The following is a 72,089-nucleotide window of genomic DNA, read 5'->3' as shown; positions in this document are numbered from 1 at the left end:
AAGGTCTGCTAACCCCGGGGGTGGGTGGGTGGGTGGGTGTAGGGGTGGGCGGGGTGGTGGTTGTGTAGCGAACGAAAGGGGGGGGAGCACAGGATTGGAAGCAGGGCGGCATTGTTTGAACATCGTGTGGTTGTCTTGTTCTTGTTAACATGTGGCTGTTTTTGTCGTGGTGATACCCCCCCGATCCCCACACCCCAACTCATACAGGTCATGTTACAGGAGATCCAACGGACTAGTAGAAGAATTGTTGGGAATCGGAAATATTGTTTGTGTTGGCTGGTATGGGAATGAACGGGATGCATGGGCAAGCAAGGGTTAAACCGACTACCAATGGGTGAACGGACGATCCGCCAATGGGTGGAGGTCTTATGGAAGAGTCTTGTGTCCTCATTGGCCGTCCTTCCACTACTTTAATTATATCCCTATGGATATAATTAAGTGAATATCGTGAACTTTAACATCCTTTAGATTTTACTTTCAGAATCCAGTCCTCACTCACTAATGTTTGATATAAAGCTGGTAGAGGTAACAATTTAATGATGGTCGACCATACAACACGTGTTAAATGCAACTAATCAGCTTATGTTAGGCTGCGTTCAGACTGGTCGCCTATGTCTGATTTTTAGCACATCCAGATTGATATCGTTTGTAGTCTGAACAGTCCCGTAATGCATGAAATCCGATTTTTTGCGGGACGAATTGAAACTACATTCGGGAAGTAGTTTCACATTGGATTTGTTCGGACGCGTCTCGGTGTGAACAGCTCCAAACACAACGATCTGATTTGACTGTCCATTGACATTGACTAAGCGCGATACGGAGGGTGGACGACGCCTCCGCCCCAACTTCATTGCTACGGCAACCTGTCTGATTGGCCAATAATGCGCCCAGTCTGAACAGCATTTGGACACTTGCTAAAAATAGTGTGGACAGTCAGCCCTAAAAATCAGATACGGAAGGAAATCTGTTTGGTATCCTAGTTTGAACGCAGTCTAAGAGACATAGGCTACGCTTTTGGCTAACTGGCTAGTGCAGCGATGATCCGTAAAAGATTAACTTGAGTCAGCTGGTAATTTTTAGGATCAGTCTTCCTGCTCCAACTTTGGCATTTCCTTCATTTATGTTCCTGAGGTGTTTTATTCAATGCCTTTACGGTTTGGCGCTGTCCATCAAAGTTCAAGACCTTGCCTGCCGTCCCCCTTCATCCCCTCCTGCGCTTCTGCCCTTCACCCCTGCGGCGTATTTTTCTCTAAAATAGGAATTGGGTTTCATTTTTGAGTCAAGGACAGCAGAGAAAACTGTTGACAGCAGTGTTTGAAGTTAATGAGAAAGCTGAGCCCCTCTCCAGCTCCCGAAAGGCGATGAGAGTGCAAGATGGGCAAGAAGGATGATGGTGATGGGACTGACCCTCTGATCAGGTGAGCATGAGGGGGGCCTGAGGACAGAATCCCTTCTCTGCTGCCCAGGCTGAAATTTTGTGCTTGAGAAGTGTTTAACTTTCTCAAATCCCAATTGCACTCAGTGGGGAGCATCATCTTTCCCTTTGCCCTCGGGTTTAGAGACTGCCCTTACCTCTGGGCCCGAGGAGTGGGGTCGGTATTTGGAGGCTAGGGGGAGGATCGATGGGATGGGAGCTCGCCGTTTGAAAGAGTTTCAGAGGTGATGTTAAGCCAGGGGAGAGAGAATGGGTGAGATAGCAAGAGCTCCAGAAACCTGAGTAGGAATTATCTGCGACACCTGGGCTCTCAAGCCCCAACCTTTAAGACACGATTTAGGGGCGCCTCTATTTGTGGGATAGTCTCGGTGGAATCAGCACATCGACTCCATTACGTTCCGTTAGCGGTAGAATTGTTTGCTATTTGTTTAGCGCTGCTTTTGTGGTTAAATCCTCCTCCATACATCGCTTCAGCCAAGCAAATTCAATTTTATTTTGTACCTTTAGTTTCACTCGCTTGACAAGCAGATGTGAGAAAATCTCCTTTTAGTCATTCAGTCCGTTCCTGTATTTTTCTGCACCAGTGAATTGATACAAAAATGTTATTTTTTTTCCGAGCGATAATCTATCTTTCCCAAAAATCTCCCTTTGCTGCCAGGATGTTGTCCGTAACTGACATGTGTAACCTTTATCTCTGTAGACGACCACATCCTCTTCCTCAAACAGAGGGGAGACAACAAACTCCTGTTTTTGCTTTATTTCAAACATGGGGCGACTTCGGACGAGCCGTAAACCGTTAGTTCAAAAAGACGGCGATGGGGTGCCTTAATGATGATGTCATGGCTCGTCGTTTAATACCAGTGCTGATAATGAAAAACCAGTGACATCACTCATCAGTTTTCTGTGCAGATGGAATTATTTGCTCAGGAAATCAGGGGACTGTAACGTCCTAGCTAACGTATTACTTCTTGATTTCGTTGAGCGATCCCAACAAAGACGATGTAAATGTCATTGGTTTAAAAAGCCCCGTAGTGACAACTTATCTTTCATCGTACCTACATTAATTAAACTCGGCTTTACCCCAGAATTTGACAGTCATTTCCCGGCTGATTGTGTATGCGTGAGCGCTCCAGACTCGCCTGCCGTCTGGCGATAGGCCGACGCTGTACTTTCATGAAAATAGCTGTAAGTCATTGGAGTCTTGGAGATTTTACAGATCGTCTGTGCGATCGGACGATGCATCCAGATGAAGGGAGGAATACAGAAAAAGTTTGGCCAGCCCTGATAATTTCCATTATTTCCATTTATTAATAATTGGGTGTTTGGATCAGCAACTTCTTTTTGAAATATCAAAGAACTGATTGATATTTCAGTAGTGAGACTGGATTTATTGGACTGTGTAAGACTTTGGGCAATGTTTATTGGAGCCTTGTTTTGCGGAAATAAAACAGCCTCTAAACTCTTCCAGTAGCTTCTAATGAGGGTCTGGATTGTGGTTGAAGGTATTTTTGATCGTTCTTTACTTCAGCTGGTTTGATGGTCTCTAGCATGGACAGAACCACATGTTTCAGTAATATTCAGGTGTGAGGACTGGATGGCCGTTGGTTTCTCTTCAAGTAATTTCAACTTTGTGACTGATTGGTGAACATTGTTCTGCGGATTCTGACTGAAATCCATGAGGTCCTCAACATGAACTGGATTCCCAGTAGCTGCTATGGACACACAGCCCCACTGCATGATGTGAACACCACCAGATGTTGGGTTTTTTTGCTGGTCTTTGGTCGTCTTTGACCGTTCAATCCTTCATCTTTGCCCCTCTGATATTTTGCTTTGCCTCCCACTTCTGGCCTTAACCAGACTTGAGTTTGTGTTCTTCTAGTTCCTCACTAAGTTCCTCACAGTAGAACCTGACAGCTGGAATCTGAGCTTTTTCTATCTTTCCCCCTAAACCCTGAACAATCTTTTCTTTTCAGGTCATTTGAGAGTTGTTTTGAGGCTCCTCTTTCACTCTCTTCACATGAGAGTCAAAGAGGAGCAACATCCCATCAGCCACCTTAAATACCTCTGGTCCTGATTGGACGCTCCTATCTGCCAGGTTCCAGCTCGATGAGCTCAACAAGCCAAAGTTGTGTCCAATTAACCACAGCTAAGAACTGACAGGTATCCAAATCAACAAAATGACAAATCTTTACATTTAAAACATTCAGTTGTGTTTTTATGCATTTGGCACATTTTCTGTTAATCCAATAAACCCAGTTTCAATTCTGAAATACTACTGTGTCCATCAGTTTTTTGATAGATCAAAAATAAGTCTATCCGTACACCATATGATTAAAAAATGGAAATAATTTAAATTATCAGAGGTTCTCAGATGTTTTCATACCAGTGAGACCTGTGGATCCAATGAATAAGGAAGGAATTGCTGAATAACAACAAGAAGAGTGAATGTAATCTATTTATTAGTGATATTAGTTTAAAAATTGATCTATAGTCTGGATTTCTTCTTCAGGAAGGTAATATGACAAACGATTGAGTTGAGATAAATTGTTGAGGAATCGGGATAGAAATATTTTGGCATTTGACAATAAAAAAACGTAAAGGACATTGATGAAAAAGAAGTAAAACCTTCAGCGCGTCCTGGTCAGCTCTCCATCCCATGTACTTGTTGAATAAAACATCTGTCTCATGCACAAGGTAATGGCAATGAAAAGGCTCGTGTTTGCAGAGATGAATCCCCCCCCCCCCACTCGTCCGCCGCCCCCACCTCCTCCAGCGGACCCCAGAGAGCTCAGCCTTGATGCATTTTACTCCAGCCCCAAAAAACTGCGTCGACAAGTTATCTGTGACCTGTGGTGAGAGCGGGAACGGCGGCGGTGAAAATCAATCTTCGCCTGTCCTCTCGCCTTGAATACCAGCAGAGCAAACAAACAGGCCTAAACAATACGATATATACCACATATCAATTACACTAAATGCCTCAGTATCTATACTTCACTGTCCCAGGCACACACCGGTTACAAGACACACACTCTGCTGTAAGACGATAATGGTGCTGCATTGTTCCTCGCCATCTGGAGCGCTGATAAGGCCCGCCTGCACGCCGTTGATAATGAGAACAGGCAGAGGAAAAGTGAGTGTTAAACATTTCCTTGGCCCATGAAAAGGGTTCCATTAAGTCCACTGACCCCAATTGAATATTAATGAGCTAATTAACGGATTTATTGTTATGTGCAATTTCTGGAGGGGCATTTTTTTTTCAAGTGCTATTATTTTTTCTAATTATTTTCCGCACTTTTTTTTTTTTTTTATATAATTGAATCTTAGTGGCTGCCAGCAAGCTGTTTGTGGCTTGGCAACCAGGAAAAAGCAGCTGGCGTCTATTTTTCCTTCTATTAGCTGAGAGTAACTACAAGCGATGAAAAATCTTTTTCCACACCAAGGTTTTTTCTTCCTCCACCGGCGTGTTACTCCTTATCTGTTGTTATAAATATACATACCAAGTGATGTTCAGGTGTTAGATTACAAAAGTTCAATTGCTCGGTTTACTGCAGGCAGCTTTGCATGAAGGACTTGACAAAGGTTTAAATAGCCGGTGACAGCTGGGCCTGATAGATAGCATAATCAGCTGATGAAGAGGGGGCGCTGGGGCAGTCCTCATTGGACAGCTGGAGAGCACCGCCAGGTGCCGACAGGACGGAGACGGTAACCTTGGGAAAAAAAATGATGATTGAAAATTTAAAAGATTGGTAAGATATAGAAAACTGCTCCAGGAATTGATAGGGCTGTTTTTATTTTTTCCTGTAAATATGAAGACCTGAAAAGGATAAAATACTGGACGAAACATGAGGTAAGCAGGTGTTTTCATTTATTCGTTCATCTTCATTAACCGCTTCTTTCGCTGTCGCGGGTCGTGGGGTTGTGGAGCCTATCCCAGCAAATTTGGATCATGAGGCTGGGTACACTCTGGAAGCAACGCCACACACACACATTCACAGCTATGGGCCATTTCAGACTGGCCAATTATTCTGAAGCACAAGTGTTTGGCAGGTGTTTTTTAAAATATAATTTGGAATACACTACGCATTCACGCATCAATGCTCACGACTTCACCTCATCACGGATTTTTGGTAGGCAGTCATGTGACACCGTACTTGCGTTCTATTGGCTGACCGCATCTGGACGTGCGCTACGTTCCATGAGTCTCTGACTTCCGTGAGACACAACAGAGCTTTAAACAGTCTATCAGAGTGTTTTACAGGTAATACTGATAGAGGGTGGCTTAATATCAGTATGGGGAGGGTTCAGAAACCTTTAAATTACCGTAGATCATAAAATAAATAGCTCATCGCTATATCGCAGACATTCGTTTTACGAGTGTGTTCCTGGAACGCATTAACCGTGAATAACGAGGGATTCCGGTAATCTTTAAAATGTCTTATTTTCTAACATTTTCAAACTGACAGAAGCCCTGACTTAACTTCACCAGGTCCACACCAGTTAATTTGAAAATAATCTAAAATGAAATAATCCCTCATCCTGAGGACAAACGGCCCAGCGGGAGCTCCTCCATCCTTCTCCATGTTGGTTTTGACCCTCATCAGGTCGAGCTTTTGGTCGCGACTGTCTGGTTAACCTTGGAATCTGTTTCCTCTTTGCATTCCACGTTTGCGCTGAGGGTTACAGTCAATTGGGATGAGAAAGTCTTCTAACCGATGCTATCCTGAAGCTCAAGACAGAAACTCCGTCTGACAGGCGTGAATAAGGAGTGGCGGGGGCCGTCCTGATAACCTTTTTGGTGACGCAAACGTAATTATTATTACATTCTGCTGTCTGTATGTTTGTCTAATTCTGTTTATGGCTGAAATTCAATTGGGCCTTAACAAAACCATCCATTTCTTTTCGGTTACTCCACCAATAGAACTCAGAGTAATGAACTCATTTTGCTGTTGTATGGAAATTTTGTCTCATTACAATAATTTTGCCTGATCCGCCCGGCGTCTGATATTAAGAGTAAGGCCCTGCAGTCACATCCTGGGTTATTATGCTATACATCACAAAGTACATTAGGCTCATAAAGCCTGTCAACAATAATGCTGGAAAGTTTGTGCCCGTGGACCAGAGGGTTAATTTATTTCCCCCACAGACCGACCAGACGATTCCTAGCTATATCGCTGCAACAGAAAACTAATTTTCTGCTAGTCGGGGATTCACAATACCTAGATTTACTAGACACAGGTATGTTTCACATCAAACCAGCTCTTTATTCCTGCACAGGATTTACATTTGATGTATTTTCTCGGCCGAAATCTACGATTAAATTGAAATTAGGTGAACTTTTATGACAGGATCCAGCCCCTCTGGAGCTGCAACTGGAGCGTACAGCGAGTTAGAGAAATTAAATCAAATCCAGACGCAGTAATGTTTGGTCTTTACAAGGCTAACCCCCCACCCCACCACCACCCCCTACTGAAACCGACTCTGTGCCATATTGTTGATTGAGTTAGCTTTTCTTAAATCTTTTCCAACACCAAACCTCATGCATGTTTTGGAACACTTCAAACACATTTAAGATTTAATATTTCAAACAAACCACATTGTTGAGACTCATTGTGCGGCCGCAGCTTTCCAATCATACATTATCATTTACTGCACGATTCCAGTGGTGAAAGGGATTGCTTGGACATGTGTGTGGAATATGCATTCCCTTTTTGGCTATAAGTGACATCCTCGGAGCCACGATGGAAAATCAGTGGTTCTTATAAAGAACCAAAGATCAAACAGCAGCTTATGGTAATTGTTCTGCAAACCGCACGTCAAAGTGAAAGCGTGGCACTGAAACACCCATCTCTGCACGCCACGCCACGCCACGCCACGCCAAGGCATCAAACGGCTTTCTAAAATGGCGCGATGCCTCTGGTAGAGGGTTATCTCTCCTAACAATCAATTACAATACATTTCCCCCCCTGTCAGGGCACTAATAGCTCCTGTCTGTGCACGTCTGGTAAATATACACTGTTTTCCTTTTAAATGTCTTATAATATGCATGTGGAACACAGAAACACACTATGATAGAGGGGCTGAGCATCAAAGCTGGAGAAGCAATTCGACCGAGTTTCTCCGTCAGAGAAATGAAAATGGAGTCGTTTGTGGCTTTCTTCCCATTAGCCAGATTGAATTACTGTGTTTTATGTTTAAGGGCCATCTGTTCTGGTTATATTTCTGAATCTGTCATGTTGTGTGTGTTTGTCTGTGTGGAGAACGCTTGTGGGAATACTTTCTCACTGAAAATAAAATGATGTGTAAAGACTGTTATGACATCTGTGACTTTGGAGATGCTGCTGCGGTTCTTTTTGCGCGGGTCCACGTTGCACCGCCTGATTGGTTGCGTTGGGAATAAATGAGTGTGTTGTCCACACATGATGCTTGTGGAGGAAGTGTCACCCTTCATATTCAACGCCAAGGTGGGGGATTGGGATTCTGACGGTCATCCACCATCCTCGTCAGGTCTTTGTCGTCATGGACGCCGCGTCCAGAGGACCGATAACTACAACCAGCTGTCCAGTGGACGGTGATATCTCCCAGTTATGGAGAATGTTTTGTGTCTGGATTGTATATTTTTATCTAAAGTTGGTTGACAGCCCTCGTTGATGACCTATTACTGCAGCCATCGTGACATCAAACTGGATTTTTACACGTTTTGGTCATCTTTAGTTAGTAGACAATTTAATCACCACGAAGTCTATTTTAGAACCCGATAATTCTAGGTTGGATTATGTCAGGTCACCTGAGCCAGAGCCATCACTCAGACTTAAATGTTGTGTTTACTACTGGTGTTATTATAGGTATCATTATAGCTATCATCAATTCTGCATACGGTCAGGTCAGATAGCTACTAAAGTCAGGTTCTGCTCTGAGGTTTCAGGCTGTTATAGGCAGTTTATCTTCACCACAGATCTATTGATCCTAAGCCTCCAAAATCCATTCTGTCATGTAAGTCTATAAATAAGATATTCTTGTTTTTTAGTACAATCATTAACTATCGACTGTCTGCCCTACAACTGATAGAAACAGTTTTTATCCCACCTGTCCATCGGTTTTAACCAATAGTGGCTTGTATTTTACCAACAGTGTGTTTTGCTCCTAAACCAAATGAAATGAGCTAGATTTGGTATTTTTCCCCATCAAACATCCAAACCCAGAACTAATTCACTCCGTGTGACCAAACCAGACTGTCAGGTTTGTTCATCTTTGCAAAAATAAACGGTTGTTGGTGAGAAACGAGGATTTCTGTCAGAAATTATGGATCAATTCTTTCAGAAATGACTACAGATGTAGTTTTCAGCATTGCTGTCATTATCAAAGGTATGATCATCATAAAAACAGCTTTTGTTTCATGCAGGGAAGGTGTATCTGTTAGCGGTACGGCTGACATAATCCTGCTTAAAATAGCTTTAAGATTCCAGATACATCCTCTAATTCAGTAATGTTTTAATTTCTCACACCCAGAGAGGGATTTAAATTTAATTATTGCTCACAGGCATTCATTTCTTTTTTGTCATTCTCTCCTGTATCAAACCTGAACTGCTGACGCCGTCCCGTGTCTGAATGTCAGGGATCCACTGCGCCGTGGCAAAGATGGAGGCGCCACGCTTTTCCGGTGACAACTATTTCCCTTCTAGCAAAGAAGAGAGTGCAGATCGAGCTTCTGGAGGCCTCATGCTGTCACCAAGTCCCACCATTGAATTGAATGGTCCACAGATTACTCAATTATTTCTATATAGCAGCCTTCCATGGCAGACTAAAGGCCCATTACTGGAGGGACTGGGACCATAGGAACTTATTACACGTGTGACCTTTTAAAGCCTTTCACCGTGATGGATCTCAGGTGAGAATTTACTGGAATCAATTTTTATCTGAAATCCTGATGCTTGCTCACCGGCCCCACCCTGGCGCCAAACGTTCACTTCACGAAAAAACAAAGACATAACGCAGGACGGCGTCTTTAAAGCTCGCCAAACGCCTTCCAGTCGTCTTCCTCCCAAATTAAAGTGGCTTTGAAATGGAGGGCTGGAGGAAGAACCCGGTATTATTGTGCTTAATCAAGGTAGAAATAAAAGACGGAGCCATATCCCTGAAGGTTCACTTCAAAAGGTGCATCCCACTTTGTGCTATTTAATCAGTTAAAACACAGATGGCAGGCTGCTGCAATTAATTAATCATATATGAGGCGTCGTGTGTCTGCGAGCAGAAAGTGTGTCAGCGCTGTACAAATGTGTTTTGTATCTGACTCTAGCTGCATGCTGCTAAACGTAAAAACAGCTAGTTGTAATGTTCGGGACATACAGTAGGCTAATGCTAAAAGCGTCTATTGTCTGATGTACAGTATATGCACTAATATGCATGCGTGTGATTGACAAACAAAAAAAACTAGAGTGTGCGTTCTTAATTTCCCTTCAGGGATTATAACAGTGTATAAAATTAAATACATTAAAAATCAAAGTATATAAACATAGTATAAATGTTGAGAAATAATGGACCAATCAGAGCATTGTGGGTTGACTAGCATAGCCACAAAGTCTGTTTGTGTAAGACTTTAGCTGCTAGTTGATACAGCAACTTTAAATATATAGCTTTGCCAATGTTAGAATTGATTAGCTTCAGTGCTACTGATTGGTTAAGCTAAAACCAAACCAAACCGTACCCCCGCAAACATGAACACAACGTTACCCCAGCTGACTCGAGTCAAACCCTCCCTTCACTCGATTGGCTGAAACGGTCGACGCTAATCTGACAGCAGGTTTGTGAATCCTGCAAACAGCACAAGTGCTGTTCACTTATCTCTATTCCACTTTTCATTCATGGAGCTGATTGATGGGGTCGTTCAGAACTCGTACCGGTTTGTCAGCTCCATACTTATTCCCTTCAACAAGAGATAAAGTTTGAAACGGAGGCTGATTTCTGTCATTTTGTGTCTCCTGTTTTCTAATTCTACTTAAACTGAGATGGAAATCAGGAACAAGAGTAGAGTCCATAAGTGGAACAAATGTAATCAGGATAAATATAGAAAATAAACAAGGTTTTTGCTCACCTTGATTTTGTTTGTGTTCTATTTATTAGTGCTATCATTCATATGGAATATTCATGACGTAAATGAATTCTTGTTAATAATGACAAAATTTTTAAAATGCTAACAGTTAATTTAATTTCCTATACATTTTGTACTTCCTGTATTAATTTAGTGCAGGACCTTTTACTCGCTGTGAGCGTTTCAGAGATTACTTCATGAAGGTCAGGATGTTGAATATTTACTGCTGGTCAACTTTTACCACCACCCCCCCCCCCAAAAAAAAACAGACCTGCAAATTCTGCCCAGTAAAACCCCTGAAGGTGCTCCACATTAAACATGGGTTCGTGTCCGACGCACCTCAGCGGACACGGGACACCTGAAGGGCCGCGCTGAGACGCCGCTAACGTTAGCTCAGCTCGTTCCTCCCATCAATTAAGATCCAGATGTCCAGTTATTTAAAGCTTCATTCGGACGCGTTAAACTTAATGTGAGTTAAGAAAACAAGATCTAAAACCTGACAGTGACGCGACTCAAAGCGTTCGATCGGAGTCAACTTTAAATGCTTTAATTTGGGGGCCAGCTGGCCGACAGCTGGCGCCGGAGGAAACCTCTGGAACAACACGGCGATTGTGAGAACGATGTGTGAGCTCGTGCAAAAAACAATTACGAACAAGATTAAATTATGTTTGCAAAGCTTAAATAAGATGACGTGGAAAGCGAACCAACATTACTGACACAAAACACATGCACTCACTATTCCACATAAAAGAACAAACTACTCCACCATCATCTTTTCCTCTTTTCCATCACTCATGCAGAGATAATCAAACATAATATCCTGCAATTTAGCGTCCTATGCATCCTGTGTGGATCATCCGTTCTGCACTAGGTGATGTGACGCGTCGCCCTCTATTCTTCACAAATGGAGAAAATTGCACATGTAATAAAATCCAATTTTGTATTTCATTCTGAGCCCTACAATAAACACAAAACAAGCAGTAAATAAGCTTTTCAAAAAGCTGATTACCAAAGCAATTTATTGCCAAGTCCAGGACTGTGTTAAAGCAGAGCGGCGCTGCAGAACGGGGGGGGGGGGGGGGGGGGCACAGACCAAATGGTCTCCCCCTCCAGCTCTTTACACCCCATGTTATTAGCTGGGCTGCTGGTGAGGAGCCAATCTGATCAACTTATTTTACTGTATAATCTGCTGCTGAGAGCAGTGAAGAAAGGATTGTGATGGAGGTCATCCTTGGATCCATACATTACGTATTACTTTAACTTTTTTTTCCCAATGTTTGGGTTATTTTGCACGACATCATGGGGGGTCATGACTTTTGGGGTCCCCTCATAAGTCCTCAGATGTCACAAAAAGGGAGGCGCGACGGGAACGACGTCTTCACCTGCAGAAGATAACACCAACGATATCAAATATTTGCAAATGATTTATTTTAAAATAATCAGTTTCTTAACATTTAAACACAAAATATCATTTTAGACGCTTTAATGAGCTCAAACCCCTCCGTAAGTTAGAGGATGGGAGGATGAGCCAAAAGTAAAATAAATGTGAATATAAATTGCAGCAGTGATGGCACAGGAGGAAATGCTATGTGAGGATTATTCAGTTATATAATGTCAGGAAGAAAAGCAGGCGCTTCTCATTTTGGTCACTTATCCCTCGTTGTAAAGGTCTGTAGATTCCAGCTGCAGCGGCTTAGGGGATACGTTTCAAAGCAGCAAATAAAAATTGGCTAAACTTCCAAAATTAGCACTTCAAAGTCAAACATGATTTGCGGCGAGGGAAGGGGTGGAAGCAGTGTGACTGAAAGTCGTGTGTGTGTGTGTGTGTGTGTGTGTGTGTGTGTGTGATGCACAGAGTTCAGCATTCGGCCTTAGAACCAATTTCTAGGCAAATTGGTTTCATTTAAGAACGAGATCAGAGTAACAAACCTCTTCCAGGGCGACTTCATGCATCTGCAGCCGTTTATTTAAGTTCTACACGCGTGTTTTGGCTGTTTGCAGGTAGAAAATGCATCATGTTAGCCGTGGGCGTCATGCTAACGCCAACGCCTTCACCTTTACCTGTTGTTGCCGTGAGGTTTTTAACGGTTCACCTATTTCCTCTCTGCAGCAGTAATTTAGTTTTTCTGTTTCCTTATTCCTTCCAGCGCCGTGGTGGAATGGGGGCTAATAAAAGCCACATGCAGCTAATTACCCCTCGCTATTCTCTGCAAACAGGCCTGTTAGGTATCACCGGAGCACATGTTCACGTTTGTGACTGGGTGTGAAATTCAGATTATTCCCAGAGATGTTCGAGATTAGACCACCGTTAGCATCTCTGACGGGTTTTTCTTTTATTCTAAAACAAACCGACGCAGATTCTTCTTCAGACGGCCTGAATTCATCCAGGTCTTTATAAACCCACCGTCAAAGTGGTTTGTTCTCCAGATTACAACCCTGGAATTATGATGGATGTACGGATTATAATCCCGTCCGGATTGTCTACCAGATCCACATTGAAATATTCCAATAACCATTTGATGGATTGCTTCGAAATTTCAAACCAATGACCTTCTAATTAGCCAACAATGGTGGTTCTGTCACCATCATGCTTTGTTTTATCGTTTTGACAGATTATGAACCTTTAACTCACCAACAAGGGAAGGTTTTATTTTACAAACGTTTCCTCATGCGGACGCTGATTTCAATCCCCCTCATCGCAGTAATGAGGTTGATTCCTCGCCAGGAGCTGGACGATGCAGCGATTTAGAGAATCACCTGGCAGCAGGTGAGTCTGGAGATTACTTGCAGAAATAAAAATGTTCCACCTCCAAAAAACTAAAAAACAACCCACCCCCCAGCTCCCTCCCCCCCAGGCATAACAATTAAATTCAGTATAATTAGCAGCGTTGCAGCGTTTATGGATCCAGGATCGTGTCTGGATGAACGTGACCCTCAGCTGCCCCCCCGTGTCAATAAGAAGAGATTATACTGTACAGTGAATAATGAGGGGGAGGGAAGGGCACTTTTTAACACCCCCTCGTGTGCGTCATGTGACTCAAGCCAATCTAATTAAGCAGACGGCTTAACGGCGTCATCAGGAGGTCTAGAATTCACAACATTTGGTGCTGAAGAACTTCATCACCACCACAAGCAGATGGAAATGCCAAGCTGCAGTGTGAGTGTGTGTGTGTGTGTATGTGTGTGTGTGTGTGTGTGTGTGTGTCATGTTTTATGACTGCGTTACCTTATCGTGCACACGCTTTCTTACAGCCGTCTGTGCGCGTGCACCCCATCCCCAACCCCGACTGTTTTTCTGTGGATTTACAGCTGGAGCAGCGTTCAGGTGCTCTCCTCATTATTTTCCTGGAAAATGAGCAATCAGCCGTTTTGGATGGAGCATGATTGTTTCCCCCTCTGTAAATCAATCCAGGAATTGCAATTAAAATATTCTCTTTTGTGGTATAATTGATGTCTACCTAATCCTTTATTTGCACACCTGTCGGCGGCTCTGAATTTTTAATGAATTTCTAATTAATGCTCTTTGTCCACTTGATTTATGTTCTGGCAAATTATATTGCTGTTGTCTCCTGCTTGGAGAAATGTCACACATGAAGCTGAAGCTGAAGTTTGTTGCTTTCACTGAAACATGAAGGATGTGTTGAATAAGAAATAAAACCCAACAGATTAGGTCACACCTTTTTATAGATGGAGGCTTTATTTTATTTCCTGATTCCTGGGCGTCGACTTCCTCATCCAGCCTGATGGGTTGGGAGTCCAATGCGAGTCGTCACATGAGGTCACATGACCTGTGATGTCATAGTGTTGGAGGGTAAAATCATATTTCTAATTTGTTGACATTCTTTACGAAAAAATAGGAGAATAAAGTTTAACATCGGAATTAATTTAAGCCTCAGGAGGTTTGAAAATGAAAAGAATTGAACTGAATTGATTGAAAATGAATCAGAGACTTCTCTAACGATCATTTAAATGTTTTAGTAATTTTGTCCTTCACTTTTTTTCCTGTGATGAATTTCTCTTTATTCTGCTGCATCAACTACAAACAGAAAGTCTGAGTTTTGAATTCAGGCTCTGAAAATGTCCCCCCCCCCCACATCTTTCATTAGATAACTGAGGATTGACCACGTATTGATAATTGTTAGGTAATGACTGATAAATGTAGATGTATAATAAAGATTATGACCCAAAACCAGGATAATTAGCAGAAAGCCGTTTTTTTTTAATTGCACCATACGAATTAAACTTAATTCTCTTAAAAGGTTAGGAATATTTTGACGTTCCTAGAAGCTGCCTCCTTTATTTAAACAACAGTTTGTCATCGGCGTAGAGTTACGCGCAGGAAATAATCCCCTTTTTGTCATTTGGAGTAACGAGTGTCAAAATAAAATGAGCACTTGATGCAATAAGCAAAATCAGCGGCGTGAAGGATCGTCTTGAGTATTTGATGGCTCCAGCAGATTTATATTCTTGGCTCTTGGTGTAAATCAACTCAGCAGCGTCACACAGCTCCATTAGGTCTACTGGGGGCACTGGTTTTAATCCAGCGCCGCACCTCTGTCGCTGACGAGTCTGAATGAGTTCAAACTGGATGAGCATTTATTTTCCAATTTATTTGCTGTTGCATTTCATTTCAGAGCCAATTCATCCCCGTAATCAGATGGTAATTAGTGAAGCAGCTCGGCTTCACTCACCTTCACAACAACACAGTTCTGGAGAAGCACTCTTTTTATTCCAAATAAAATTAAGCTCATTTTAAACAGTCCATCAGAACTCTGTAAAATATAATAAAACTTTTTTTCTTTTTAACGGCATATTGTTTCGAGGAACTTAAAAAAGAAAAAAATATAATTGAACAGCATTGCAGGTTTTCTGGATGATTACATTTTAATCATCCAGATTGGTACGAGAGACAAAAACTCACTTATGAACATTTAAGAATCTTTAATTCACACTAGTAATAAAATTGCATTACATTTCATAAAATAAATGTTCCAGTTTATATATACAGAGAAAACTGACTGTACATTCCCTCCAATGGACCATTTCTAAAAGAAAAAACAAAAAGCAAACCGGAAACAAACTTCACAAAACTTACAAGCAATACAGTGCTCAGCTTAGCAGGCACAACTGTACATCAAAATGTGTAACTGCTCAGTGTTGGGGGGGTGTGGGAGGGGCAAAAAGTTGTACATTTACAATAGAGTCCTTAGGGACCGATAAAGGGGTCTTAAAAAGTATTGCAGGCAAGCAGACGGACGCTTGTCTCTTTCCAAGTGCAGCAGAACATCCATCCATCCCGCGTGGAGCCGATTGGTGAAGCTCCGACTATTGAACCTGCGCCTCGAAGCTGCCGTTCAGCTGGCCCTCCTCATAGTCCATTTGACACAAAATCATGTTGTTCTTTAGGAAAAACTTGTCTCCCACACAAAACCTGTGGAACACGAAGAGAAGCAAACCTCGTGTTAAAAAGGAGAAAAAACAGGAAATAGCGGCGAGACGTTATTGGACCGACCGACGGGTCCTGAAGTTCAGAAATTCTGTGTGCTTTATATGTGAAAAAGATTTAAAATAGGTCAGTGAAGGTGAGCCTTATAATCCAGTGCGCCTTATAGCACGAAAAAGTTCTCGCAGCACTTTCCAAGCAAACCGCTGTGTGTGTTAGCCGTTAGCACGCCAGCGCACGCCCCCCTCCCCTCCCCCCCAACATCTCCAAGTCAACTGGAGGAGGAAACACAACATTGCGCCTCGCCCTCCTGACGTTCTCCTCCACGCCGTTTATTTGTTTGTGTGACAAAGTGGCGAGCGGAGATAAGAATAAAACCGAGCGTCGCTCGGCTGCGGTGACGAGCCGGATGGATCAACAGCCGTGGCGACGGCGTGCCAGATAAGACCTGACTTCCTGTCTGCCAGCTAAGAGGAGACTGCAGTCATGATTCTCTTCCAGCAGGTGTTCACTATGGTAACTGAACGCGGCCTGCAGAGGGTTAATGGGCTCTGCTGTGTGGAGGAACGGGGTCAACATCTCCGACAGGCAACGCTAAGGACGCCCCGCCCCCAGGGTGGTGCCTTCACTGACTGGATATTAATGGGGAAAAAAGCAATATTTGAGTTAGTCACCTTCAAGGTGGATCACGTGATCGATTTTAGGATGGAGACACACACCCACACCGCGTTAGCTTCACCTAGCTTAGCCTCACATGTGGACAAACAGCTGACATCACAGGAAACAAACCTTCATTCCTACGGAACCATCGTTATTTTTGTAATAAAACCTGAACATCTTCTAATTCTCCGTGTGTGTGTGTGTGTGTGTGTGTTTTTAGAGGTGATATGGTGCGGTTGATCCATACGCTTACCTCTGGTTACAAAGCTGACAGGCGAAACAGTCCAAATGGTAAACATTATCTCTGGCTCTCATCACCATTTCAAAGGCTGGGATCAGTTTACTGCAGGCTGCACAGTTCCCCGTCGTCCCGAAGAGCCTGAAAACACAAGAGCGCAGAGATTAGCCCCTCCTGCCTTCACCTCGGTGCAATAAAAGAGCAGACAAAACGAACCGGGGCAGAAAAATGCTGCAGTGAGAAGACAAAAAAAACAAAAAAAGGGGGGGCAGAAATGAACGTTTGGAATGTAATGCATTCAATCTTTTTCGGCGCTAATGAGAGTCACAAACATGGATCTTAATTCTCAGCTAATGATCTAATTAAAATGATCACATGGTTTTAATCTCCTTCCTCAAAGAATTCCCCCCCCCCCCCTTTTTTTCCTGCACATTACAAAAGCAATGAACACAAATCTGAAGCGTTTGAACTGATAAAGTTTTCATCTCTCGCACGCTCTTACACAAGTAATGAGAATAATTCCACTTCCATCTTCCTGCCTTCGCCCACAGACGATCCGGAGACAAACAACGGAGGCGGAGCCTCCAACAGGTAACTAAACGTTTGGCGGCGAGCAGAAGTGGGGCTCAAATCTCACCGCTGCTTGTTTTGGCTTATTAGATAGAAACCGAGTGATAAAGTTCACAAACAGAGCGAAGGGGTGCTGGTGTAGATCTCCTGTCTGCTCAAAGCCAAAGGAAAAGAAATAAGCGGGAGCCTCGAACGCGTCTCCCAGTCCCATTTACATTTTCATTTTCCGAGCGCCTGCTCCCATGTTTAATTTGAAGATTCCGGAGTGCAGATATTTCTCGGGATAAGGGCTGTTTCACAGCTTTGCAAGAAGGGATAAGGCAACAGCAGATTGCCAATTCAACAGTATGTTGAACAACCCCCCCCCCCACTTCCCTTTCAACCCCCCTCCCACCCCAAACTTGTGGGACTCGGACAGAAGTCACAGTGTTGATATTCTGCCTCATTTATGCTGCTCCCATTCAGTGGCTTTCACCTTGTTAAAGAAAGCCCCCATCCAGCAGGCCTGCTGCTAATGAGGGGCCCGGTGCCCCCGCCCCCCCACCCCCCACCCCAGAAACACATGGAGAAAGGCTGTTATGTACCATGAGAGGGATTCACACTTACAGGCTACTGTCTGTTAATACATGTTCTCATGCGGCAGACATCTGCCCCCCCCCACCAGGCACTCCACAACACAATAACCCCCCCACCACCACCACACGGGTCTTTAAAAACATTCCTTTTACAAACAGAAAACTCACATCCACTATTGATCCAGAAACAGAAGCATCGGCGCTTCAGACGCCGGGTTTCCACACGATCGTGGCGACGCCCACTTCCTGTGTTCCGTAAGCGACGAATTGAATGAATGCTTAAGTTTTCTCTTTTTGTTAAGCATTTAACCCCCCCAGAGGAAAGCGCTGCCCCCCAAAACCAAACCTGTGCTTGTGATCGCCCGAAGTGATCAATAAAAGCAGACGTCTGAAATGGAGTCTGGACTAAAATGAGACTATCTTTTTAAAAACAGACTCTACAGTTAAAAAGCATCTTATTTCCATGTGAAGGAGTTTTGCGCCCCCCCCCACCCCACACCCACCCAGCTCAGCCATGATTCACCCTGAGGATCCATCGATCTGAGGCTCATTCCTATGCGTCCGTGTCCGCCGGGCGCTTTGCATTGACCATTTATAATTGGACGTGGGGGGGTGTGGGGTGGGGTGGCGTGGCGGGACGCTGAGCTGCAGGTGGGGGCGTTATAGAGGGGGCGGCGTCCTACAGGTATGATTACTTCCTTCTGCTCTAAGCATCATAGTGAGCGCCGTTTATGTCCAAATGACACTGCAGAGCCCTCAGTGATGTCATTTCCTGTTCCTCTGGGGACCACGATTATAAGAGTGGTCACTTACAGTCACACACACACACACACACACACACACACACACACCTCATTACGCCCTACTGGGCTCTGGACGTGGCGCTCGCTTCACACAGATTAGCTCGTTGCTAACGCTAGCAGCCTTCACTGACTGGAAAACATGTCAGGGATTTTGATTATTAGTAAATATTAATAGTATATATTTTTATTAATAATAATAAAAATGATTTCATTATTTATTTATTTTTTAACTTATCAGATGATGGAGATGAAAAAGTTAAAGCCAGATAACATAATATTCCCACACAGGAAACCCCTAAACCCATCATGGTGTTGGGGGTGAGGGAGGAGTCATTCATTCTGCCTCCTGATTGGAGGAAATAAGACGGCAGAGACATGTAAATGAGTCAGATGAGTTTGCTGCAGGATTTTTCAGATGTTGCTGTATTTGTGAGTCACTTTTGCAAACCCCACCACCACCATCACCCCCCCACCCGTAAATGAGGCGTAAACATGTCGCAGCTTTACGAGCGCCTCGGGGACGACGGCGGTGGAATTAACACTCATGACTGAAACCTGATCATTAGACGCTCTAATTAGTTTATTTTTTATCAACGCTTTACAGAAAGATTCTCTAACGTGAGGATTGAAAGTGAAATGATAAAAACCTCCTTTTCCTCCGATTTAGATATTTGGTACCGAAAAACAAAAATGTCGGAGTAAGAAAACCCTCGATGTTGAACTAACAGCCAACGCGTCTGCGTTCTGATTGGACAACAACACCCGGTTTAATTGGCTCCTTGTGCTGAGAGCAGATTCTATCGTGAGAGAACTCTTCACGCCGTCCTGTTCCTCATCTGAAGGCTCAAAGCGAAGCTGAACCTCCGTCTCAGTCTCACGAGGAACGACCAAGGCGAAGCCGCGAATATTAAGCAATGAATATCTCACAAAACACGACAGAGAGGAAAATGTAAAGAAAGGTGAGGAGATAACGCCTCGTTTTCACAAACACGTACAGGAAGACGTGAAACCGATGCAGCTTCTGAACGCACAGAAAAGTTTGTGTCTGTCTCAGCGCTCAGTTGTCCTACTCTTGAAGCGGACATTGAAGTAGACAAACTTGTGAATGGTTAGCGCTCCAGCTAGCAACGGCTAGCAGTGTGCACATTTAAAGAGCTAAATAGATGTTCCTCCCATCACGACAGGCGGAGCTTAAAATGGAGCCAATAAGAAGTTTATAAATGATCAATGCAGAAAACTATCTTGTAACCATGGTGATATCCTCAGAAAATAAGTAAAGTGGGAGAAAAAAGGAAAAGCAAGTGTAAAATTCAGGGTTGTATGTAGCACAAACCCTACATATAGATATATAATCTGTATAATCTATATATTCTATATATAGATTAGAGACATATGAGGGAACTGGTTTGTTCCCCATAATTTGAGACATTCTGACGTCTAATAGTAATAAAAATAACAACGTATAAACTGAAAGTTGGCTAATTATCTGATTTAAGTGTTCATTTATAGAAACGATGTCTGTGGTGAGAAGTGAACCTTTAGTGTAATAATAAAATGTCATGACAACACGCCTGCTTATGTTGTATAAACTTTTTATATCATTTTAGACACACCCAAACTTTAAACTGACCCTTTATTAAACACTTTTTATTTAGTTTATTATTACTGGATTTACGTTTCTTCTATGTTACAGTTACAATTGTTTTTGGGACCAGTAAAGGATTGGGATAGCTTAGCTGAGCTCAACTTAAAATTAAACTACACATTAAATTCAAAAATCAAAATTGTGATTATAAGCAATTGATTATCAGTGACACGCTATTGATTGTGTAGTTTGAATCATGTCTCTGTGTGTTCTCTCATGAGTTACTTTCTTAGTTGTGTGAAGCTAAGCTGGAGCTAAAATTGTACGACTGATTTTTTTCAAGTTTGCCGTCAGCGTGTGAATAAATCCAGACTCGTGTCCCTCGTCTTTTTGAGAAAAAAAAAATTAACAAACTTATCCTTTTGAACACGTAATTTTGATCAAACGAGGCTATTTACTCGAGTAGCAGACACGTTTTAAAGTTCTGACCCACCCAATCACACCCCATCGTTTCCGGCTGCTCGTTGACGACTTTAAAACTCATCGTGGTCGCGTTACGAGAACATCCGCGGTTTTTGCTTCTCGGGTAACATTTTGTGCTTCGACGGCGGCCGTTGGGAGCAGAGTATGATAGTGTGAGTGTTAAGAAGCTTCCTCTGTTATTGAGTTATTACAACGAGTCTTCAGAGAACAGGAGACCCTCCTCGCTTCTTTCTACCTGCTTCTCTACCAACGTCAAACCAAAATAGAGATCCTGTACAGAGCACCCCCCCACCCCCCCGATCGCCTCCTCAGATTGGGCTGTGGTTCTTGAAGTTTCTACCTGTAATCGGAGCTCTTTGATGCTCCCAGTCGACACGAGGGTTTGTCAGATTTCATTAAAAGGGAAGCTGTTAATGCAGGCGACGCGTGTCCGACCCTCCGAGAGTCGAGCCTCTTTTTGAGTTTAAACCGTTTCTTCTCAGATTTATCTCCACGAGCGATTGTTTTACCTCCTGTGGTGGAGGAAGAGGACGGATTGAAAACGCAGTCACATCCAGATGGAGCCATTATCTCCCCACTGCTATTTCACCGTTTTTGTGGATAATTCATAATATTCATTATCTTGAAACGTTTTCCTCTTACCGTTAATTAATACCCCATTTTGATAAGTGGATGTCTATTAAAACCTCTGATATATGAAACACAAGATTAAATTATTTCAAGCGTCGGGAGTCCTGATGATCCACGCCGTCGACCCTCCGGCGGAGTCGGACAGACGGGACAAACGCCGAATTTATCTACTGTCCATCGCTGGTGAGGGGTAAATAACCAAAAACACACCGTCCTGATGATGCTGTGCACATTTCAGGGACGTTAGGAACCCCGACTTTTTTGGAGTTTGGCGCTTCACGGGCGTGTGTTCCGGCCCTCGCACGTCGGAGGGTAAGACTCCTGGAGAAAGCGTGAGCGCATTCAGTAAGTCACTAATGCCAATGAAGGACAGCCACAGATGGAGCTCCTATAATAATTAATGTGAACATGGCCGCGTTCCAAACCTGGGAAACAACCAGAGTCCGTTTGATCCACCCGCCGGTTTTAATGAAGAGCGTTGAGGATAATCACACACACACACACACACACACACACATTTAATTCCATCACTGCAGAGGAGGACAGCTTTCAGTTCACAACACACACGGAAAGTGAAAGCAGAGCAAAAGCGTGTCTGGATGGAGAATAGCCCCGCTCTGATCCTCAAACTGCCCCCTCCATACGCCAGGAGGGGTTTTTAATTTGTTCCGTAACAGAATTCATCTCCAACCATTAATGTGCTGCGTTTGTCGCAGGATGAAGAGCAAGCGATGGGATGGATTTCATGAGGCAATCCAGGACAACAGAAGCACAGAAAGTCCTCCAGCCCCCCGCCCCCCTCCCCACAACCCCCCCATCCTCATCCCCCCCCTTTTATTTTTAGTCATCCTAACTCCGTTCTTGACCTCTACATCTTAACTAGTCTAATGTGTGAGAAACCCATTTCGCTCCCCGGTGCCAGAGAGGCCTTTATTGCTCATGGGGGGGTAGGATGGTTGGGAGTGGGGTGGGGGGGGGTAGCTGTCCCTTCACCAGATGTATTTCACCAAGTGCAACTCTGAGCTTCATCATTTTTGCCTTTTCTTGGTCATTTGCCCATTTATTATTACCTCATCTGCACCATCTGCCCCCCCTGGGGACAGCAGGAGGTCTTGGCGGCCCTCTCACTGTATCTTAAAAGCATTAACGTTGGTGGGGGGGGACTGATGGATGGTAATGGCCCATCTCCACGTAACGTCTCTCCAGCTCTTCCAGGTCAGAGGAGTATCTGATGAAGCGACGTGAAACCAGCTCCATCAGGTCCCGTCGCGTTACGACCCTCAAAGACGGGATCTCCTGATATTTTTTCTTGAGTCATGAGTGGACACGGACCTGGGGGGTAGAAATGAATTTGAAGCGTCCATAGGAGTGAAGGTACATGCTGGCACCCCCCCCCCCCAAAAGAGGATTCCCTCCAGGAAAAGATGGTGTCTTCTCTCTGGTACAAGACTTCATGCCCAGGAAACGGTCATGTTTAATTTGACAAGCAGATGGCGGGGGCATCTGAGAGGGTGGGGGCGGTGGGGGGGGGTCTGAGACTCGGATGAGGCAACAATTCCGCCTGGAGGTTTCTGGTTGCGTTCAACGCGGGACGGAAGTCCTGGTGATCACGTGATCACCAACAAGAAGGACGGAGGCGGAGACAAACAGACTGTTGGAAATAAACTCAAAAGATAAGGAGGTGGAGCTAAACACAGGAAATGGTCGACAGGAAGTTGATAGTCTTACAGTCCTGGGTAAGACTGGTCCATGTCTTGACGTGTCGGCGTGGGTTCTGAAGTGACCTATGTTACCGAGTGGTGACCTGGCGACTTGTCCAGGGTGTACCCCGCCTCCTGCCCCAAAAAGAGGCGGGAGGCGGGGATAGGCTCCACCCACCCATACCCCTCACGAACCTACACAGGTAAGAGGTGACAACATTAATCCAATGCAAGTTTCAGTTTGAAACAGGAAGTCCGACAGTCTTCTGACATTTCCCTCGTTTGACGACGACACGAAGTTTTGATGTTCGGACAATAATTAATCACGAAGTAGGATATTTAAAATGTTAACACAGGAGACAAATTCGACACTTTGGAATCTTGAAGATGATTTTGTGCGTGTGTGTGTGTGTGTGTGTGTGTGTGTGTGTGTCTTGCCTCAGGTAGTCCCTGCGACACAGGATGAGGTTGGCTTTGGTGTAGAGGGTGGAGCCCACCTCCCCCAGGCGGCAGTCGCAGCAGGCACACTTGAGACAGTCCTCGTGCCAGTACTTGTCCAGGGCCTTGAGCAGGTAGCGGTCTTTAATCTTGCGGTTGCAGCCGGCACACCCCTTCTGTTTCCCTTTGGGCTGGACGGAGAGCATCGGCACACCTGTGGCGATAAGGTCACACAACACGCGTGATTTACGGCCCGGGAACACGGGTGACTTTTCGTGTTGGTGTTTGATAAGCCGGCTGCTCCTCCGGGCGCCGGGGGCCGGCAGCCGCGGCGCCGTTCGCCTGCTTCATATGCATTAAAGGAGTCTTCCATGTAGATAGGAACACGGGTCACATGACACCGCGAAACCCCCACTTCCTGTTTCCACCAACAACACGCTGTAATACAAGAGTTAACACGATAGCTGGCAGTGGGTTCCGCGCGTCGCCGGCATTGTTTACGGCGCGGCGGCGCGTTAGTTACCCCCCATTTCATCAGAGCCCATTGGCTGGACCTGTAAAAGCCCCCCCTGGGGTTTGTTGGGTATAGATTAACGTTAACCTTTTAAAAAGCCTCCGACCACACAAACGCTACCAGACCCCAGCGAGACACGTTATGGCCTAAGTGCCTTTTATCATACACTCCATGTATTCACACACACACACACACACACACACACACACACACACACACACACACACACAACCGCAAACACACACTGGGTGTTACAGCCTTCCTTTTACACTCATCTGTACTCATGTGTGTGTGTGTGTGTGTGTGTGTGTGTGGGTGTGTGTGTGTGACGACCGAGTCTAAGTTACCAAACTAGCAAATTGCCCCGCTGTCAGGCAGCCCGGTTTAAACACGCCTCTCAGCCCCCCCTAAAGGACAAATAAAGTCCCTTTAAGAACTGCACTAAACACTAATAGTCTATGTGTGCTTGACATTTGTGTCCCGACTAAAAGCCCCCCTCAGGCCGGCGGCGGTACCAAAGCAGGGGTGTTCAGCCGCCCCCCCAGCACTAACAGGTCTGCCACAGCTGAAAGCACAAGACAACAGCTCTGAGACACTCTCACACACACTGAGCTATTGATCCAGCTAAAAGAACACAGTGGACGCCACCGCCCCCCCCCCCCACTCTCACAACACATTCTCTTACGTCTCAGAAAAAAAAAAAAAAAAACGGACAGGACACTCTTCACGGTGGGGGGGCGGCCTTTTTTATACAAACCCATTTCAAAAGACGCGTTACGCCAGGTTTTTAGACGAAATGTCAATCCGGGTTTTTTATATATACATTCACACATTAACGCTCATGGCTTCACCTCATCGTTGATTTTTGGTCACCAGTCATGTGATACCAGACTCTCATTCTATTGGCTGACAGCATCAGGAAGTGCGCTACGTTCCGTGAGTCACAAAAGTCTTTTAAACAGTCTATCAGAGTGTTTTAAAGGTAATACAGATAGAAGGTGGTTTTAATTTCCTTTAATTTCGGGGATTACTTTAGTATACTAAATTTTAAAAAAATTTAAAAAAACGTTTAAATAACCGTAAATAATAATAGTTTGTCGTTCTATTGTGGGATTCGTTAATCGCGTGTTTGTTCCTGGAACGCATTAACCACGAGTAACAAGGGATTACTGTATATTTAACGTTAATGTTAAAGCGATGAGACACCACAAGGGGGCGCTTTCCCCCGCGTTCTCTCTGCCAGACAAATGACCTGATTGGGTCCAGATTTGCCCGTCAATTTCTCGCGCCGGCATATTAATAACGCCATGAATGTCACGCAATTAGCACCCCCCCCCCTTTTAAAAAGAGGTGAAGGAAACAGGAGAGCTTGTTAGTCAAATTTATGGCTTCAGCTTGGATGTCAGTAAGTGCTCCGCTGGTGTCGAAGAGTCTTATTTCTTTATCAGAAGTGGAAAGGAGAGACTTATTGGTTCGGCGCCGGCGTTGGGAGCCATCAATTAGTGTTCCGCCTGCCCTCCACCCCCCCAGCACCAAACGGGCCCCTTGAAGCTGGCGCATTAGGATCACAAAACCTGCTATAAATACCAATGTTGGGTGTAAATGAAGTTAAAAAGCTTCGGATTGAAGCGGCGGCGGCGGAGGGCAGACGCCTCTACCTGCATTTCACGGCTTGTTAGGGGAGTCTCTGCAGGTACGCCAGCAGCGCTCGCCTGACAGACTACTGAACTAAAAACAGCCTTAATGAGGAGATAGAAGATCCCTGTGTGTGTGTGTGTGTGTGTGTGTGCACGTACGCACTATGAGCTGGTGCAAAGCTAAAAGGAAGTTGCTGCAATCCTCCCTGGGATCACAAAAATCTTTAATTTTCCTTTTATGACATCTAATTAGTAATTCTGCCCAGATTCTTTGCTTTGAATAAGAACTAATTATACTAAAAGGTCGTTCCTCCACCTCCAGGAGAACTACTGCAAACCGTTGGAGACCACCACCTGCCACATACTCCTTAGAACGCATCAGGCGTGTGTTTTACACCGCGTATGAAAAGGACAACACTTAACCCAACGCCGAGTCGCCACAACCCCTGGACGGGATGCTCACGCTGCAGAAAACCTTCGGAGAAAACGTTCTCCGTTCCCTCGCACACCTGTCCCGATTAGGCCCAAAAACGCACACTGAAGCGACGCCGAGCGTGAGCAACAAACACGGTTTTGATATCTTCCAGCCTCTCGCTCAAATCTCCTCAACAAAGAACAGCGACTAGAGGAAAAGGAAGAAAAAAAAAGTGTGTAAAGTGAATGTCTTTTCAATTCCCTTAATACCACCAGACATTTTCGTGCACCTGTCACCACTCGCGGCGCGATGTGGAACCGCCGGTAGAACAGAACCCTCCCCGAAAAGAAAAGCTGCATTATGAAAGGAAGCAGCAGCCTCCACTTAATCCGATCCATTTAACAGAGACAAGTGCTGCTGACCTTCAGCGTCGTTCTGTGTCACCACAGCCTCACGTCCTGATTCATCCAACAACCGATGCATTTTACTCCCCAGAAGAGAGACGGATCTGGCCCCGCCGAATATTCTTCCTGAGAAGGAATTTAATTTGTCATTAGTGTTTGTGTGAAGGCCTGTCGTGTCTCCTCCTTCAATCCATCCACTTCCTTTAAGATTCTATCTGAGGAGAATATGGAGTTAGTTTTTCTCAGTCTAAGTAGTCTGTCAGAGCATTTTCCATTATAGAGATAGCATCCAATTCTATGTTACCCCATTTGGACTTCCATCTTTACAACTATCACATAAAAAAAAAAGAAAAATCCCATCATTCTGCTTTGCTTCTTTTGATATATTCAAGGTTTTAAGAGAAACGACGGCGTCGGGGGCACTCAGCAAAATCTGTGATATTAGAGAAACACAATTATTATCATTAAACGTGCATTTCTGAAACGGGCTGAGAGTGTTTGAAAAAGAAAGAAAATAAGCAATTCGTTCCATATTTGTTCCATTCGTCATTATCGCTGAAATGTCGCCATTGTTGCAACGACACACACACACACACACACACACGCAAGGTTTTCCTTGTGTGTTCAGCTAATGCTGCGTCACACATGGAGGGGTGTCGGTCGCTTCCACATCGATGTAAAACATCTATAAATCTATAATAAAATGATTTCTTTTTGGACGATTTAGAATTCTAGAATCCGAAACCGGAAACGTCGGATCGATCGGGAAACACTGTTCTAGTTTAAAGTGCATTAAAATTATTTTTTTAAAAAGGACACCCCTGCAGCAGCTGGTCTCCAATGCGCCCCCCCCCCCCACAGCGGCGGGACGTTCACGCCAGATTGAGTGTTATTTTTAATATCTCTTGATCAATTAAAAGCCGCCCCCCCGGTGCGAGCCAGACTTTGCCGGTTCACTGGGAGGTAAAGTGTCTTGATGGGAATCACTCAGCCTTCCTGACACATGGGGAGGGGGGGGGGGCTTTTAAAAAGAAGGTGGAAGTCGGGGCCGTGGGTGGGCCTCCTCTTTAGGCCCCCCCCCCCCATAATTCCAACTCCCCAGCTGCAGCAAATAAGAGACTGTTAGCCCCCGGGGGGGCATCAGCTGACGTTTACAGGGACTCTTTAAACGGGTTGATTATATTATGATGAAATGCAGCAGAAACTCAAAAATCCGTTCTGATTGGCTCTTATTTGTCGACCGCCGGGTTAAAGGTCGTAACCATAGCGATCCCAAATAAAACTGGTCCTCAGGCGGAGGCGTCCGTCACCAGGGTTAACGGGGGTCTCATGCAGACGCCCCCCCCCGTCGTTACGTGAATCAGCTCCTTTCATTCAGCGTGAGCCCGTAGACGTTTCTCCACCGCCGGGGCAAAACAAGTAAACCCCTTCCAGGACACGGGGTAATAACGTCAGCTGGGACACGCCAAACAGATGATGAGAGCATCGAGAGCGACGAGCAGAACGAAGAACTGATTCATGTTGGGACGCTTAGCAGAAACATACGCCAGGCACAAAAAAAAAGATATGCATGGGGGCACACACACACACACACACACACACACACACACACACACACACACACTTAAACAAGGCCCGAGTCAATATTACATTTCACGCTGACTGTGTCTCGGTTGGTGAGGGGCATCTGTGCGGCTCTATGTTTCCAGGAGGATGTGTATGAATGCTGGGGTCTGTGAGGCGGCTTCTGGGACTGTGTGCATGCTATGATTATGACATAATTAACACCCCCGGTAAGAGGAGCGCTGGAGGGGGGGGGGGGCAGATTCATTAACAAGATGCACTTTCTCCAACTTTGCAGCTAATAAGCCCCGGTGAAACGGAGCCCCCGTCCCTCCCGTTGACCCTGGCACTGCCCAGGATAAGGGGGGGGTTTGTCTCCTAGAATAATTGCTCTTTTCACATGTTACAAGTGTCCTGACCCCCCCTGGTCGGCAGCCACTTTCTGCACCATAATTACTGCTGATCCGCTCCAAACGAGCGGCTGCATCAGGCAGCAGGAACGCTGGCCGGGCTTCAAGCGCGGCGTGGGGAGTCTCAGCAGAGCCTGGAACAGGACTGCCTTTTCTCCCCCAGCCCCACGCTCGTTTCCATCACGTCAGAGGGGCATTTCTTACACTTGAAGTCAGCATCGAGGCTCTGGGCCTTTCTGAGGCGTACAGACGCCATTGTTCGCTCCCGTGTTCACTGCTCGCTGCGGTTTGGCAGCAGCCCCCGTCCCAATTAACGCAAAACTTCATTAGGGTGTTTTTTCCACACTTTTCAGCCCCCTATTATTTTTAATTTATTCACATGGGGTTAATTAAAAGAAATGTATCACAGAGATATGCAACAGCTTTCTAATTAAATTCATCGCTGCTTTTTTAAAAAAGACACGAAACTGGCAGACTTTCCAAATTATTACAGGAGGAGACTTGTTTCCGATGGCGCAGGAGGAGATTAGAGCTCTGCAAAGGTAAGCCGGAGGTGGGGGTGGGGGGGGTGGGGGCAAAGGAGTAAGGAAATATGAGTGACGGAGATGAAGATGAATGGGGAGAAGGGAAAAAGGCAAATAACGGCGATGGTTTTATAGTGCGAGGTTAGCACAAAGGCAGTATTTTCTGCACTATAAGGCGCCCTGGATTATAAAATGCACTGGACTATAAGGCGCACCTTCAATGAACGGCCCGTTTTAAAACTTTTTTTATATTTGAAGGGTAATACTGTACTCCTAGAACCTGTATGCGACTAGAAAGAGGATGCAAAGGGAATCAAACGCCAATCAAACAGTTCGGTTTTATTCTTTATCCCCAACTTTGCCATCGATCCTCCTCCTGAAGCTACGTGATCCACCTGGTCTACAAAACCCAAGACTCCTGGCAAAAATAAAAATTAAATTGGAAAAATAACAGATCCCACCATTAGACCTGTCACCCCGGAACAGAACGACACACAAACACTTTTAGTCGGCATTAAAAATTCATTTGGAGAGGAACAAATGCAGTCGTCTAAAGTTTGTGTCACTCATGAGGTCAGGAAGTGATGAACCCCCCCACACACACACACACACACACCCCCCGCCAGCTATTACTGCACACTTCTGATTTCAAAGGATATGCCAGGAGACAGGTGTGCCATTCAGGTCCTCGTGTGCCGAAAATAGAGGGGAAGGGGGAACACCACACCACCACGCCGTGTGAGGCTCTCTAATCTTGAATAATGCAAATTCTCCATGGGGGGGTGGGGTGGGGGGGGGGGCACTTATTTGGCAGCACTGGCCTTTAATGTCTTTCAGCTCCCACACCTGATGAGGTAAATAATGAGGGAGGTTGGCTGGGTGCACCCGGGGGCAAGAGGTCTTCATGAGGATTAGCCGCGATGCTAGGATTCTAAAGCGAGAACCCCCCCCCCCCCTCCCGGAGCGCCACCGTTTCTCACTTGCGGCACTATTTTGGGGTCTGGTTCCAATCGGTGTTTCTGTTGCTGCCGTTAATCATCACTGATTAAATCATGAACGCCAATAATCAACAGCTAATCCATTAGCTTTAAGGGGGGGGGGACACCCCCTGAATCACAGGTTTTAATTAGCTGCTTGATTTGATTTAGTGAAGGTCATCCAATGAGAGATTAGTTCTTTCAGGAGGAGGAGCCTCAGGCTTCTGTTTACAGCAACATCCCATTAAAATAACACCAAAACTAAAGTGTCTCTCCTGCTTTATTCCTCTGCTGAAGATCAGACCTCAGATCTCAGGACGCTTTAACCACGTCATGTTTGACCCACAGAGACGCACGTGGCATTTGGTTTCTTCCCGACGACGGTAAGGTAAAGGTCAGGACGGACGTGTGGAAACAGAACGGCTGGAATCTGTGGTCCAGAATCATCACCAAAAAACGACTGACGAGCACCGACAGCGTGACTCCGCCCACAAATATCAGTTTAAAACCCCGACTTCGATCACGTTGAGCTCCGTCCGTCAAATCCATCCCTCATTTATTGAGAAAATGGTTGTGTGTGTAAGTGTGTGTGTGTGGGAAAGAGAAAAGTTGACGAAGATGAAGATGAAGATGTCACCAACACTCGCCTCAACTCCAACAAGGCCATCAAAGAAACAAGAAACGACTGAGTATTCAGCACGTATCCCATCATGCCTTTCAGTATTGTGGTTAATCCATCAGGTGGGGAGTTCATGCAGGATCAATAAAACCTGATTTAAAAAGCAAAACACACATCTTTGTTAGGGCGGAGGAAGTTTTTCCAGATCTACCCCCAGGTTGGATGATTTCCTCCAAAAGGCAGACGCCTCGTAGCGTTAGCGACAACGCTAACAGGATTTTCCTGCGTTGATTTAACAAGAGGCGTCTGCTGTGATGTCGTAAGTCTGCTGTGATGTCATCCAAACATCTTCGTCGATTCGTCACTCTGGGGTCAATTTACAGAAATATACCGGTGACTCTTCTCGTGCTAGTAAAGACAGATGAACGCAGGAAACCAGCTGTCATGACATCACAGTCGATGACATCACCAGGTGGACGACCCCAGACTATGCCCCACCCACATTCCCAGCCTCCACTTAAAGCTCTGATTCAACATCAGAAGCCCCGTTAGCGGCCCCTAGAGGTCAGACTGTTCATTACAACAACAGACAAATGAGCTGGAGGTTATCCTGCAGTATTGAAAACATGTTGATCAATAGCTGATATATAATTATCTTAGGACTGAGGTCGTGTAGAGCCTTTATAGCGACGGTGGTTTAGTTCTTCGCTTTAAAAATCTAAATTTAAAAAACAAAACAAGGAATCCATTAAAAGTTTAACAGCATCTGACTGTAAATCTACAGCTGTTGCATGAACGCACCGATGCTTTAAATATCACACATGCATATGGACACGGGTTCACGTCCCGCTCTGCATTTCATTTTAAAAATATATTTCAGGAGGGACTAAAAAAAGAAGCGGAAGAATGAGCGCATGCTAATGGATTATCTTTGAGAACACGAGAAAGGGGGGGGGTAATTATGAGCTGACGTCCACCTGACAGGTGAATTATGGATTCTGGTCATCAAATAAACAGAAAATATTTCTCCTCAGGTGAAAACCCTTTCAAAAATATCATTCCTGCTGCCGTTAAGTCTGCAATATGGAGACTTTGTGTTATTTAAATACGTAAAGTATTGAGACTTTACTGTAAAAAAAGTAAATTTTCTTATGGGATGTAACAGGTGACGTGTTTTTGTAGGCAAACGAGTTTTTCCTTCACAGACGGCGTCGGGTGAGTTTATTGTTCTGACGTCGGCTCGCAGCGAGGATACCGCACCACATTCCGATTCCTCTCGACGTATTTACAGACGGAGATGGAATCAAGGATGAATTATTTTCTGCAGAGGAGAGAGGGGTGTTTGAAGGGGGGGGAGGGGGCGTCAGAACGGCAAACAAGTCGGAACAGAGCGCAGACAAAGGTAAACAGGTGAATAAATAAGTTGATGGAATAAAAAAAAACCAAAGCGATGAGGCGTCGGCGTGTCAGCAAGATCCGTTTCAACAGGTTGAATATCGAACGGCGTGCAGCGGCGAATGGCGGGAAATCATTGTGAAAGTCGAGTCATGCATCTTTAGAGATTATTCACATTTATTTCCAAGTGAGGACATTTTAGAAGCCTCACCTGCAAAAAAAAAGACATTCAGTTTGTTCCAAGGTAACGCGTTTAAAACTAACGCCTCATCTGAAGTTGTCGGCATATTTGTGAGTTTCCGCAAGGTTGTCAAGCTAGCGTTAGCAACGGCGGCTCTTATTGTTACCTTTAACCGATAACGGCGCCGCAACCTTCACCATCTCACACAGAACTCCAGAAATTCTTTAACGTTAAATAAAAGCTGAAGACGTGAGGAAGAGGAGCACACACACACCCCCCCCCTCCCTTCCCATGATGCATGCTGGGAGCGGGATCTTTTTTTGCGATAACATTGGTCGTGTGTGGCCTCTGGCAGTAATAAGAGGGAAGCACTTACAGCTGAAGAGTGCATAATTGAGTTAGCGCGCCGCGCTGATGAGAGCAGCCATTCACATCAGAAGGCAGGTGGACGCGCTCGCTAACCAGCCCCCCCCCCACCTCTGGATTCCAATGAAATAATTACGGAATATGATCCGTATCTGGAGCAATCGCAGATGAAACGGTTCGGGGCAGATCGGGATCTGGAGGTTTTGGGGGTGACGGGGTGAAAATTGTCTGATTAGAGGGGAATTAAACTTACAGCTGGTGTATGTGCGGTTTCTTTAGTTTAGCAACGGAAAAATGAATGATGAAAGCACTGAGGGGTGGGGTGGGGGGAGTTAAATAGAGCAGGTAATTAACGCGTCTGCATCAGGGCAGATTCATGCTGTAAGGTGTTGATGCCATTCATAAAAATAAAAAATAATTGTGTGCTGGTGCCGTTTTTTAAACAACGATTTAAAAAATGGCAGCGCCTTATCAAATGACCAATGTGTTTCTAATTTGGTTCGGGGCCCTGAGCTTAGCAACCAGACATCATTTCAATATTTGAAAATGGGAAAGTTTCATTTGGAAGTGAGAGCAAACCAATAAGTTGAGAAAATAGCAAATACAGGAGAGCAAATTGCATTCCTTTGGAAAAGTGGAAAGACTTTAAAGAACACATAAAAGTAATCTCCCAGCTGGAAATTAGAAATCAACCCGTGGAAACCAAATAACAGAAAAGAAATATTACTGTCCACTTTCTAAATCAATATAACATCCCTACAAGACAGTATTACCATGGTAACACCGGCAAAGAACGAAGCAATTCTTATTATTTCAAAATAAAAATAGGAGCCTGAAGCTGAAGTTTTATTACAGCGGCCGACAGATCGCGAGTCCGCGTTCATCCGAAGGATTGCTTTTCAATCGCGTGCTTTATGAATGTACAAATTTCACCGGAGAGGATGATAACAGGGTCGTAAATTAACAAGCTAAGGTAAGCAGACGTTTATCAGCGGCGGGGGGATTTGTCTTCAGCCGAGGCGTGAAGGAAGCAGCAACAACATCTCCTCCACGGTGACGACCGGCTCGCCTCGTCTGCTGGTACAAACCTGAAAACCACGTCGGGTTCTTCACGTGTCGCTACGACCTGTGGGTGAGGTCACGTCAAGGCGGCGCCATGTGCAGCAGATAGCCTGCACCGTTAGCTTAGCCGGTGCTCCCAACATGCACCTCTTTCCCCTTTTTGATCCTCGTTTCTCAGACTTTTTGAATCCTCACAGGCCCCTTCCGCTGAGCTAAAGCTAACAGACGAGCCGTTTCCGTGCAACAAAAGTCTGCTTTTGTTGCACAATTTGGCACGACTAGTTGCAGACTTCTCAAAGAGCCTCCAGACTTCAAAACCAGCCTGCCAAACAAGCGGCGGCGTTACTGCGAGGCTGCTTTGCCAACTGGGATCGCAGACTTTGAACAAGAGACCAGACGCACTGATGATCTGTTTTGTAGACGACTAAAATATGAACGCTTAAGCACCGCACACACACACAGGCATTACAGCCCATCAATCAAGAGAAACAGACAGTAATCACACACACACACACACCCATGTGGCCACCAAAAACGCCAGCCCACGCCTCCTCTCTCTCTCTCTCTGCGTAAACACACACATTTACTTGGGTGTCCCTAAGTGGATGCATTAGACGAGTAGCTCCGCATTGACAAGCCTGTAAGTTGGAGCCGATAAACACTGAAACAGACGAGCAGCGACGCTGACAGCGGCCCGAACGGAGCTGCTGCTGCTGGGGAACCAGCAGATAAAGGGTGAAGCTTTTAGGCAATGAGCAGCAGGTGATCTCAGCTTTTCTGCAAGTCCTAATGCTCCTAAAAGCCACTCTCCCTGCTTCTGTAATTGGGCATCAGTAGTTAATGTAGTATTGACTGCATTACATGCTCCTGTGCATCCTTTCCCACTAATGCTATTTGCATCACCTTGTACATTTACCATATTGCTTAGCCAATAACTGTTAAAAGCAATCTGAATCATGAATCATACGGAGAACTTTTAGCTGGACACACACATCCAAACGGAGACAATTTACAGTTGAGTTAATTAAGGTACATTTAGCTGCACAACATGGATACACACCAGACAGAGCAATTTATGTCTCTGCTGCTTTCCTTTCATTGGTTTTAAGTGGAAGGAGGCTCTGCTGAGACCTGCGGAATATCCATTTCAAACAGAAATGATGGCTTACGAATGCAACCGCCGCTTTTAGAAGGAGGAAAAACACATTTGTGCAAAAGCTAGACTATACTTTGAGGAATAAAGTATACAGGTTAAGCAGGTTAATGGAGGTTGGCATTGTGTGTGTCAGCAGGTGGTCCGCATTACCGGCAGAACAACCCTTAAAATACTCTTTAAAAAAAAAAAGGTGTGTGTGTGTGTGTGTGTGTGTGTGCACAATTTAGATCTCAGAGTGATAAAGACACCCCACATCTCTACATCAGTTTAATCCAAAATGGGACGTCATTAGAGGAGACTTTCATTTAAATTTAAATTAATTAGATTGCCTCAGCCATTAACCTAAATACATTGGAATAGATAAGTAACGCAAGGAGGCCTATTTGGTATGGAAAGTGCGCGAGCGGTGCGCGCGGAGCTATCCATAATTTGCAATTAAGTTAAAAGCACTCTGCTGTCATCTCCCATCCCGCCGTGATGGCACAGGCTGCCGCGACAACTTCAGACGCAGAAAAGCACTTAGAGCAAGAGGAAGACAAGAGGAAGACTAAAGGAAGACAAGAGGAAGACTAAAGGAAGACAAGAGGAAGACTAAAGGAAGACAAGAGGAAGACTAAAGGAAGACGAGAGGAAGACAAGGGGAAGACAAGAAGAGTGGGGGAAGACTAGAGGAAAACAAGAGGAAGACAAGGGGAAGACTAGAGGAAAACAAGAGGAAGACTAGGGGGAGACTAGAGGAAAACAAGAGGAAGACTAGGGGGAGACTAGAGGAAGCACACACACACACACACGCACACACGCACACACACACACACCGCGGCGTCTGCGGGGTAGCCTCGAACTCCGCGCGTCAAGACGCCTCAGAAAAAAAAGACTAGAAATCCAAAATGAGCAACTCTTCCGGGGCTGGGAGGTGTCAACCCAACTTCACGGTGCAGGAATAATAAAAAAGCAGCCCTCGCGTTCAGGTTTTCCTGCCTTGACCGTGAATGACGGGGAGGGGGGGGGGTAAAAAAAAAAAGGAAAAAAAAGGAGCCAACATCGAGCGGCGGCAGCTGGTGCGCAGGTCGCGGGATACAGGACATGCTGGCTGTGGAAAATGTCAGTAGTGGACCCCCCCCCCCCCCCAGGCTGGAGACGCTCACTCACCCTCTTCCTTGTCCAGCACCATCGTCCTGAGGAACGGGGAGTCCTTCCCCGGGCGGTCCGTCCTCGGCTCCAGCAGGCTCTCACCGCTCGGTGTGACGGAACCGGAGTCGCTCTGGAAACGCGCGTTGAACCGGAATAAACCTCGATCAGTCACACCGGAGAGGAACTGTCGTCTGCACGTTTTCCTTCCTCCCCACCTCTCTTCTCCCCCCCCCTCCTATCAATAATCAGAATAATAGTAATTCACACGCGAAATGTGGCGGCGAGCTCCGTCTGTCCGCGCTGGACTGAAACGCGAATAAGCGGGGATCAAACGCAGCGGGCTCCCGGTGAATTCCATGCGAATCAGAAGGAAAAAAAAAAGCAAAACAATGAGAACCCGCGTTAGAAGAGTCTACCGTCGGCTGCGTGGAGCGGAGCGCGCAGGGATCGGTGGGATCGGACGCCCGGTGCGAACGGATGAGCTCTCCTCTCGGTTAAATGTTCTCTCCTCCTCGCTCTCATTTGCTCCCGAACGGAAACTGTGTTCAAACAAAATCCAATCGCGGATCTGACAACTGCTGGGAGCCGGACTCACGCCGCCCTCCTCTCTCGCGGTGCGTGCCGCTCGCCTCTGCAGCGGAGGGAGAAATGCGCGCAGCTTCCACAGAGCCGCGGATTCCCCTGTTAATTAAATCAATTCATTATGCTCAGATCTGATTAGCAGCCCTTCCCCCCTCTTTGAATCAATTATTCAATACACAAACATAATTGCTTGTGCCAGAGGTGTCTAAGTATTAGCTTATTTAACTCCAAGGACACTAATTACCCCTAGGGCAGGGGAACTTTTCTCATTAATTCTGACAAAACACAAAAGCACAGCTAAGGGAAAGTGTGCGCGCATGTGCGCGTGCGCGAGAGACTGAATGTGCGCGACAGAGAGGAGAGAGAGAGAGAGCGCGCGCACCCGCGCACTCATGGTTGAATCGATGCACGTGCGCGAGGCCGCGGGGGCGCGCCTCAGAGCCAGAGATACTGATGCTGGTGTCTTTGCACAGTTTGTTTCAAATATAAAACGCACATCTTGTTTTTCTCCTTCTTTCCGCTGACTCTAATAGAAATGACGCCTAATTGCGGTCTATTTAGCGGTTAATTGGTATCCAGTTATCAAATAAACAGTCGTTTCAAAAGAAGGCAGCACAACAGATGGGCTCCGGTTGTGATTAGTGGGCAGATAGAGGCTCAGTTTGGAATCTGGTAATATAATTGTTGCCTGTTATTGCCAACATGAAAGTGTTGCTGTTTCATGGTGGAGCCTTAAATAGCTCCACTTCAACTCGGCCTGCAGAGACTGTTAACCAATTAGGGGTGAGATCCAAGAGAGATTAGCCATTTAGGGGAGAGTGGAGGAGTCAGCTCCGGTCCGGCCGGGTGTTTGTGGTGGGGGGCGCTCCGGCTGTCCCAGCCTTCTGTTGGGTTTTTGCAACAGATATTGCTACCTTAGCTTTATCTCCTCCACCATCAAATAATTACCCCCTCCTCCCCCAACTACCTCACATCCAGTGCTGCTTGAAGATGCGCTTCAGGCCGTAATTTAGTAAAGTTCTGCACAGAGCCGTAGGTGACGTAAAAGATCACAAATGTTCTTGGAGTGCAGCCGTAGTCTTTGTTTTCATGCATATTCTCCCTCATTTGATCAGAATGAATGCCGTTCTTTTATTGCTCCCCCCCGATGTGAGCTGTAACGCTGTAGGCCACGGGGGTAATTTCAGTTCTCGGCGGCGAGCGGCGGTGAGATTGGGTCGGCCCTGAAATCAATGGGCTGATCCCTCCCCGGCTGACATGCTTGACTTTTCATCTCCATGGTCGCAGAGATTGATGACTTATGACCGGGAACGTGTGTTTGCTGACCTCTGGCAAAGTGAGTGACACATAATTAATCCAATCACACAGAAAACTGGGAGGAAAAGGGAGGGAAAGTGTGGGTCAGTCTCATCGGGGCTTGACTTCAAATGTCCGTTTGACATTTGAATGTTGGAGAAACACGCTGGAGAGGCTGGAGTGCCACACAATTACCCCCCAGCTGGGTTTAGGTATTTTAAAGGAGAGGATTCTGGTAGAACAAAGGGTCACTGGCGCCGCGACCCCCATTTGGATCGGCCGACAAGTGTCAGCGACCGACAACGATAGTCTTAATCAGCGTTAGATACCTGAGATGGAGGCGTACTCTTCACCCCCTCTCAGCATCTTGGGTCCAGACCCCCCCCCATCCCACCAGAAGAGCCCCTGATTGGGGTCCTCTGATTCACCGCTAATTAAAATTCATTTGTGAGCTGCGTTAGCCGTGCCCATCTATTTATGGGCAGCTCTCAAACACATCCACTACAAAAACACTGCTCCGTAATTAACCCCCGCTAATCAGATAGCGCTAGTGTTGTGTTCCCCCCCCGTCCTCAGGCGCACAGCCATTGGACGGGGGGGAACACAGAGGATGAGCCCATTCTATAGTTCAGAATGGCTAAGCAGATTAAAACCTCATATCAAACATGATATTTACAGGCAGGGCTCTGTGGAGAGGCTCCTTTTATGTGGGATGGGGGTGGGGGGGGGCTTTTAAAGCCATGTCCCTTAATTGTATTCTGGCTAAGTGGGATGAATGGTGCTTTTTAATCAGACTACTGACGGGGCCGTGTGCTGTAAAAGTGTAGATGCGCTGCCTGATAGTGAAGATGCTGAATGATGTGATTGTGGTCCAGGTTTCCAGGCCTCTGGCAGCGTTCTGGCGTTACCGTGGCACCCGTGAGCATCAGGGCGGAGGAAATCAGTAAACCAGTGAAGAATAATTATTCTGCAAGGATGGACTGGTAGCGGATGTTAACTTTAGCAGATGTTAACTTTATTTAATGTGATTTTTTTTTTTTTTTACCTTCTTGATTGAATTTTTATTGAAAACTGAGATTGTCTGGATGAATTATTCTGAGGTTTAAGGCGCTGCGCCTCCTAGTGGCCTGTTGTGGCAATGTTTTCCCCTCAGCGATGAAACACAAATAGGTGTGATAGCAGAGGTTTGAAAACATCACACAATACATAGCGACCGTTTTTCCATTCCTCTTCCTTCCTTCCTTCCTGCCTTCCTTCCTGGAGCTCATTGGACGGAGTGTAGAAGGGAATTAAACGGGAATTATTTAAAATCTTTTTGATGCATCCTGACAGGCTCACCATATAGAGAGTAATAGGGATGGCATAAGCCCTGCTGTTCACCTAGTCAATTTGAATTTCATGACCAATCAAATGTAGACTAGGTGTCATTCGGTGGGAAGGGGGAAGAGGGGAGAGTGAATCCTTTCCCCAAACAGTTAATCCAACTTTAATCCTAGTCATTAGGAATTAGACATGCCGAGCTGTCCGGCCGTGCCTCTAAATTACAATCAAACGGTGACCAATTACACAAATTATTGATGGTGGATTCTCTTTTCAACTGCAAATTAAGGCTATTAAGGAAGGCTCCTTTTTAATGCAAAAGTGACTAATTAACCGGCGGATGGGAAATCTGCTGCCCAGATATCAAAAAAGTTCTCAGCACACATTGCAGGAACACAAGGGAACCAATTAGTTTAATTATCAAAACAGCTAATTAAAATTGCACAGTTCCTAATTAGTTCTTTGCTTTTGCCTCTAATTGACAGCATGGAGATAAATGGGCTGCCGATGAAAATGGGGAGAGGAGAAAAACAGGAGAAACTTCGGCGGAATATTTATGCTGACTTTATCTCCGTCTGTGTGGCAGCCCTTGAAAGTGGAAAATTAATGACCTTAATTCCCAAACTGTTTTTCCTCTGACGGTGCTCCCCTCTGTGCTCCTGGTGCACGCTCCTTTGTATGGGCCTGCCACTCTGCCAACTGCTGGAATGGGAAAAAGGGGGTACTTGGGGGGGTCGGGGGGGTGGTGGTGGTGGTTCTCCTCCTAATGTGACAGCCCCCACCTAACAATGAAGAGAGATGAAAGAATGAAGCAGATGTAACCACTGGGACTGTTGCATTATGGGACTGCAACTCCGTTGCACTTTCTTTTAAAGCACTTATGTCACCTACAGGGGAATTAATTTGTACCGTGAAAAAGAGTGAACTCTGCCGGGGACGCAGATAAAACACACTGGTGGCCCCAGAAAAAATACGCCCAATGAGATATTAAATTAGAATTTTAGATTGATTAATATGCCGTCCGGCAAGAAAACTCCTCTTGAAACTTGGCACAAATATATTTGCGGATGATACCGACCGGTCTGACGTGACCGAGATCGTCCGAAGTTACAAATACACCCTTCCCCCTCGGCGGCGGGATGCGTTTAAAGGGTCTTTAAGAAGAAGGATGGACGCTGCTGGATGAAATGCTGCACCGGCAGACCTGGGTGATAACCGTTTACCTCTCCTGCTCAGATTACGTGTTGCATGTCGTGTGTCTTTGCTCACGCGTGTTCCGTTGTCATCCCGCGTCTCCGGCTGCGCGCCGGCGACATGCAGGGGTCCTCCTGGCACATTAGCAGATAACCATCGACTAATCAGTTTACTGTTGAGGCTGAGTAAATTACATTAATGCTCACATTATGCATCAAACTAGCCAGATCGGCCGGGCCAGAGCGGCGTAATGCTGGGATCATTGGGTTAGAGCCTTCCACATGCGGTGTTAATGCACTCTGATTTCCCCAGCTCTGCTTCAAATCAAGTGTTCCACGTCGGCCAGTTGGTGTCTGGGAAACCGGAGGAGCTTTGCATCAAGTGGAGGCGTTCTTTTATTTTTTATTTTTTGCAAAGCCTCCATTAAAGGCAGAGAGATGATTGCCGCCTGTTGGATTTCTTTTGTCTAATTCAGCGGAAAGGGCTTTCAGCTCCATGTGCATTTCAGCGCTTTAACTCACCTCTCAGGTGAAAGTGCGTAGATATTAATTTGCCGGGAGTGTGAATGAGTGGAAATGGATTCCATAGAGTGCATTTCTGCAACATTCAAAATGTGATTTATCTGAACCCATTCTATCCGTTTTTAAAAAAAAAAAAGAAGTAGGTCTGTGCAAAAAGCCCCGGCCTGCAGGAAGTGTCTGGCTGTGAGTAACACACACACGTCTGACGCTAATTGATTGTCTTGTGTTTTATTTATGGCGCAGTAGTAATTAGCGGACAGCATAATGTAAGCCATTCATTAGCACCTGGCCGCCGCTATGGATTCCACTGCTTTGTCTCAGATGCACACATCATTAGGGAGAAACAAAGAGTGGAATTTATTAGCATGGCTTCTTATAAATATTCTTAAAGTCGGTGCCTTTAAGGAGGAACACAGGCCTGTAAAACTTTTGTCAGCAATTGCTCACTGACTCCATTCGCTGCAGAATATGTTAAGGAAGAGCTGTATAAATTTAATTTTAATTGTTTTGTACACACGCCAGTGAAAAGGAACTGATTGGATACAGTTCAGAGACAGTATATTAATACGTTATTTTCATATGTTAATTGGTTTGCATAATCTCTCCCTTTGCCTGCTTTTGGAAGTACCTGGCATTGAGAAAGCGACTGAGGAGAATAGAAGACTCAATTTACATAAAGCCAGCTCCTCTGAACATTAAATAATAATACATCTGCAAGCTGAAGGTGTGTTCAGTTAGCAGAAAGCACATTTTTATAATTTATAGTCCAGCTGTTTCAGTGCTTTCAAGTCCATTTTCCTCCCTGCCTGCTTTTAATGAAATCTTGTTACTGGAGAATTGACTGGAGTGAATTGAGATTTTAATCCCATTGACATTCGACCGTGGAAATGCACGCTGGTGGGAACTTTTAATGGTGGGCCCTGTAATCAGAAGACACTTGTATTCAGCTGCCCACAATAATGAATCTCATCAAATAAAGCCTGGGCAGCAAGCAAGGGACTCAAATTTCAAGGTTTTTGACCATCCCCATTTGAGAAATTCCTAAGGGAGTGTGTGATTACTCAAGTTTAGCCGTTTATTGCCTCATCTTTCAATAACCACCCAAGCACAAAATTCCCATCTAGGTTGCTCTTTTTTCTCTTCTCTCCACCAAAAGAACAGGACAGAACAGCCGCTCAGACCCCGAGGAGCTGAAACGATATCTGAGTCTGCTCGCCGTGTCGTTTAAACACAAAGCTAAATATTCCATGATGCGCTTTTAATTGTGCTAACTGTTGTGTTCTGATGAAATCACACTTGAGGAGCGGTGACGGACGTGCCGTTTGGTTTTAGTGTGATCCTGAAGTCCCTTTCCTGATATAAATACTGACTGCGGACCATCAGAACGGCGATTGCATGGAATATAAAGTTGCCAGCGAGTGTTTTCAGAGTTCAGCGCCGTTATTTCAGTCATTACGACTCTGAACAATGACACACACTCATCCAGCTCTTTAATGAGGATTATCGTCAGGGCCTCAGAAGTTTTATTGAATATTTAAATAACATCATGTACGAGTCCGTATCACACATCAGCAGGGTCGGCGCCGCCGTTTTGGAGGCTAATTATCAACTCGGATTAAACGGATTTTTATTCTACCAGTTAAAAAAAACCCTCCAGCCGGTTCTTTCTGGTTTCCTCTGGGCTTCGGTTCTGGAGACAACTCCAGCCGGTCAGGCGGACGTGACGGATGTGAAGCTGTTTTATATTTGAATGACTAAACGTGACCTTTGAGATTAGAGGCCGAGCTGCTTCTCGGGGGTGTGAAGAGAGCCCCCCGCTGCTCTGGAGCTCATGTCCCTTTGATCCGACCGTAATGAGACCAATAGCGGCCGTCTTGGTCGGCGAACACATCGACCCACCCCGGGAGAGGCCGGGACTCTTTCCTCTGACGCCACACAAACACAAACACACACACACACACACACACACACACACACACACACACACACACACACACACACACACACATACACACATAGACTTGTGTTAAGGTGTTTCACGCGTGTCCTCGGGTAGAATAACGCCAGCTGACACGCCGTACATCCACACAGGTATTCCACTTTAATTTCCTGCTAACATATTGTAAGAATACCAAGTACGCACAATCTGTCCGATTGGATGGATAAAGTTCTCCTTGTCCGAGGAAATTGGCGTTTTCGTACAAAGTTTTTTTGGGAGGATGCTCTCTCTGAGCTGAACAGGATGCTGAAGCCCGGTTCTTGCAGACATCTTCAGAGATGTGCTGCAGATCAATCACTGCCGGACCCTTCCCCACGAGACCCTTAGTAACAGCGGCTGATTGCTTTCTGCCGTGCAGCCGTTAAGTGGAGTCCAGAGATGGCTTCCTGGACAACACTTAACAATCAATCAGAGGCCACAACCACTTCTCATTGCGCCGGGTACTTCCCCTGCATTACACACAAACTATAATTCAGGTGGACACGAGTGACACTTCAGAACCACAGCCAGAGGACGCCTCGTGATTCGGAGAGGGATCCGACGGAAACTTGAGCCGCAGGATTTACATAAACCCGCAGGATGTTGGGGAGTTTTCCTCCCAGTTTGGCATTCCGACAACATCCTGACGATGTGATCATATCGATTTGATCTTTATCCTGTTAACTGAAACTACTGTATGAAAGATTATCATTAGTTTCCCGTAGCCTTTCGTTCTCTGTAGAGTCCCAAAAAAGGGGGAAGGTAGAGACTATCCAGGGCTGACTTGGGACGAGAGGCGGGATTCACCACGGACAACTTTCCAGTTCATGACAGGAAACAGCAAGAAAGACAAACATCAAATCGTCTGTGGGCGAATCGGTCAGTTTAGGGTCACCAGTTCACCTGGATTGAATGTTTCCGGTGGTGGAAGTCGGAGAACCCGGAGGGACCCCTGCTGGTCCTGGTTGGGTTTGAACCAATGATCTGGAGATAACGCAATGCTGCCCAGCTATGACAGATTTAACTTTAATTTCTTAATTCAATTTAATTCAATACACTGTTATAATCCCCTAAGGGAAATTAAGAACGCACACTCTAGTCTTTGTTAGTCAATCAAATCACACGCATGCGTATTAGCGTGTACAGGCCCCTGTAATTCACATAACCACACACAAGGGGGCCTGTAGGCATGCAGGGGAGGTAGAGTGGCAGGCAGCTCCATCTTGGTGTGCCTCAAATGAGCAATTTCTAAAGGGGACAGCATCTTGCTCAAGGGTGCCTCGGCAGTGCTCCGGAGGTGAGCTGACACCTCCCACTGTGAGCTCACCTCCAGGTATTTTTTTTGGGTGGGAGCAGGAATCGAACCGCCGATCTTAAATCACAGGACAACCCGCTCTACCGCCCGCTTTACCACTGAGCCACTGCCGCCCCTTTATCAAAGCTTTTCTCCAAGACTCTGTTCTAGACTGTTCTGAGCACATGGGTGGACTATCGTCCAACAAACAAAGAGGATAAATAAACCCCAAAAGCCCCAAATGAAAAGACTAGGAAGGGGTTGCCAGTGCTTCCTGCCTGGGGAGGGTAACTACACGCGCAGTAGAGATCCTGCCTGAACTTCAAGTTTCCCCATTGATTAAAGATTCCATTGACTTAATGAACCTTAAACCTTCCATCAGAAGACCAGCCAATATATGCTGTAATCTCTACAACGGATGTCTGCCTGTGGTTCCCTTTAAATGAATTGATCTGCTCGGCTCTCTCCAAATGGGGAAATGGGCAAGTATTGATATGATTCCCGACTCGGTGATGGATGTGTGTGATGGTAAAACACGAGCTACACCGGCCAGCTTTTGCTGCGGGGCGGGCAGAAATTCACAAAACAGCTTTTCCAGAGCTCTTCAAAGGCAAATTTTTGTCAGCGCCAATAATCCAGCCACCTGTTAGGGAAACAGGTTCAAACGCACAAAGCAAAAAACCTCCAGATGCAATGGTTTCCTGCAGAGAAGATTAAACTGTTTACGTGTACAAGTTTTTCTTTTTCTTTTTTTGTTAATATGCTTGTGGAATTATTCAAGAGGAGTTTTCCTTTATTTTCCCATTGATTTTTTAAAAATTGATTTCCATCCTTTTTCCGGCTGCGCATCACGCCCGGTGGTTGGGGATGTTTTAGCGAAGGAAGGCCATTTAAAGCAAAAGTCACTTGAAGGCTAAAATCCATCTCCGCCGCAGAGTAAAGCAATCACCGCCAGGCTCACAAGAGCATCACAATAGTTTCTGTGTGATGTTCCGACCGCATGGCAAATATTTATCTAAGTCAGATTACACCCGAGGGAGATGGAGACGTCTGCATCCTCCCAGCCCTCCGTTGGTTCCGCACGCCGAGAGAAATGCGTAGGGCGATTGTTTTGGCAGAGGTTAGAGCTCCTAGCTGTTCACTTCCCACGAGAGAGAAACCGTCGTTGGTTCTCTCCAGGATAATGAGCATCAGTGCCATGAATAATCACCGGCGTGTCGACTTAGCTGCATTGTGATCCTCACCGCTGCCGAGTCTCAGATGGCATCAGATCACTTTGTCTGTCTTCCCTCGGAAAGCGTCGCAGTCGGAGATGTTTGATGTCCCCGCGGTTCATTTCAATATCATGGAGGCATTTTTGGGGGAACTGAAACACCACAATTCTTCCTCTGATCTGCTCCTCTTCTACATGCTTGTCAGAAATGTTCAGCTCGTCCCTGACACACAATAATGAGTCAGCTGTGCAGGTCAAAGGCTCGGATAATACGCCTCTTATTTTATAAACTAATTTCTCATCGCTAACTGCTGTGAAGAAGGCAGAAGTAATAAATCAAAAACACATTTCCAAAGATCTGAAGATTGCATTGTAAATGTCAGGCTGGGAGGAAATTGTAATTAGGGAGAGGAAATTGCTTCAGTGAAGCACTTGAATTTTAAAATGAACCATCGAATTATGTAAACATTTAATTATAGAGCAATTTTTGAAGTCTGTTCTCAGACCTTTGTTCTCCGCTTGTCACCGGAGCTCTGGCAGGGTTCAGATAGAAAATATCTCACTCTGAATATTACCCGACGTTCACCCGGATCAGTGACAGGCACTTCAACTTGCTGGTTTATATTCGTCAAGTCATGGTTAATACATGTTAAGATAATCCGTTAACTGGTAACGCACCATTACCCATGCTAATTATGCTTCAGCGACAGAGGTTATGTTGGTAAGCCCGGTGCTGCGATCATGTGCCAACTTCATTTAATCAGCCTTTTTAGTCCCAGCAGAGACATCAGCCGTCACCGCCACCAGCGCCTGCTAGCCACCAGCTACTGATAAGCTACCCACCAGCTAGCAACCAGCTAGCCACCTGCTTTGGGTTACATTTCCAGACCACCCAGGGCAGCACATGACTGTGAATTGTAAATTCAGGTTTTAGCACTCTTGACTTTAATCAAAGCGTTGCCATGGCAGCATTTTAATGATTGCTACTTCCACTCATCTGCTAATGCATCTTATCATGTGTCGGCCAAACGCGTTTGCTCCATGAAAAGCTGCGTGGCAGCTTCTGGTGGCGAGATAACCTTTGCTTTTGGTTAGTTTAATCATCTTGGTATATCTCAGTGCAGTGGGTTTACAACCCTTCATCCTTCATCATAGTTTGTCTAAAACTTAGCGAACGTAGCGTTAGATGTGGAACACGTTAGTCCCCTCCCAGATGAGCTTTCCTTGGTCATATGTGCTCAGGTGTAGCATCAAAGGATCTATACAGGCCATGGCTGACTCTGGAGATCAGGATAACATAATCTTAAGGTCATTTAGGAAGAAAGAAAGACTCCATTCTTTGGTCCAAACCTTGGCGAGCTGAAAAGCAGTGTCCTCTATTTGTGAGCCTCGAAAGTGCAAAAATGATCTTTTCAACTCAGGACAACGCTGCAATGTAAAACAAGGCAGAGACCGGAACATCTGGAACATCGCCTGACCTACTTCAAGGGTAGGTCAGGGTACCCTGAAAGTAGTACATGACTAGTCCAGGGTTATGCACTAGCTTTGACCATAGATCAAAGGTAGTGCATAGGTAGATGAAAGCTAATGCTTTGATCTATGGTCTTGCTCACACTGGCCTTCTTCTCCCTCGTCTTTCAATCTTATCCGGTTCCTGAGTGTACGTTGACCTAGTTTTCTCAAGGTCAAGGTCATCATCTCATTTTCATTCTCTTTGCTGCCTGAGTAATGTTCTTTTTGTTTCATCTTTCTATCTGCACGGTTGTGAAGACATTTGGTGGACTAACAGACGGACAGACAAACACATGAACACTGGCAATTACAATACATCACCGCTTTGAACCGGGTGTAATAATCTCTTAAGTCTTTAGAGGTGGACAACCTGTCTGAGGCGTTAACAGCCTTGTTAGCATGAGTGAGCAGATGGACATACCTGCTCAGCGAGCATTTAAGGAACAGATCCAGAACCGGTCCGGTACCCTGTCTTCATGAGAACCAGGAGGCAGTCAGACCCGTTTCCTCTCTCCTTTGTAAATTCTGACAGAATCTCCTGGAGGAGCGATGTTGAACGGAGGTGTTTCTCCTTCACGACATCCACAAACTGATGGAAACGACAGCAGGTGAGTTTAGAGTTCATCTGTCAAATTAAGGGCGTCATCGTCATCGAATTTGTAATTTATTAATGTTAATTAACAGTAGCTGCTTTCAATCAGTCACACACACACACACACACACACACACACACACACACACACACACACACACACACACACACACACACACACACACACACACACACGTCTGTTTTCATATTTCATGTTTGTCCAAAGGAGACGCATAATTAATAAAAGGAATAATATTTTTTAAAAAGACTATTAAATTGTTTTTTTACAGCATGTATATCCCAAGCCAGACACACTTGTTTCCTTTGTGTGTGTGTGTGTGTGTGTGTGTGTGTGTGTGTGTGTGTGTGTGTGTGTGTGTGTGTACATGTGTGTGTACATGTGTGTGTTTTCCCATGAGGCTGTGGGGAGGTCTTCGCTGTTCGCAGTGATGTCACGCAGCCTCTCAGCAGACTGGCTGAGTAAGAGGAACAACAGAATTTCAACTGGAGAGATCAATTATAGATAGAAGAAAATGAATGGGAAAAGTAATTTAATAAATTATTGACTTGATGTCTTATATCATGTACAAAAGCAAATGAAAAATTAGATGGCGCGTTTGGATGAAGTGGAAGTCGGATGTAGTAAAGAGCTTTAAAATCATATTTAATAAGACGGAAAAAAATTGTAAAATGTGTCATGGGAATGTGAAGTTTCACTGAGAAGGATCAATTAATGATCGCGTTTGACGTGTTGATGAAGAGTGTGGCTGTCTGGGAGGCGAGGATGGAGTGTGTGTGTGTGTGTGTGTGTGTGTGTGTGTGTGTGTGTGTGTGTGTGTGTGTGTGTGTGTGTGTGTGCGTGTGTGTGTGTGGGCGTTTGAAAGAGTCGACATCACAACGGCCTTCTGTCCTCGTTTTATTCCCATTAGATGGAGTCCTGACCGGCTCAAAGCCCCGCCCGCCGACAGGAGGCAACGCAGGAATTCAATTATTGATTTATTGAAAACTACGACAACAAATAACGTCAAACGTCTGAGGTGTGACCATCAGGACGCCGTTTAGTGTGTGAAACAGACACGAAGCTTCAGACAAAGAGAATGTTTCCTTTCACAGGACAGGTGAGGGGTGTTCTGAACGCCACTGGGAACACTGGGAACACTGGGAACACTGGCGACGCGGCCACACCCACTTACCTTCCCTGTCATGTGATGGCTGATCACTTCCTGTAATCACATGATAAATGGCTCCAAAGTGTGCCGTCTCTTCCTAGTTCGGTGCAAACTGCTAGCTGCTAACTGCTATTAGCTGCCAACTGCTACTACCTGCTAACTGCTGCTAGCTGCAAACTGCTACTAGCTGCTAACTGCTGTTAGCTGCAGACTGCTAGCTGCAAACTGCTACTAGTTCCTAACTACTCCTAGCAGCTAACTGCTTCTAGCTGTAAACTGTCCCCAATGCAAGCTGCTAACTAAATAGCAGTTGGGAGCTCCTAACTGCTCCTAACTGCTCCTAACTGCTCCTAACTGCTCCTAACTGCTCCTAACTGCTCCTAACTGCTCCTAACTGCTCCTAACTGCTCCTAACTGCTCCTAACTGCTCCTAACTGCTCCTAACTGCTCCTAACTGCTCCTATCTGCAAACTAATTCTATCTGCTAACTGGTCCTTGCCTCAGCTGCTATTAGCTGCAAACTGTGTCTTCCATGTTGGGCAGCACGGATCCTCAAGGCTAAATTATGGTCTCTTTAGTGTTCAAGCATTATTGGTGCTGATGAAATTGCTAAGTTGCTGCTAACTACTCGTCGCTGCTAACTACTGTTAGCTGCTTACTACTCCAAGCTGCTTTCTAAGTCGTCCAGTTCAGCTGCATGGATCCTCGGGTCGTGGTATATACAGTATATAATGTTAAACATTAGCATAGCTGCAGATAAAATAATTAAACTGCTGTAAAAACGTGCTATCATACGGAATAGGTAACAAATTAAAGGATAAACCAATAAAGATTGGCTGAGAGAGGAAAGCCCAGCTCATATTTGATGTACACGTTGTGGCGTAACTTTATTTCACACTGCTGTTTTATTATTCCACAGGATTCATTCGATGCTGAATTAAACATCGACTTCGGGACTTAAAAAAAAAAGCCGATATGCCGGATCACACAGCAGCCGCCCCGGGAAAGTAAATACAGATCGTAATTAGATGGGGGAACTTTAAAGTTGGATTCTCTCTGCGTAAAGCGTGATGGGATGAAGCCACGGGACAAATAGGGAGGAAGGGAGGAGCAGCTGTGGGAGGATAGAGAAGGGGGTGAAACGACTAATTTATGCGCCAGCCCCCGTCTCCGGGACGCCGTATCCCCCAGACTTTGTGGCCCGGCGTCTGGAGAGGCGGAATGCAAATGGAGCAGGTTTCTGGGTGACGTGGGGCACAGGCGCAGGCCCGTGTAGGGACCGGCGCACGCCGTTGCTGAACAAGTGTTCTTTGTCACGCCGGGCCCCTGGGGGTCCAGCCAAACAAATCCTATCATCTGCACTGTCGTGTTGCTGAAGCAAAAACGCTCAAGTTTGCAGCCACTATTTATAAGATGAAAGAGACTCTTCAGGGAATGTCAGAATTAGTTATTTTTCCCAATTAATTTGTGTTGTGAGTGGAGTTCTGTGGCCCCTGCATGGGCTCCCCAGTGAATTGGTCAATAGTCGGCGTGTCAAGGAACACGGGACAGCCGGTTACACGTTTGTTTTGTTTGCTTCTGTGAGCCCGGCTCAAGATGCAGGGAAGATTCCCAAATAAAGTCCTCAGCAGGATTCAGGATCGGTCTTTTAAAAAGTGGGTTTATTTTAAGGAACGTCGTCTAATGTGTTTTCTTTTTCTCCCTCCCTCCTCCTGCATTAGCAAATAATGCTAACATAGCAGATAACAGAAGGCTCCTGGATTCAGGAAGAAACTGAACGGAATAATTGACCAAAGATAACAGTTTATTTTAAAATCTGAAAATAAACCGATTGGATTCCCTTTGGATCACGAAATCAGCTAAATTTGCTTTAAATCCACGTCTTTCAGACACATTCTGAGGTTTTAGAACACGCCCTCTCTCATCACAGAGGCTCAGTATTTAAATTCCCTGTCATCGTTGTGAGGGGGGGGGTAAAGATGCGTGTCATCAGGCGTCGCTGCAGCTCCGGAACCGAATGAGGTACTAATATAAAATGTGCGACTCTACTAATGAATCTGATCCAGCAATTCTGCGACTGGAGCTCTTAATTATCATAAAACATTCACTAATGTGCCCATTCAAATGGGAAACACTTTACTTAGAATAAACTGCATGGCTTAATGACTTGAGGAAATAGCCTGATGACATCCTGATCTTTTATCAACACTTCCCAAAAGCCTGGCAGCAGAGACGGGGGTGAACGCCGTCAAACCGGCCGCGGATGAAAACACTAAATATTCATTGGTGCCTAATATGGTCACGCTTGTTGCTGAGCCCGACCATTTGTCAGTCAGCTCTTCATATTTTCATACATTGATATGGATTTGAAAAATGAAGTGATTCCATCTCTCTTTGTTCCCCCATCTGCTGCTAAAAAAGACACTCGAAAGAATAAAAACGCAATTTTTCCCTCCAAGTCTAAAATACGTCCGCGAAGAAGACCGACATCAAAGTACGACATTAAAGCCGGATGTTATCCATTTCTGTAGCATTAAATGTGTGTATGTTGATACAGTAATCCCTCGCCAATTCGCGCTTCAAGATGCACTTGCTCCACCTCATCGTGGATTTTTAGTTGGTAGTCACGTGACACCGTACGCGCATGCTATTCGCTGACAGCATCCTTGTGTGTGCTGTATTCTGACTCACGGAACGCATCGCACTTCTGTGTAGTAAATACTGTCTGTCATAGTGTGGGAAAAGGTAATATAGATACAGCACAGTATTTTCCGCACTATAACTGGATTCAAACTGGATTATAAGGTGCATCTGATTATAAGGTGCACCTTCAATGAATGGCCTATTTCAAAACTTGTTTCACAAATAAGGCAGACTGGATTATAAAGTGAACTGTTGGTTTTTGAGAAAATTAAAGGCTTTCAGGGATGCCTTATAGCGCTGAATATACAGTTATCCCTCATTTCTTGCGGTTAATGCGTTCCGGGAACCACCCGCAAAAACGAAATTCCACGATATAGTGACAAAACTATTTATTTTATTATCTATGGTAATTTAAATGTTTATGAACCCTCCCTGTACTGATATTAAACCACCTTCTATCTGTATTACCTTCACAACGCTCTGATACTCTGAGGCATTACTGTATAAGGTGGTTTAATATAAGTTCATTAACGTTTACCGTAAATATTAAAATAAATAGTTTGTTGCTACATCGCGGATTTCATTTTTCACGTGTGCTCCCTGGAACGCATAAACCGTGAGTCACGAGGGATCATTGTATACGTGTTGACCCGTCTTCCGGTGGCGTGTGCACCTGAAACACGCATGCACGCGCCACCTGTTCAGACGAGCAGAGGTGTAAAATCACATGCAGATGACGCTCCAATAGCCCGACTGCTCTCTCCTCCCTTATACCGTAATTGAATAACCTCCGTAGACGTGGTCACGTTCCCACTTTGCCGTTCTCTCCTGGTGTAACGTGTAAGAAGTGCTCTTGTGAGCTACCTGCTGGAGCGACCCATCAACAGCTGTTAGAGCCGACTTGAAGGTTAAATATTAGGAAGGAATCCAATTTCTCTTGTCTATTCAGCTCAGCGGTGTGTTAGATTGCGGCTGGACTGTGCTTACGGAGTGTGGGATATGAAGTGGGCTAATCAATCCCCTCTGCTTCATTCTCAAATTCCTCTCATATCAGGTCCCTGCCCCCTGGGCAGGCCTTCTGCTTTCCGAAAGCCAATTCCACACGAAATAAGAACTGTGACCTGCAGCTAGAGGGTGAAGTTGAGTTTTCCCTTCATGATTAATCTCTTCTTGGGTGGTTTTTAGAAAAAAAAGGAGAGGGGGAGGATGGAAAAAAATAAGAAAACATGCAAGTCGCTGCCTTGTGACCTGAAAGTTTTTTCTCCTGTGAATGAGCCGGTGCACTGGAGCCTGCTTATCTCCCCAGAGAAAGACAGAATTCATTTTTTGACAAGGTTTCATGTTGACATTGAGAAAATGAACTACCCGATTCTCTGATTAAACCTGGGCTGTCATAATTGTCATCTGAACTGCGCTGGAGATGAAAATTTGAGGGTTTTTTCTTCTCTTTTTTTTTCTGAGGATCAGGAAATAAGAGTTTTGATTTGAAGCTTTAAAACAGAAAATGCTCTAATAAGAGGTAAAAAATGAAGTAAACTGATTTTAAATAAACGCCAGACGACTAATGGGTGTTGAACGGACGTGTCTTAAAAACAGAAATGCGTGTTGTTGTCGTTGAGCAGATGGGCCGCTGGAGCTGACGGGTAAAATGATGTAACCTTAACGTGACAGTATCACATTTTCCAGGTGATTAGGGCGTCTGTCGCTGAGAGTGGACCTGTCAAACACTACTTTTGTGCAGTCGAATTGCCCTTAATGGCTCTTTTTCCCAGTTCAGATCCACTTTATGCACAGGGATGATGTCTGTCTGAGGAGCGCTGACGTTAAAAGCATTTAGCCGGGGCTGGGTGGACTCACAGGCCGTCGTCTCCACTCTGCCATTGTCCTTTGTTGGCTGATTTTGAACTGGGTTAGCTTCTCTGTGCAGGAACACTCCCCCAGGAGCAGTAATGACTTCGCCGTTAAACGGTCAACATGGAAAGCATCGCTCTGGAGTGAGGCGCTCGCACCGGGGCTCCAACAGGCCTTCAGAAACGTTTACATTATTAATGCCATAATGATGATCCCGCCTTCAACGTACATGTTTTCCTCATCGACCTTGTAAATTTTTTAAGTGTAAAACGTTCCATTCCGCTACCATCCACCAAACAAATTGTTTGGGAACAACAAAGTTCAATCTACGTCTGAGTATTTCTTTGTTTGTGTCTTTTTCACGCTCCGGCGGGATCTCCTGAAAGCCCTCTTTTTGCATCTTGGGGAGAGGCCAACCAATGTAGATAATAAGAACACGCCGTATTCCAAATACCTCTGCGCTGGGCCGAACAGTCGGCGCGAGCCTAGACACTCACCTTAATGGAGGAGCGAAGCGGCACGCGGCGCCAAAGTGCAGCTTCAGGATCCCGTAAACATGACTTTAAACCCGCCGCGGCTTCCAGAGGATGTTAGTTATTCATCCAACATACGTGTGTATGTGTGTATGTGTGTGTGCACGCAGCTCCGCATATTCCCACAGAAACCACACCTTCATTTAAGGCGGTCTGCTCTCTAATCAGAATAATTAAACCTCAATTATTACAGATTATGTTTTTCAAAAGCTGCAATCAAGCCTTATCTCATCAGCTTCATGTTTAACTCATCTGAACTTCACAAAGATTTGCGGGAAAAAAAAAACACTCACCAAAATGTTTGGAGGAAGTTGCTCAAATTCATTTTGATTAAATCCGAGTTTGTTAAATTTGTTGCTTCTTTAATTAAGCCTCGTGTTTCTATCTTACTGTGAAAGGAAATTTTTAAAAATGCAGCTTTGATTCATTTTTTTCTGTCAGTTGATTGATTTTAATTCCATTCTTTTTGTTTGACGGCATAACTTTCCTGCTTTATTTCACTAGCAGGGTTTAATTAAAGGACACATGTATTCTGTTCAGGGTCTGCAGGACAGGAATGCCACGATAGCTGATGTGAAGAACACAATAAAACATCTTGGAAACCAAAAAGGATAACTTACTTTACAGAACCCACACAGACTTTAAGGTTCTGGTTTTTGTCATGTTCAATTCAGTCTAAAGCCGTTACTGAGAACAGCTGATGATTACAAAGAGTAACCAGGTTTTACTCACATTATTTATCACCTTATTATTTTTTTAATTGCTTCCTACTCTGGTTCTGTTCTGATTAGGAATAAGTGAAAACGATCCAATCTGGTACTAAAGGCGTGATGACGGTGACAGCGTTCATTCAATGTGTTCAAATTTGTTACATTTAAAAAAAAAAGTGCATTCTGGTTGAAAATGTGAAGTCTTGCATAGACTGGTGACCTTTGTCCTGAGTTTGGTCTTAATTATGAGGATGATGATGGGGGAGATTGACACCCTGTCAGTTGAGGGGAGGGTGAGGGAGTCGTCCTCACCTCATTGTCTTCACACACGTGGGAGGTTGGAGCTCCGACGTCCTCTCTGTCCCCCCCCACAGCTATCATCTCAGCCTCATTCAGGGCTCCGCAGCACTTAGGCCTCATTTGCTTTTAAGGATGTCTGACAGGACAGCAGCCACCTATGATCAAACTTCACTTTGGCTGCGCACTAGTGTGCACTAGTGACAGTTCATTGAGAGAGGCTCTAATGTGCTGACAGCACTGCTCTCCACTCGGCTGCCTGGATTCACCCCCCCCCCCCATCCGTCTCAATCCAAATGAGTCGGACATTAAAGTTAGAAAGGCCACCTGTTAATCCCACCTGTCCTCGTGTTTAATGACAAATTCACTTCCTGTTAGCCAAAACTGTATTTTCAGGACCCGAATCATCCCAGGAACCGTCAAAGGACCCCATGTAGTAGCTAAATATTTAACGATTGTACAGGGATGCTAACAAATTAGCTTGAATTGTCGTAAACAGTAGCAGGTAGGAACTAATGTCATGTCACAGGATGACTTTAGTTCCTATGTCAGTCTGCAAGTTAAAGCTCGGTTTACATCGTTCTGAGTTAAGTTGTTCTGATCACAGTTTTTTCCGCACTACAAGTCGCACCTAAAACCCTTTAATTTTCTCTATTTCTTACAATCCAACATGTCTTATAAATGATAAAAGTTTTAAAATAGACCATTGATTGAAGATGAGTTCTCAGATGCCTTTTATAATCCAGTGCGCCTTATGTATGAATTTTTTTTTGATACGCCATTCATTTAAGGTGCGCCTTATAATCCAGTGCGCCTTATAGTGCGGAAAATACTGAATACGTCGTTTTTAAATAGAAATAAACGTACAAATAAATGTTAACGTTTATGTTTACAACAAAAATGCCCATTTATTGCCCAAAGAGTCCCCGAGGGTTAAAAAAGAAAAGTTGTTTATAAGCTTAAAATGGATTTATATCCATGAAAATTCATCCGTACATAAAGTACAGTACAGAACTGGGAGTGGTTATCGTCATTTTTTGAATAACGTTGCGTCTCCCAGATTAACGACCCAAGCTGAGGTTTACCTGTATTTTTAATTTAATTTTAATTTTAAATGATCTGTATTGATTTGATCCAGTATGAACATTCTGAGGAACGCTACAGACTTCATTATGGTGTGCCATTAAGGATTCCATATATCTGATTACTGAGCACATCATCAGTTGTCTGTTTAAACTCTCAAACGGACGTAAAAATATGTGAATAAATCTGTACTTTTGGGTATTTCAGTAGCTCCTCTTATTTTTATTCTTTCTGGATCACATAAATCCGTCCCACTCAACGTCTAAACCCACTCAGATGGAGGAACTAGTCGTAAGCAGCCTCTGTTATATATTTCTTTCATAATTATTTGCTGGCCTTGTACAGAAAAGGGAAATCAAGCCTCCACATCTCACATTAGCTCACTGGACTGTTCACCAGGAGACGATAACGCGCTTCATTTTAACCATTTAAGTCACACTTCCAAGCTGTAAAAAACAAAAGAAGAAGTCTTCCAGCGGCCGGCTGAATGTGAAATAAAACTCCTTTCTCCTCATTTTGCTTCAGCTTTCTTTGATCGCGGCGTTCCCTGACACATCCGTCGTCAGCCCCCACCCTCCAGGAGACGGTCCCGGCCTAATTGGAGCTATGAGGAGAGAAATCAAAGCAGGAAGCAGGACATGTTCCAAACGGTGCTCACAAGGCACTAAAAAGCACTAATGTTTGTGAACCTGTCCAGTGAGTTTACACGCCGCCTGGTGTAACACTCCACCAACACTCTCCTGGATGATGTACGACTGAAAAGTGAGTGTGGTCTGACACGACACGAGCGTCCTGTGAGGTACCTGCGCCGCTCTCGGGTCCGTATTCTAATCTTATTTAACAGTCTCTGCCTGACACGCAGTTCAATGCGGCCCCCAGATTGGAGGGTTTCCAAACAATCCTGAGCTCACCCAAGCTTGGAATTGGTTTTCTGAGGAACATCTCCCTCCTCCCTTTGGGCACTTTACCAATTTGACCAAATTTGTTCCATCACTGGTTCTAAGTACCAGAAGTGTTTTCTGCCCACACTTGAACTCATTTCTGCAATTTGCACATTCCTTGCAGAACATTAGCAGGTTTGTCAGGGACTGAACCAACGGCTTTTGTGGGATGGGGCCCGTCTATTTTCTGGGAGGGGTGGTGGTACTTACAAGAAAACAGCCGCAAAGCATTAACATCTAAGATCAGCTCTCACACAAACACATTGAACCATACTGACTGGCTGCAATAAAGCAAAAATGTTATTCTATATGTAAAACTTACTTCCTGTTTTCAATCCGCGCTATAATAACGAATCCATTCTTTTTTTTACTTGTCAATAATCGTGTAAATTGGATTCCTGTTACCGTGCAGACGTGATAACGCTGCTGTTATTCGTTTTTGCGTGAATCTACGATGAGTCACTGAAAATAAACTCAGAGCAGATGAAGGTCGTCAGCATACGACGTTCATCACCACAAGTTTAAAGTTGAGCCTCTTTGCTTCATAATTCCAGATAAATATTCTCCGCTACAGACGCATTTGTCCACTTGATGCATATTGGGAATACAATGGACCACTAAAAGTTGATATACTGTAATTGGCTGAGATAATTAGAGTTTTAAAACCCCCCATAAATGCCCCATTGAGATCAGGAACACAAGATTACCCCCACAGAAACGCATTTCCACTGCCTTTTTTTAATTTAAGGGATGAGTGTTTGCAGAAATATCATTTAGCCATGCGATCACATTGAGGTCTGCACACAGATAAAGACCGGGATGCTTCATAAACGCTGTTTCAGAGTCGGCTGATAAGTGTTTGAACCATACAGTCAGTCATCTCGTGTGAAGGAGTGACTGTAAACTTTCCGTCGGTTCAGAAGCGTCGACTTTTCTGCAGCGAACGGCTTCAGGCTCTAAAAGTAATTAAGAAAAAACTTAAAATAATTGGAGCTAATTCTTCTCTTGCAATCTGGTGGGAAACGATGCATTACTGTATACGTTGATTACGAGTGGAAAGAAGGCCATTATCTGCAAAGAGAATACCTTATGCTGAGCCGGCTGCTTTAAAGCGCCTGCTTGAGGGGATTTGTGCATTTCTGGCTTCTCATTTTCATTTGTGACCGTCCTCTTTTGCATCCGCCATTCTAATGAGCCGTTTGTCTTTACATGTTGGTTCTCACCTGCAGGAAGCAGCAGCCTCTCTCTTTGAGCAAAACACGAGTAGAAAACACAAAAAAATGAAGCTCTTTGATGTTATTTTGCATTTTACTGTAAATTGTGACAAATTAAAAATATTAAAAACTCCCCTCCTTGCATGCGGCATCCCTTTTACATTATGCATGCTCTTCATGTGTTAACTCTTTTGTTGTTCTAATATTCGGAATTTAACTAATCCTCACTCGGACTCAGCTCCTGTTTGCTTTGAGTCACCCGTATAAACCGCAGCATATAAGTTTGTGAACAATTTATTTGTGTAATTGTGGCGGCTTTGTGAGGTCCGGGTCTGCTGGTTCCGTGTGAAAGCAAACCCGGACACATCTAATGTCCTCTGATGGGCTCTGCCTGCTCTCCCCCCGGCCCCCTGCCGCTCTGAGTGGCTCTAATAGGAGGTATTGACACATTACTTTCAGTAAATTGAAGTAAATTATGTTTTCCGCTGCCCTTTATTTACTTTGTGTATTTATTTATTTTATTTTTCTATTCTATGAAACGTCTGAAGAGCACATTTCATTCATAACGAAGCAGGATCTATCTATCTATCTATCTATCTATCTATCTATCTATCTATCTATCTATCTATCTATCTATCTATCTATCTATCTATCTATCTATCTATCTATCTATCTATCTATCTATCTATCTATCTATCTATCTATCTATCTACTATATGTATCTATATATAGATACATATATCTATTTATAGTTTTTATCTATCCATAGTTTCTATCTATAGTTTCTATCTATCTATAATTTCTATCTATCTATAGTTTCTATAGTTTCCCGGTGAAGATCTTTCATCACGTATGGTGAACAGGTAAATGGAGGCTCTTAGATAGTGACCATCAGCTGGAGCCCTTTAGCATCCGCTAGCTGTTACCGTTCACACACTGCTGCTGAGAACCGTTCACATGCCGGCAGGAAAACCACTTAATGCAGAACTGGAACTGGATTAAAACCAACAAACCTCCGCTGAGTGGACCAGCAGCTCCTTCTGACACACAAAAGCACCAATAGTGACGCACTCGTGTGCAGAGGAGGCTCTGATTGGTTCCTGTGGTCGAACAACAAGCATCAGGCTTCATCACGCCTGGACTGGACTGTTAGTGTTTTATTATCTGTCAAGAGGCCACTCAAAGGGACAGAGGAACGCTAACAGAAGAATGCACTAAAGCATTAACATACATGTTAAAAGATACCTGGTCCAGTCATTTAGAGCAGAGGACCCTAACATTTAGTTCCAGGTCAGACAATATTTTCTGTTCTTTAAGGTGTGGCGGATAAAAAACAACCAGATAAAACCATACAACCAGCATTAAACTGTTTTATTCTAACTATAATAATAAACCTGAATCCAGTTTGTATCAACTTTATTAGCAGCGTCCTCGTAACATCACACCAACGTTTGTTTCTGTTGGTTCTGCTAGCTCGTTAGTTTCAGTTTAGCGCTAATGCGTTCTGTGTTAGCGGCCGGAGCGGCCCCTTTAAGAAGGTAGTCATGTGACCGAGGCTGGAACGGCCCCTTTAAGAAGGTAGTCATGTGACCGAGGCCGGAGCGGCCCTTTTAAGAAGGAAGTCATGTGACCGAGGCAAGCATCTCCACAACCAGATCACGTCAACAACAACCTGAAAATGTGGATATTATTTAAATCCGGAAATGTGTTTATAACTCTATCCGTATTATAGATCACTACTACTAAGTCGGCTTTTAAATTACTTATAGTAAATTTTTTTACTTCATTAAAGATTTAGTTTCCAGTTCCATCAGACGACTAACGCCGGCGCTGAAACCACCTGAGTGACATCCAACAGCCTGACTTGATGCAGGTTTTTTGTCTCGTCACTACGGCGATGGGAAAGGGGGGGTCGGCTGGGTGGTGTTGGTGGAGATAGGGGGGTGTCCAGGCAGCCTTTTAGAGGGGATGTTGTGTTTCCTTTCTGGGGATGAGGACGGCGCGAGTGGAAACAGAAAACCCTACCTAGAACCAGCAGGAGAACCGGGTCACACAGGAGACCTGGACTGACGTCTTCTGGAGGGCATCGGGGTAAACAGGCTACAGTCTGTAGCCAGCCTCCCCCCCCCGCCTAAAACACAGCTGAACCCTCCCCTATCTCCTCCTCCTCTCTCCGCCCGGCTTTGGGCCTCATTTTCTCTTCTATTGTTTTGTATGAAGGCCAATGTCCTTATTTAAGTTCTTCCTCTGCGCTCTGAGGCTCCAGCGGTGGAGAAGTCGCCATGACTTTCATTAAAGCCGAGGCCGAATGAAATATGGATGTGCAGGGAGTGAATTAGAGTGATGGAGGGGGCCAAATATTGCCTCGGTGGTGTCTCGGCTGTACTGTCTTGAGGGGATAGATACTCGGGCCCGGGGAAAGTTAAAAACCCTCTGAGTTGGGGGCATTCATCAGCAGGGCAGAGAAGTTTGCCTCCATGCGATGTTGATGACAACCGTGCTGCTGAGCGTTTTGGAGAAAAACAGGGATTGGAGGAAAAACCTGTAACCTTTACCTGTGATGAGGATTTGACCTTAAGGACAGGATTGGTACTTCAGTGTTACTTCAACAGTTCCATTATGCCTCTGACATTCAAATACCACTGCTGCTTAAAAAGCAATTTGCTTTTAAAGATTAATTGAAATGAGTCTGAACAAGAATAAGAAGTGTAGTACTTCATCTATTAAAAAAAAGAAGATCTTTTTCTGTATCACAGACAAGGATGGAGGACAAAACTCATGTAAATTAACAATTAAATGTGATTACAGAAGACGACTCTTGACAACGGAGAATAAAAAAACACAACTGGTATTCATTTTTACAGGTAAAACGGCTGCAAATGTTAAAACAAGTGGATTCAAGCCGCCCGGCGTATTCCTCAGATGCATTTACAGATTATATTCTATAAGAACGTATAAACTGCACATCCGCAAATCAAACACAACCCATCCAACCCGAAACAAGAGCATGTTTGTGCAAATGCCACGCAGATGGAAGCTCAGAAACACCATTTTTGGCGAGCTGAATAATTGCCCATCGACACCAAGTCGTCACGACCTCGAGTCGAATCCACGCCGCATTCAGATGAGAAGCAGCAGACACAACAATATGAAGTTCATCCAGCTCAGAATAATCCCGAGGAGGCCTTCATGTGGAAAAAGTTCGCCTCAGGAGTTTATTCAACAGACGGCTAGTCGGAGGATTTTACGGTAAAACTGAAAAACGGGAATTGTTTCCCACATACTGGCGTTATAATAATTAACGCGTGTCGTAAATACATCGCTAAAGATGTCCACTTTATTGTTGTAGAAATGGAAAGTCCTTCCAAGGGTGGACAACTTCCACACTACCAAAGTTTTTTTTTGTTTTTTTTGCGTCAGGAAGGGCAGGAGGTTTAATCCAACAAACTAATGAGTGGTTCTTCTTTCCGTCGGGGACGCGCCGCTGAGATCGCCCGACGGTTTATCTGTGATAAATAAACGCTTTAGGAACTAATTAGCTGAGACGCCCTCGGGGGAGGGGGGTGTTGGGTGTCCGAGTGAGTTTGTCTGATTATTTCCATATCTTCAAGTCGAAACTACTCCACCCCCCCCACCCCCCACCCGGTAGCGTTCCCTGGTTTCCTCAGCCTGAAGCGACGCCCGTGGATGCGTTCAATGACCTAAAGCCAAACCAACCGATGCAGCGGAAACACCGTGAGTTTCATCACGTCAGCAAGAAGACGCTCGACTACAACTTCAGCGCTGACATTTAGCATCAGGACTTTTCTGTAAGTCACACTGAATAAACGGCGTGACATTTATGCTAAAAGCCGCTAGGGTAAGAAGCTTAGATTAGATGGAAAACATGTGCGACAGCTAGCCAGTCTGCTAGCACCTTAAAAATACAGCATTTAAATCTGGAAAAAATCTAAATATGAAAATTAAATATACAAATAAATATATAAAACTAAACTATGAAAACTAAATATGAAAATTAAATATACAGTAGTGGGTTTTTTTGGATGGGATTAGCTTTTAGCTTTGGCGCTAAACTCTATTAGACCAATAACTCTCTGGGAAAAAAGTACAACTACAGTGCGTCCTTACACATCAACGCTTGCGATTTCACCTCATCGCGGATTTTTAGTAGGCAGTCATGTGATACTGTACACGAATTCTATTGGCTGACGGCATCCTGAAGTGCATTACATTCTGTGAGTCTCGGATTTCCATGAGACACAAAAGTGCTTTAAACAGTCTATCAGAGTGTGGGGAAAAGGTAACACAGATAGAAGGTGGTTTAATATCAGTATGGGGAGGGTTCATAAACGTTAAATCACTGTAAATAGTAAGATAAATAGTTTGCTGTTCCATCGCGGAATTCATTATTTGCTCGTGGTTCCTGAACGTATTAACCGCGAGGAACGAGGGATTCCTGTATTCCTTGACATTGTTCAAATCTCCTCCTTTTACAGGTCGTCTGACCGGTTTAGTCTTGCCCTCACCTCAGCGTGTCAGGAACGCCGTCACCTGTGTTCAGCCGTTTGGGGCCCCCTCTCTCTATCTGTGTTGGGTTGGGGGACGTTATGCTCCAGCCGGACCTGATAAGAGCTTATCTTTTGAGCGGGACCACGCTGAGGAGTCAAACGGGGTCGGTATCTCCGTCTCTGGGTAGGCGTTGCGTGTTGGCGTCGGCCCCCGAGGCCCCGTGGGGGCTGTTCAGCGGTGGGGTACACTCAGTGATGGTTAAAGTAGGAAAATAATAACCAGGAGCTTTGCATCAAGTGATCTATCTGAAGCTAAACGTTCACCGTTTGTTGGAGAAACATCTTTAAATGTTGGAGACTTTATCAATACACACCAATGATATTAACTTTAAGACACAATCAAGGCTCAGATATTCTCATAACTCATAACAGGAAAACGTCTCAAGGCCTGAATCATCCCCAACATTAATACTTTTGACAGAAAAGGGAAGTATTTTTATTAAAATCTGAAGTCCTCTTCACAGACATGAGACTCTATTAAGAGGAATTAAAATGTTGTGAAAAGTCGACAAAGAGAAGACAAAAAAGTTTGTTGAAGTCTCCCACAAAGAAAAATGAAACTGAAAACTTTTCATTTGTACTGCAACACGTTCTTTTGTTAATCCATTAAGTGAAAAGACTCCCGAGTCAAACCTTCAAGGGGGGGTGGGCTGTGAATCTATGCAGAAACAGGGAGGTGAAGGAAGAATTTTAAGGAATAGAAGGTAGAATACAATATGCACAGCAGAATAGAAAGAACATGATAATTATGCTAAATTATAAAGTGATGCTGACATCTGTCACCTCACAGTTTCTTTCAACAAATGAAGAGAAATAAACAGAACATTCCACTGTTGTGAAGGAGTGTAATCCTCTCGCCTCCCAGTGCTCTTTTCTTTTCTCCTGACAATGATAATTACAGTTTTTGTTGGACGGCTTTCAAGGATTTATCTCCTTTTTGTATTAATGGCTTTCTGAAGCTCTTAAATCCAAAAAGTTTAATTTGTTGGTTCCTTGCGGCCATTGTACATTTTCAATTTTCCATACTATTATTTGAAATACCTTTTCTTTATATTCCGACATAGAAATTTCTCCCCAACTTAGCTGTATTGTGTGTAAATAAATAGATATGATTTCTCATGTCTGATTAAAAGCCTTCAGGTTTGAACTGGGGTCAATTAAATGGTTTTAATTCCAAATACCTTCCCTTTTTAAAAGGAGGTCGTCTGTAGGTGTTCTCTAAAACCCCTTTCTGTTCCGGCGCCACGTTCAAGGTCCGTTCTGGTTCCGTTTATTTCAGCTTCAAAGAATAAGATCTAACGGGGGGGAGGGTTAACTAGAACACGTATATAAATTATGTCACAGTGGTGGAATTTAAATAAAAATAAAGGCGGTGCAGGAAAGAATCTGGTTCTGTTCCAGACCTAAAAGCTGGACTTCCTGTCGACACTTCCTACTTCCTCCCTGGTTTCAGTTACAACATCAGCTGATGTTTGGACAACATGTCAAGTTTTATGAAATTACCTGAGGAATAAAAAGGTATTTCTGGAGAAAAAAAAATCACATGTACAAACGGCGGAGTTTCATTAGCCGCGTGCTCGCTAACGCGGACATGACATCCCATTATATGGGGGAGAACATAGTGATGATGTCACGGTGTGATGAGAAACACCAACAGGAGTTTAAGAAAATAAAGCACTAAGAGAAAACTTCTGCTTCTCTGTTTGAATTATCCTCCACACTGGAGCTAACACACACACACACACACACACACACACACACACACACACACACACGTAGGAAACAAATTTCAAAGCGGAGATAAAAACATCACATCTAAAACCAGAAAGACATGAAGCAAACATCCCATCTGGGTTTAAATCAAAGGAACCCGTGTTGGGTCGGCCTCAAACCGTCCACCATGTCACTGTTTCACCATTTTCACCACGATGACTGACAGCCGGCTGAGTGTATCCCAGCATTCAAAGCCCGGTGCCGGGGTCTTTAATCTGACGAGCCACCTGTGAGGCTCGTCAGAAGTGCGGCCCACGGGCCGGAGCCGGGCGTCGTTACCAGTGTGTGCTGGTTCTGGTTCCAGCCCAGTTCTCGATTCTCCTCACAGACGCCATAGAAATCAGAGCTGGCTGCTCGCGCTCCTCCACACAAATCCAACGGCTGCAATTTGTCATTTTCCCACAGGAGATGAAGCCCTTTTATGAAACGAAATGAGTTTCCCCCCCGAAAATAAAGCGCCACAAAAAGTAGCGTGATTAATCTGCTTGTTAGGCCATTGCAGCTGTCACCTGTGGACGACATCTGGACAGCAGATTGACTAACGCCAGCAGAAACTCGGGGCTCTCTCTCATAACCTGCCCCACAGTCAGGCTTTCAGAGGCATTTTAAAGGCACTACTCACAGTTTGAAATAGCCCCTTTCTGAGGGGCAATTAGCAAGCATTACTTGTGATTGACATGGTAATTAGGTGCATTAATATGGTCATAAGAGGCTTCATATGGGGGAGAGTGCTCAACTGACAATGGGCAGGCGAAAGACATTAGGAAACAAGGAACGAGTAGAAAACTGAAACGCCAAACTACTGCAAAAGTAAACTAAAAAAAGCTTTTGATGACCTTTTTTTCAATTTAATTTCAGTATTTTGTGCAGTATAAGATGCACCTAAAAGCCTTTAATTTTCTCAGAAAACAACAGTGCACCTTACAGTCCAGTGCGCCTTATTGTCCAGTGCGCCTTATGGTCCGGTACGTTTTTATAGTCCAGTGTGTCTTATAGTCCAGTGTGTCTTATAGTCCAGTGTGTTTTATAGTCCAGTGAGCCTTATAGTCCAGTGTGTCTTATAGTCCAGTGCGCCTTATAGTCCAGTGAGCCTTATAGTCCAGTGTGTCTTATAGTCCAGTGAGCCTTATAGTCCAGTGTGTCTTATAGTCCAGTGTGTCTTATAGTCCAGTGTGTCTTATAGTCCAGTGTGTCTTATAGTCCAGTGTGTCTTATAGTCCAGTGTGTCTTATAGTCCAGTGTGTCTTATAGTCCAGTGTGTCTTATAGTCCAGTGTGTCTTATAGTCCAGTGTGTCTTATAGTCCAGTGTGTCTTATAGTCCAGTGTGTCTTATAGTCCAGTGTGTCTTATAGTCCAGTGTGTCTTATAGTCCAGTGTGTCTTATAGTCCAGTGTGTCTTATAGTCCAGTGCACCTTGTAGTGTGGAAAATACTGTAATTAAAATTCAGCTTGAGTTTATTAACAAATCCAGCCGCCTTGTGATTCCATCTCATTTCGTAGTGTTTTGTCTTTACCCGCTGATTCTTTACAGATTTATATTTTATATAACACGCTCTTTCATGTAAAGTTTTTTTTTAAATTCTCTATATATGCCCCGGACACTGAAAGGTTTTCATTTCCACCCATCTGAGAGCTGCTCGTGGCCTTGGAGCCCATTGCAGAGAAGGTGGTGTCACGTGACGCACAGCAGAGGCTTATTTTTTAATTACTGAGGAATTAGAGGGTCGGACGGGTTTATTTGTGTATCCTGAGCAATAAGGAAACTTTTCTTTGAAAACCGAAGCTTCTGTTGGAATAACAGTAAATTCAAAAACACAAACATCTCTGAGATTCACGGACGGGAGATTTGATCGGGTTATTCTGAGAAGAATTGGACAGATCTTGTTTTATTACTGTGGCCGATTCTCTCCTACGCATAACTACCAGATTCCTGGGGGGGGGGGGGCATACAAAGGGTCCTGAACACATCAACATCATCGACGTCGGTGAAAAGCAAAGAGGATGCTCGGCGCACACAGGCGTACTCTCAGAGACATACTGTGTGCTTCGTGATCACTTCAAGGACAGACAAAATAGTAGTAATTTATAATATAATATAATATAATATAATATAATATAATATAATATAATATAATATAATATAATATAATATAATATAATATAATATAACATAGTAGAGAAGCCTGTTTGGTACCTGGAATCGCTCAACCTTGTGTTACAGAGACACCAGGCAGCAAAAGGAAACGCTTTGATGTGGATCAAAAGTCGTTCAAGATGGAAAACTTTACTGAACAACATCCTGGAATTCTAAGAATCGACGATCAATCGATTGGATTCAGAATGATTGGATTCAATCATTGTGACAGAAACATGTGACTAACGTTCCCAACGATCAAATTTGTGTGAAACGCGAACCCTCGAATAACAAACAAACAAACAAAGCTGGCACCACCATACATCATCGCTTTCTACTCGAACCAGTCAGGACTTTCTATTCTATTCTGTTCCATTCTGTTCTATTCTATTCTACCCTATTCTATTCTACTCTATTCTGTTCCATTCTATGACTACTGATCTGTTGCACACGGGTCAAACACTGCATTTAAAATGTCTCCAGCTTTGTGTTTGTGTTGCATTTGTAGTGAATTAGAAAAGAATCACACCCTATCTTATTTGAACTACAGTATTTTCCGTTCTATAAGACGCACCTAAAAGACTTTAATTTTCTCAAAAACTGACAACTGCAGGTTCACCTTATTGCATGGAAAATATAGTATATAGTTAGTAAATTACTATCAATGAAATCCTCTTTGTTGTGTACTCAGTCTCTGATCACCAACACCACAGTAAAGGAGAACGAAGGACGTCGTCAGGTGTGAATGCACTGAACTCCTTAACGCTAAAGTTGTGCAACCCCCCACCCCAAAGTCACTGCAGACACGACCGACACACTCGTCTGGCCCCCCCAAGGCACTCATCGAAATTATGCCTTCTTTCCTCCGCATCCCGGCCTTCCTCATCCTCACATCCCTCCTCATCCTCACATCCCCCTTCATCCTCACATCCCTCCTCATCTTCACATCCCCCCTCATCCTCACATCCCCCTTCATCCTCACATCCCACCTCATCCTCACATCCCTCCTCATCCTCACGTCCCTCCACACACACCTCGGCGGCAGCAGAAACACAAACACGCTGTGACACATCGCCGCACACTGGTGTTTTAACATCAAACCGGATGCATAAAAACAGCATTTCCACCGTCAGCGCACACACACACACACACACACACACACACACACACACACACACACACACACACACACACACACACACACACACACACACACACACACACACACACACACCACACACTCTGCACTACAATAGCTGTTGCAGGACTATTTCAATAATCCCCAGCATGTATGTTTAATGGTGAGGGCCCAACAGGAAATGATCAGCAAATGAAACGGAGCAGCGGGTTATTACGTAGCACTGGGGGTGTCAGCCTGCCCCCCCCACCATTCATTTTATTGTAAGTCATTTCTGTGGCCAGAGCGGAGCAGGATTTAATGTTTCCATTCCCACTCCTGTTCTGCATGACAAATTGTTTTAATAAACATATACCGGCTCATAATAAAGTAATAATAATCCTAGCAGTCACCTTATATCACCGCACTTAAATTTTCCCATAAGCCAACAGCGGTTACAGTGACAATTACATGCTAGCCAATCGTGAGCGAGGCAAACACAATGGGCAGATTTAATATAGTTTGTAAATATGATTAGTGTGCTGTCGTGTTATTGGAGCACAGTATTTACATTTCTCTCCCAGCCTTTTTGGCGGCGCCGGATCAGCATTAAATAAAGCTTTCACTCTCCTTCCTCCCCTCACTCCCCCTCAGCATGTAATGAAAAACACTGGTGACCGTTAATATTCCACGGATCAATCACCATTTTTAATTTTGTGGATAAATGTGCTATTGTGAAACCCTCAAAGGTCTCTCCCACCTTGTGTGTGTGTGTGTGTGTGTGTGTGTGTGTGTGTGTGTGTGTGTGTGTGTGTGTGTGTGTGTGTGTGCGCGCGTGTGTGTGTGTGTGTGTGTGTGTGTGTTCGTGCGTGCGTGCGTGCGTGCGTGTGTGTGTGTGTGTGTGTGTGTGCATCCATGCATGTGTGTTTTCTCCCTGAAATGGGGGTGGGGGGTACGTTCACATAACGACCCCCGTGGTTATTTTTGCAAGAGGGCAATTTTATGCTACGATTCAATTATTGCCTAAATTTGTTTGTCGCTTTTACCTGTAATTCATCCCAGAAACAAACACTGACGCGTCAGCATGTTTCCGCGTGGCGTTCGAGTGCGGCGTGGTCGTGCCAACCTTTTGAACTCCTGCAAATAATAGAAGTAAATACGGTCCAGGAAGCGCTGCTGATACGGCCTCCTGATATTACAGGACTAATTAAAACAGTAACTGCTTGTTAGTTTTGCTTATCAATAGACGCTGCGGTGGCCAGAAGTATGCGGACAGCCTTGTTCTGTGTGCTTTTCACCTGGAGCTGTTTTCCGAGGTGTCAGCCGGTCCCTCATTAAAGGAAATCATCGTTCTGTTGGTTTAATTAAAAACTGTGAGCTTTGAACTGAGAGCCAACAGATTTACGAGCCAACACCGCTCTCCTCCAAATCTCTCACCGTGGAACAACTTTGATCCCGACCCATCCGACGGATTTGGCGTAAATAGAGTGAGCTGGGATGTGTTGGCGTTAATGAAGTTCTTATTGTGGCTGTAGTTGTGTTTACGTGAGACTGTGGTGGGTTTGACACTTTAGAACCTGTAGGCCACGTTTAGTCCTGGTTGTGGTTGTGGGTTCTGTTTCTGACGTGTTTACACGTCTACGTTTGTTCTCAGCTCTTAAAGCAGATGTTTCCTCACGGGGTCAGTCCGCTAAGAATCGGTCTAATCTAAATCTTGGGTCTGTATGCAGACCTGCTTGTCGGCGCTCAAACATCAAACCTCCTCGGCACTCACACCAGGAGAGGAGGAATAAAAACACTGTTCAGCTCTTTGCTTCGCCTTCAGACGGGAGAGTTTTGGGTGAACTCCCGCTGCTAGCCTTTAGTTGCCATCGTTTTCCTGCACATACAACCCCCCCATTAAAAAAAAAGAAAAAAAGAAACACAGCGTGACACGAAAAGGATGGTCTTCTACCACACGCACGCCGCCAACAGTTCAATGGAATACGTATTTATGGAATCTGAAAACATGTATTCACCCCTGACTCTAGAATCTAGGAGCGGTGGCTCCTGAAGCCCCCCGACACCCCCGGCGCCGGCCCTCCAGTGAGTCCATTATGACGGCTTAAAGAAGAGTCGGCCTCTCTTCAAGACTCTCCTTGGCCCTAATTTTTCATCTCAGACTGAAAACATGAATATAGACCCGGCCCATTTCTTCCCACCTGAACGCAAACCTGGAGCTGCATGGGGGGATTTCTGATCACTTTGGGGACGATTGGTTCTTCCTTTAGACGGATCCCATTTGAGTCATCAGTAATACAGTAAGGGGACATTAATCAATACGGCTCTATTCCCCTTTACCCACATCTGAGATTATTTGTCCCACAGATTGGATCATTTTCAGGATCTTATCATCCAGACCTTTGAAGACGACCACAACCTGTACAAACACCTCCCGGCTTCTACAATTGTTTTCATGCTGTCTTCCAGCTGCGATGTCATCTCCGTTAATATCGTCTGATTTTTTCTCTCAGCAGGTTTTGAAAGAAAGAAATACAAATACATCAATAATTACATCAAGACTATTTTTAATCGGTTTGTCTGGCAGTGTGTCGGTTCTTGCAGGCCGGCCGCATCAATACTATTATTACTATTATTATTTAGATCAACACTGTTGTCATCATCATCCATCATTCCTATCAGCCTCAATTACCTTTATTTCTCTGTTGTAATAGTATTATTTAGGTTGTGGATCTGGAGGCTCCACACACCTCAAGGCAGGGACCTGCTCCAGGTTTCTGCCTGTTAAAGACAGCTTTGATTGTGGTGATAGTTGGGTCTAATGATAAAGTAAATAATGAATAATAAGTCTGGCTTAAAAAATCAAATGTATGATATTTCATTTTCAGATACCCCACATGGAGCCTTTCTGACGCTAACGTTTGACTCTCTTGTGAACAGTGTGTTACCGATGAACGACGACTGCTCTCGCCCACAGATGATTGCCTGACTTTGTGGCTCTGCAGCAGTTGGGCGACAGACTTCCTGGATGACAGAGAATCCGATCAGACGTCCGATTGGGCTCCGGCCATGAATACATTTATCAGCAGGGAGTCTGAGATCGTATCCCACCTTCACGTTCTGGCCCAGGTAGTATCCTCATCCCTGGATGATGCTGCAGTAACAAAAAGGTTGAAATCAGTTTCCGCCTTCCCGGTGGATATTAGGAAATGAGAAGACTCCGTGCAAAATTGGAAAGGATTGCCGGAGTGAGATCCTGGGCATTAAATTACCCCGTTCTTTCATTAGAGGCAGAATAAACTCAACATTTCTCATTTAATCTGCAGGACTTTAAACTCGGCATCTTGACATTCATGAAAGGAAGGAGAGGCTTTAGAGACCTCCCTGAAGGGCAGGCATGAGGAGAGACAACCAGAGATGGTAATGTAGCTGAGAGAAGCTGGGGGGGGGCTACTCCAGGCAGTCAAGAACTCATTTAAGACTCAATCCTAACCTTCTCCGTCACTCAGCAGCGTCCCCTTACGTCTCCACGCTGGAGACCGGAGCATCTCTGACACTCTGAGTAACTCTTCATTATCCAGCAGCCAAATTCAAACCCCCCCCTTTCCCTTCCCTTCATCCCACAGCGACGGCGGGGGCGAAGGCCCTCATTGTCAAACCAGAGATCAACAAACCCCCCTCACCACCACCGCCCGTCTCCACCATCCAACATAGCTGGAATGTTTCCTGCTAGTTTAAGTCTCATCTCAACTAATTAATATTTTTGCTTATAGCTGCTGCGGCCCCCCCGGGAGCCCCCTTAATTAATCATTTATAAATCTACACAGCCTCCCAGTTTATTAGTCTCTGCCTCTGGCGCTGGCTGACTGCATTGGGAAACTGCAAATGATTAGTTACAGGAAGGAAAGCTTTTTATTTTTTTTCTGCCCCCTCTCTCTCTCCTACCCTCCCTTGTTTGCCTCTGATGAAGGCAGATCCACAGCCCTGCTCTGTGCTTTAATTCATCCAGAGCACCTGACACACCTCTCTGATCCTCTGCCTGGCGTCTGAACCCATGTTCCTCCTCATCCGTGTCGAGGCGCTGATCAGTTAAGGCTCAGAGGAAACAAAAAGCCCAAAAAGCACCAAACATGGAAGAACGGAGGAGATCTGTGGACCAGGGACCGGCCGGCGCTGGGGAGGGATTCCTGGCCTTCCTTCAGGGATCACGTCCACGGAGAGCAGAGAGCACTGACAATTAATTCCTTAGAGTGGAGGACTTCATGCTAAAGCTGTCAGGCTTTTATTGGAAAAGAGGCAATAATTTCCATCAGTTTAATAGAAAAATAAATTAATTGAATCAACTGAAAGTAGTATGGGAGGTTTTTTCATAATGTCTCTGCGCTCCCAGGGAGGAGCGCTTAATGCAACAGGGTTCCTTCATCCAATTAGACCTCCGCTGGCTGGCTCGTCGCAGCCGCTCTCCGCTCAACATTCCACCTTATCGCTGCCTTTTTATCCCTTTTATCATCAAAGTGGCTGCACTTTACTTTGGCATATAGGTAAAGCTGGGAA

General features: G+C 44.8%; 1 protein-coding gene across 2 annotated transcripts; it reads right to left on the bottom strand.

The window, feature by feature from the left end:
• Positions 1 to 15,233: 15,233 nt before the first annotated feature.
• lmo1 (LIM domain only 1) lies at positions 15,234 to 36,630 on the bottom strand. Of its 2 annotated transcripts, XM_068315294.1 has the most exons (5): positions 36,018 to 36,630; positions 26,634 to 26,741; positions 23,646 to 23,859; positions 16,877 to 17,002; positions 15,234 to 15,951 (listed from the first exon to the last, which is right to left on the bottom strand). In XM_068315294.1, the coding sequence occupies exons 1-5, from the start codon at positions 36,037 to 36,039 to the stop codon at positions 15,846 to 15,848; spliced, it is 576 nt and encodes a 191-aa protein (XP_068171395.1). In that variant the 5' UTR covers positions 36,040 to 36,630; the 3' UTR covers positions 15,234 to 15,845. The 2 variants fall into 2 exon arrangements, with proteins under 2 accessions (XP_068171395.1, XP_068171404.1); XM_068315303.1 differs by lacking the exon at positions 26,634 to 26,741.
• Positions 36,631 to 72,089: the final 35,459 nt, after the last annotated feature.

The sequence above is a fragment of the Antennarius striatus genome, chromosome 1 (assembly GCF_040054535.1).
Source record: "Antennarius striatus isolate MH-2024 chromosome 1, ASM4005453v1, whole genome shotgun sequence".
In the NCBI taxonomy this organism is placed as follows: domain Eukaryota; kingdom Metazoa; phylum Chordata; class Actinopteri; order Lophiiformes; family Antennariidae; genus Antennarius; species Antennarius striatus.
This window is presented reverse-complemented; position numbering and strand designations above follow the sequence as displayed.

Excerpts from the sequence above, each read along its gene's own strand:
- lmo1 (XM_068315294.1), bottom strand. The coding sequence starts at position 36,039 with ATGGTGCTGGACAAGGAAGAGG. Across the intron at positions 23,860-26,633 it reads GACACAGAACGACGCTGAAG|GTGTGCCGATGCTCTCCGTC; the intron begins GTCAGCAGCACT and ends TTATCGCCACAG. Across the intron at positions 15,952-16,876 it reads TGTCAGCTTTGTAACCAGAG|GTTTTGTGTGGGAGACAAGT; the intron begins GTAAGCGTATGG and ends CGTGTTCCACAG.